The sequence below is a fragment of the Elaeis guineensis genome, chromosome 1, assembly GCF_000442705.2.
Source record: "Elaeis guineensis isolate ETL-2024a chromosome 1, EG11, whole genome shotgun sequence".
In the NCBI taxonomy this organism is placed as follows: Eukaryota; Viridiplantae; Streptophyta; class Magnoliopsida; order Arecales; family Arecaceae; genus Elaeis; species Elaeis guineensis.
The window spans coordinates 183735117-183790170 of record NC_025993.2 but is presented as its reverse complement, the minus strand read 5'-3'; the positions used below and the strand labels follow the sequence as shown (position 1 = coordinate 183790170).

General features: G+C 36.9%; 4 protein-coding genes across 6 annotated transcripts; 1 reads left to right on the top strand and 3 right to left on the bottom strand.

Annotated features, from left to right (window-relative positions):
• Positions 1 to 3943: 3943 nt before the first annotated feature.
• LOC140854871 (probable disease resistance protein At1g59620) lies at positions 3944 to 9796 on the bottom strand. The gene is made up of 2 exons (XM_073250914.1): positions 9318 to 9796; positions 3944 to 4159 (listed from the first exon to the last, which is right to left on the bottom strand). The coding sequence occupies exons 1-2, from the start codon at positions 9663 to 9665 to the stop codon at positions 4058 to 4060; spliced, it is 450 nt and encodes a 149-aa protein (XP_073107015.1). The 5' UTR covers positions 9666 to 9796; the 3' UTR covers positions 3944 to 4057.
• A 5174-nt stretch (positions 9797 to 14970) lies between these two features.
• Positions 14971 to 29868, top strand: LOC140857594 (uncharacterized). The gene is made up of 8 exons (XM_073256838.1): positions 14971 to 15098; positions 15181 to 15266; positions 24583 to 24888; positions 28021 to 28129; positions 28250 to 28446; positions 28935 to 28942; positions 29706 to 29756; positions 29848 to 29868. The coding sequence occupies exons 1-8, from the start codon at positions 14971 to 14973 to the stop codon at positions 29866 to 29868; spliced, it is 906 nt and encodes a 301-aa protein (XP_073112939.1).
• A 3412-nt stretch (positions 29869 to 33280) lies between these two features.
• On the bottom strand, positions 33281 to 38096 carry LOC105040147 (uncharacterized). 2 transcript variants are annotated; one of them, XM_019848206.3, is made up of 3 exons: positions 34793 to 38095; positions 34032 to 34673; positions 33281 to 33887 (listed from the first exon to the last, which is right to left on the bottom strand). In XM_019848206.3, exons 1-3 carry the CDS (start codon positions 37970 to 37972, stop codon positions 33732 to 33734), a joined length of 3978 nt encoding a protein of 1325 aa, XP_019703765.3. In that variant the 5' UTR covers positions 37973 to 38095; the 3' UTR covers positions 33281 to 33731. The 2 variants fall into 2 exon arrangements, with proteins under 2 accessions (XP_019703765.3, XP_073106779.1); XM_073250678.1 differs by having other exon boundaries at positions 33281 to 34673; positions 34793 to 38096.
• Positions 38097 to 43793: 5697 nt separating this feature from the next.
• LOC105040090 (uncharacterized) lies at positions 43794 to 47156 on the bottom strand. Of its 2 annotated transcripts, none has more exons than XM_010916467.4 (4): positions 46873 to 47156; positions 44633 to 46120; positions 44425 to 44455; positions 43794 to 44326 (listed from the first exon to the last, which is right to left on the bottom strand). In XM_010916467.4, the coding sequence occupies exons 1-4, from the start codon at positions 46943 to 46945 to the stop codon at positions 44119 to 44121; spliced, it is 1800 nt and encodes a 599-aa protein (XP_010914769.3). In that variant the 5' UTR covers positions 46946 to 47156; the 3' UTR covers positions 43794 to 44118. The 2 variants fall into 2 exon arrangements, with proteins under 2 accessions (XP_010914769.3, XP_010914770.1); XM_010916468.4 differs by having other exon boundaries at positions 44133 to 44326; positions 44415 to 44455.
• Positions 47157 to 55054: the final 7898 nt, after the last annotated feature.

Genomic DNA, 55054 nt, shown 5'->3' with positions numbered 1-55054 from the left:
CCTAGTCATTCGGATTCTTGCTGTGTATATTGGCTACGATAGGTTTAGGTTCGTCGTTTGGAGTAGGATGCACCTATATAGAATCTATCGATCTTGGTAGAAAAGAAGTAATTCTACACAATCCATAAGACTGAGTTCAGAAAGTCTTCGACAGAAGTAAGTGTGAATGATGGAAAAAAAATTCTATAAGATTTACAGGTAAACTCGAGTCGAGCCAATCTGATATATGATTGATGTTGGAGTTTGACGAGTTCTCTATGACCTCCATTCAGTCGGGACTCACGATAGAAAGACTAAATCACATGATAATCGCACCTAGAGATTGAATACTTTTATTCTGTTGGATTACCACTATATACTATTAGGCATCACTGATAGATTGTGGGACTCATCGAGCATCATTCTGATGATCGATGACCCTCGATGGACAGAGTTAAAATTATTTCAATATTTTGAAAGAAGTTTCGATGATATTATGATAGAGATCATAATATATCTCACTACTAGATAGAATATAACCTATGAGATTACACACAAAAGATATTTTTATCTGATTAGATGGTTGATTAATGATTACGAATCATTGAAGGATAAAATCATCAATTTGATTGATGATTAATCTTATGCAAAAATTATAATAAAATAATTTACTAATGATTAGTAAATTATTAGAGGATTAATTAACAATTAGATTGCTAATTAGCTCAATTTGATTGAGTAATAAGATTTGGATCAAATTTAGTTGAATTGAATTCAATTAAGTTTGACCTAATTAGGTTATGAGATAAACTAATCGCAAAGGGAGATTAATTTTTGATTTGATCAAAATTTGGGTTTACTTAATTTCTAATTTAATTAGAATTTAATTAAAAATTTAGGAGCTTGATATGATTAGGTTCACTAATCTAATTGGGCCTTACCAAATTAGATTTGGATAGAGTCCGAATTGAAACAACCTAAGAGTCTAATTTGAATTGGACTTCTCCCATGCGCAACCTCATTTCCTGTGCCAATTATTCTTCACACTAATTCAATTTGTGTGTGAAGTTGTTCACCAAATTTGAATGGTTGTCACCCCACTCTTTCATCCTATGAATTAGGATAAAGTCTGATTTAAATCTGAATTCAAACTTGTTTTGAATTCAAGTTTAAAACTTATTTTTATTTTTTGATGAGTTTGAATCAATCCGCCCACCTTTGGATGCCAATCTTAAATTGGCCTTTCTTTTATGCATGAAAAATATTCCATACCACCGAACAATTCAGGGTGAGGGGCGTGAGAAAGTGTGGGGTTCTCATCTAGGCATGAAGAAGAGATCTAGATCTTCTTCTAGATCTAGGGCATAGGTTCTTTAGGATAGAGAAAGAGTTCTCTAGTTCTTCTACCACCTCTACCTCCTCTAGTCCTTCTCATCTAGGAGAGTCCATTAGATCTGAAGGAGTCAGATCAGCCATCAGGAGCAAAAGTCTGCAAGGAAGCTAGCACCCTTAGGACTTCGACGGATCTTTGATCGGACAATGAATATCGTATGGATATCTGTAGAGATCGGATATTTGTGTGGCTTAAAAAATCTATTTTTAAATCTATGGATCATCAGCTATGGTGAATTACAACCCACGCAAGGTATAGAGATCTGATCTCTAATCTGTATTTTGATTTTCAGATTATATGCATGTCATTAATCTTGGGCTTGGGTAGTTAATAGATCAAATCTATGTATGCTAGGTTAAAGGGGTTTAATCTAGATCTTCTGCTGCCTTCAAAAATTATTTTGAAATACATGCATGTAACTACCCTGCATTCTAACATTCACACAGCTCACATGCGTGCGGACAAGTGCGTGACATGCAGCACACATGGAGAGGATCCGGTTCATAGTGTGTGCAGTCTATGCACGGTCCATGGATTGTTTTTGCACGATCGGATGGCTGCGGATACTTGCAGGGTTGCAGATATTTTATGAAAATAGCATGGTTATGAAGTATGAGTTTTATGATTTTTCTACCTATATATATGTATGTTTTAAGAAAAAGATGTAAAGATTTCAAAAGCTCTTAGATAGCTATGAATGAATCTCTACGAGAAAATCGCCACCCAGAGCTAGCATCCACATGACATATGGCTCCGCCAATGGATATAAAGTTGGCACACGAAATAAGAATTCTATCGATTAAAAAATATGATCCTATCACAGGTATAATAGTGACCTTAGCATAAATATCTATGAGCAATATTTTCAAACATGACACGAATACATAACAAGAATGATTTATGATTCATGTTTATGAAATATTCATGATTTATGCAAGCATGATCTAATTTATAACTTATTTTATTATATGCTCTATGAAATATTTATTTTTATAATATCTATTACTTTCTAAATATTACATTATCATCAAAAAACTTATGCTTGACCCGGTAAGGAAGCGTAGGTTTTACTTACTGAGCTAGTGTAGCTCACATCTTTTTATTTTTTATTTTTTATAGAGAAAAAAGGTCAGGACCGACGAAAGATTTAAGCTTGGGGATTTGCGTAACAAGCTTGAAAATTTGATAGCAGAAATTTAGTTTATTTTATGATCATGGATTTGTAGTTATTTATTTACGAATGTTGAGATTTGGATTGATACATGCTTTTGGATTTAGATACTCAAAATCAATATTGGTTTAATTATTTGATGAATAATGGAATTGGATCTTTTATTATATTTTATTTATGAAAAATTTTAGTTGATTATGATTGATTGACTTCGTATTATCGTGGACCCTATTCCTCGGTAGCATGGCCGTATTATGTTCTGGATTTGGAGCGTAACAAGTTTTCTCCGAACTGACATGCAGTTTCAGATCCCAGTCAAAGCCCCATGACTCTATATCAGTTTCAATCTCTGAAGTTGATCCTTACTTTGAAGATTTACATCCTTGGCATCCACTATGTTCACCATGTTCCTGTGCTCTCAGATGTAGAGACTACATTCTAGGTTTGCCAAGTCCTTCAACAGTCCCATGCCACAATTTCTTACATTAACATGCGACAGCCACCATAGCTTTGCCAGTCTCCCAATCCAAGGCAACAGCTGTTTAACTCCAGAACCCCGGATATCTAGGTGGCAGAGGTCGATAAGTTTTTCCATGCCGGTGTGTAGCTCTGTAAGAAGTCTGCATCTCGACAAGTCTAATGTCTGGAGGTTGTGAAGCTGGCATATCGATTCAGGTAGCCTTTTAATACCACTTTCACAGAGTCGAAGATGCCTGAGGCTAGTAAGGCTTCCTAGCCCTCCTGGTAACTCAGCAAGATCAGAGCAGCTCTTTAGATCCAAAGTTTGTAGGTTGTGCAGGTGACATACTGATTCAGGCAAACTAGTAATTTTGCATTCTGAGAGACCAAGGTATCGAAGGTTGACAAGGTTTCCTAGGCCTTCTGGTAACTCTCCAAGACTTGAAGATGTGAGATCCAGTATCTGTAAGTTGTAAAGGGAACATAATGATTGAGGGAACTTTGACCCCGAATCGATGTACAAATAGCGCAGGTGTTTCATGTTGCCAATTGAATCTATCAATTCATCTATGGTTACCCAATCCAATTCCAAAGCCCTCAATCGCTGCATGTTTTGTAGAATTGAAGGACATTTGGTTGTGTGAACAATTTGATATCGGCTCGATAATAATAATGTCTGTAGGGCCTTGGTTTTGTTAGAGGACTGTGGTTTCATGAATATCTTGTTGCCCAGCATGTATAAATGGCGTACTTCAAATGGGATATCACATGGCTTCTCATCAACTACTGCATGACACTCTTTCTTAGAAATAAATTCTGCTAGATGATGTATCATATCATGCATCTTAAACAATCTGCCTTTAAAGAAATCAAAGAATGATCTTCCATGCAACTTGTCACGCCCTGAATCCAACACCCGGGTCAGATACGTGATGGCCGCACAGTCCTTAGAGCAAGTCCTAAAGAATATGCAAGGCCAAAAATAATTCATTACAATCTCAACATCCATAATATCTGATTCTAATAATATTTAGTAAAACTTGCATAATTACAATTTAAATTCCTTCAATCTTCTGATCAAATATCAATGACCCTCTATCTATGCATCCGCTCACTCGCAAATTCAAATCGTAGCCAACCATGAACATCCTGTAACTCTGAAAAAAAAAAGAGAAATGGAGGGGTGTGAGCTTTACAGTCTAATAAGAATTTCTATATCACACCAATATAATAATACAATCTGAAAATAAGAATAAGTAATAAAACATAAAATCTCATGTTCAATATCCAGAATACTGCAAATATCTATAAATTATCTGTCTTGTCAAAAAAATACATCATCATATGTTAACAGATGAAACATTTTTGTTCAACAATTGTTTCATATTTTAACTTTCATTTCTCTTTTCATAATCACATAATTTTTAATCTTTTCTTTCTGGCTCTGGACTAACCAAGTCTATACTTCAGTCACCATCCGAATAAATTTTTATTCAAAAGCCTTTCAAGACTGTCCCAGGATGAGCTCTTGGCCTGCTGTCCCACGTACGAAAGCCCATGGGAGACTTTCCCAGGCATAAGCTCCTAGTAGGCTGTCTCAGGCATAAGCTCCTGACCGGCTGATCCACATATAAGCTAGTGGGGGCTGTCTCAGGCATAAATTTCTGATCAATTGTCCCAAGCATAAGCTCCTGACGGACTGTTCCACATGACAAGGCTAGTCCATACCATATCTATCTTTCTTTTTATTTTCATAGAATTATAATATTTTGACTTCTTTAATCAATTTCAATTTGCAGTGTAATCAAAATAAATATATCGTATCCATATAATCATACCATCAATCATTGATATATATATATATTGACATAACATACTCATGCTCAAATATCATATAAGCAAATAATGGTGTCTCAGATATAGCAAATTCATCAATCTCAAATCCAACGATGCAAAATCAATGATGCAAGACTAACGATAAAATAGCATATATAATGGTGATTGTTGGGTATAAAATACCCCCAGCCAAAGTTCATAAGAGGCCAACTCTCCCGAGATCCCTCCGACTTAGTGCGGCATCTTTTTCGAATTTCTCTGGCAGCCGAATTTCCGACCTGGTGCGATGCTTTTCTAAACTCCCCCAACTGTCTGAGCTATGATAACGCCCTTCTGGACTTCTCCAATGACAAACTTCTTCAGTCGTCCACCGGACTGCTTCAAATGCTCTCCGGGCTTCACTATCTACCGACCTTCTACAATGATCGACCGTTCTCCGGACCTCTTCCAGATCTCTTCCAGCCATAACAGATTCTAATCCGAATTTTCCAGACTTCGTCCATGGCCGAACTTCCCCAAGGATAGATTTCTACAGCAACCCGACTCCACCCATATTTCTACAGCGGTCGACCGCCTCTTTGATTTCATCCGAGCTCCTACGGGAGCCAAACCTCTGCCCCGAATTTCTATTGCAGGTAGACTTCATCCGAGCCCCTGCTACAAACAGTCTACTCCGAACTCCTACTACAAATGGTCTACTCCGAGCTTCTATTATAAGCGACCTACTCCAAATTTCTACTACGAGCGGTCCACGTCGGATCTCTACTGTAAGCCTCCATCCGAGCTTCTATTGTGAACGAATTTCTTCTGGACCCCTGTCGCAAGTGGGCTTCAGCCGAGCTTCTTCAATAAACGATCCCCATCTAGACTTCTGCGAGAATCAGACTCCGATCGAACTTCTGTAGCGGATAGATGTCAGACGAACTTCTACGACAGATGGGTTCCAGCAGCCGGGCTCCCCCAACAGCCAATCGCCCCCGGCGTCTGCCGTACCTCCCTAGCCATCGGCCTCAAATAATGTCAGCCGGACTTCAACAGCGTCGATCGGATTTCCTCAGAACCCTCCAGACCCCCTCCCAGCGGGTGACCCTCTCCAACGCCATCCAAAATCCACCGTCAGCCGACCTTCTGCCCAGTTTCGCATGAAATCGGACGTCACCAACAGAAAGCTTTCGTTCGAGCTCCTACAGCAGATGACTTTTGCCTGAAACGTCAGCGACCTCGGAACATCCGAGCCTCTCCCAGAACGACGATGTGGAGAGCCGCTCTATTTCATCAGGCATCCTAGCCGAGCTTCGACCGACGGATCCAAACTCTCTGACAAGCCACGATAAGAGCCGCCACCCTGCTCCACTCCCTGCAACGGATTCCACGCGGCTCCACCACTCTCTGGCAAGTCACGACAACAGACACCACTCCACTCCCCGCGACAAGCTCCACGAGGCTCTGAACAGCCCCTGACACCACTACTCTCTGCAACAAACTCCTTATGGCCCTGAACGGCCCGCTACCAGGTGGTTACAAACGTCGCTATCAATCTGTTACGCCCTCTGCCTATAAAAGGGAGACCCCAGATATGTTATTCTCTAAGCTCTAATCTCTATCTCAAAACTCTGCTAAAATTTTCATTCGAGCACTCCATTCTTGTTGAGGCAGAAAACTGACTTGAGTGTCGGAGGGTCTTGCCGGATCACCCCCAACTCCGGTTTAGACTTTCTTTGCAAGTCTCGGTGGCGACCGCGACTCCCTCGACTCCAGCTTCTCTGACGCCGGCGGATTTTTGCACCAACAGTGATCATGTACAGAGATTCTTACCTTTATCGATGACTAATCTAAATACAAAAATTGATGAGCTTCTCAATCTATGTATTCAAAATTAAGATATTTTGCTCCATATCTTCTTGTACAATAAATACATCTCTACATAATCAGAGTTAAACATAAAAATTATATATGAAGAAATTATGGATAAACGATCCTAAAAATATAAATCCAGGACCTCTTCTAGGATTAATCAAAATTAAGATTTATCTAAGTATCTGGACCCTCCACTGGTCCACAAGACTTCTAGAGAGAGAAAATTCATGAAGAGAGAAAAAATTCTAGAGAAAAAAATAGAGAGAAAAAGTGGAGAGAGAATCTTCGTATTCTTCAGATAAAGTAATCATGATCGAGATCATCAGCGATCATATCAGGATGACTCAATATGGATTAACCATGATCGATGTTATGAATTTCAAATAAGGATCGGATCGAGATCCAATCTACTGCATGAATTTCGAAGCAATTTCATATCATCTTATTTTTATCTCAGATTTATCCTAGGATCCGTGATGAAATCAGAGAGAGAGAAAGACCTTAGAGAGAGAAAATTTGGAGAGAAAATAGAGAGAGAATCTAGAGAGAAATTGGAGAGAGAAAGGTAGAGAGAGGAGAGAGGAAAGAGAGAGAAAGGAGAGAGAGGAAATTCTCTCTTTTCTTCTTTTTTTTCTATTTTTCTATTTTTTCTCTTTCTCTTTTTTTCTTTTTTTTCTCTTTTTTTATTTTTCTTTTTCTTTTTCCTTTCCTTTTCTTCTTCTTCTTTCTTTTCTTCTTTCTCTTCCCCACCGAACAGAGGACGGATCGAGGGGGGCTCGGTGGCTCGGCTCCGACGAAGGGCGGCAGCATGGCCGGATGTCTGATAGCAGATGGAGGCAGCGGTGGAGTAAGGGATGGCCAGTGGCAAGGTTTGGTCGGCGAGAAATCAAAAAGAGATCGAAAAAACAGGAGACCGCTGCCTTTTCTTTTATTTTTTGATCATTGGCCGGTCACCGGCAGCCAAGACCCTCAAGGAAGAGGGATAAAGAGATGAAGTCCTATCCTATAGGTGAGATGCCGCAGATGGCAGCGCTGGTGGTCGGAAAAGAGGAGGAAAAGGGTTCGGCCAAACAGAGCAAAATGGGGATTCACCTTTTCATGGATTTTTCAATGATCCCGACGACCGGCGAGGGTGCACGAAGCCATAGAAAGGAAGGGAAGGAAGAGAGGAAGGAGGGCTGGGGCTTACCTCAAACTCCGATGAGATCTCCGACGAGAATTTGAGGCAAACATGAGAAGAGCGTGGATGGTTTCAACGAAAAAATCCGAAAAGAAGAAGAGGAAGAAACTAGTGCTCGTCGTGGCCGACCATGGAGGAGGAAGGGAGGATTTTATAGAGGTCTTCCTAGGGTTCCTAGTGGCCCTAGGAGTCCGTATTCTAGTCGGCAAGAGGAGGAAGAAGAAGACTCCTGTTGGGAGTCTTCTCGCTCCATTTTTTTTTTTTAGGCGGGCTTAGTGGACCTAAATCTAGATGGGCTTGATCCAGGGCCCAATAGGCTGGGTTATTACACAACCCATCAAAAATCTTTTACCAATGTCTTCCACACTTCTTCCATCTCTAGGCTGTATGTAGCCTTTTGCCACCCACAGCTTGACTAATTTATCTTCAGTGTAAAGATGGTCCTCGGGAAACATGGAACAGTAAATGAAGCAAGGTTTGAGAAAAGTAGGCATGCGGTTGCAGCTTAACTTCAGAGCTCCCAAAATTTCGTTATTCTCATCTAATTCCCAAAGATCACTTTGCAGGACATTCAGCCAACTATGTTCTTCATTCTCGTACTGAAGAAGGCCTCCAATTACCTTCATGGCCAATGGCAAGCCGCGACACTTCTTGACAATCTGCCTGCCAATTCCCACCAAAATTGATTTCTCATTAGTAACTGGACCACCAAGTACCACATGCTGGGACAGTGGCCAACAATGATCATCAGGCAAGTAGCCAAGATAAAAAGGCGGCCGGGTGTGCATGATCTTAGCAACCGGATCATTTCTAGTGGTCATGATAATTCCTACAGCTTCTGCACCAACAAAAGGGAGTTTCAGGGAATCCCAGCGGCTTTGTTGTTCATTCCAGACATCATCAAGCACAAGCAACACCGCTTTCCTCCCACTTTCATCTTAAGATGCTGTTGAAGCATGCTTAGTTCCCTAGGACTGCATGGTTCCCCCGTCACAGACTCAATGATTGCCTTTGTTATCCTCGTAACATCAAATTCCACCGAGACACAAATCCATCCCTTTAGACTGAAATATTTTTGTAGCTTCGGATCATTGTAAACCAATTAAGCAAGGGTGGTCTTTCCAAGCCCACCCTTGCCAACAATCGGAACCACAGCAATTTTTTTTCGCTGAACCTCAGATAATAATAGCTCAATAACCTTTACTTTCTCATGCTGTCTACCATAAACAGTGTTGTGATCCATCGATCAGGTGGACAGTTGGTGGTGGGTTCGTAGTGTTATCAACTCTTCTTTCTCCATCCTCCTCTCTCAAGCAGAGGGCTTCCCTATCCTTGGATATCTCATAAAACCTCATCCTAATCTTCCTGATTTCATCCGCCATGCCATATGGAATTGAAACTTTGGTTAATAACACGGATTCAGTAGAGTTGAAGCCACATACCTCCTCCTCCTGCTCTCGCTTTCTCTTTCGGCCAGCCTCCCTTGAGCTCCTCTCCTCCACCTGGGCTTGCAGAACCTCGTACTGGCACCTGTCAATCACGTCCTCCAAATCATAAGCCACTTCCTTGAGCTCCTTCAACCAGAGCTCGACGCCCGCGTCTCGTACTTCCCTCTCCTCTGCATCATGGAGGAAAGCTCGGATCTGTTGCAGCATCCTCTCCAGCTGGTTGAATTCCTCTGAAAATCCATTCTGTGGATCTGATGAGGAGGATGGCGATGCGAATCTCCGAAATTTGGTTAGCAAATCGACAGCCTTCGATAGGATGAGAGATAGAAAAGCACTTGCCATTGCATACTGCAACTTAGCTCGTTGCTCTCTCTTTGCTTCTCTCTCTGTGGAGAAACGGAGAGAAGAGGTTGTTGGGTTGCCTTTGCCTGAAAACACACAGCATCAACTAGGCTCCGAAGTCAAAGCAGCTGATGATGGATGCGGGTGAGCAAGCGTGGCTGGCGGCGGTTTTCCCCATCCGATTAAAGATATCATATGTGCAAGTTGATGAATAAAACATAAATTGTCCTTGTTGCCGATTTGTTGTTTCTGATGATTAAGAAAATTTACAATAATACCTTTTAAACTTTGATCTATTTACATTTAGATCTCCAAAAAAAAAAAAATATTCAAATAAATCCTAAAACTTTAAAAAAGTTGCAAAGAGATCCAACTATCTATCTATGTTAGACAATGTTAAACTTTACAAAATACCATAAGTGCCCATCCTAAAAGTTTCTTGATTTTGACGTAAAATGGAGTGAAGGGAAAGAAGAATCGCATGACTTTCAAGTGACTTTTAAGTAACTATCTTCTTCCATCCTACTTTTTTTTTCATCAGGTCTTTATACCCCATCAGACACAATGAAGGAGATGATGGAGTAGAGAGGAGGGAGGGAGGATGATAGGGTGGAAGAAGAAAAAAATATAAGTGGAGGGTAGAAAGAAAGATAAATTGAAGGGAGAGAGGAATTTAGAGCCAATGAATTTTTTTCGGCTTTGGATTCCTCCCCCCCTCGATCCATTTCTCACACGCTCTATAATCCTTGATCTCAGGTATGGCCTCTAGGAGTTTGTTGTTACAAGATGTTACTAAAAGAGAAATCAAAGAGGCAAAGATCAACACAAACAATAAAATTTATGTGGAAAACCCTTTAAATCAAAGGAAAAAACCAGGGGTGGAGATGGATGGAGATTTGTTTCACTATTTTCAAATGAGGTCATTATAGAGAACAAGATAAAAAATCCTAGAAAAGCACTCACACCTCAAAAGATAACATATATCGCCAAAACATGTACATCGTGATCTCAATAATATCGGATTGGGTCCATACCTATACTACGCTCCATTCAACAAGATGTAAAGGCCCATATTATCTCTATGACCAGTGCTAATCTAAATACTAGGCATCTCTACAGAGACCATAGGTGTGTCCTTGAATATCATAGAATCAATAAGCTTATTGGGGCTGTCCTCTCATGTTTGCTTCCTCTCTTTCTCTCTCTTTATTTATGTCTTTATCTTTCTTCATGCTATCAAATATAGGGGAAGGAAAAAAAAAAGAGATCAAGGACAAATAAAGGAGAAAAGGAGACATGGGTAAAAGAGAGCTGAGGGGTACTCTCTTAAGAGAAGACTAGGATGGGGGTGGGATTAGCGAGGAGGACATGGGATGATGCAAAGAAGCTGTAGAGAATTATTACGTCAGTCATTTTTAGCATCAACATCATCACCCAAGCCTTTGCCTACCCCCTTGGCGACCTCGAGCTAACTGCTATGTCCATTGCTAAACCATTGTCAACTTCAACTTTGGCCTCATGGTATTCCATCCATTCCTTTCCTCTTCCTTTAGAATCTCACTAGGCCTATTTTCCATCCATCTTCAACTTTTCTTTTTTCAAAAGATGTCTAGAGTTTTCTTCTCAGAGTGGATTTCTCATTCAATGACTTCAAGACAACTTAGGAAGGGTGCCCATTGAATTAAGCTCCTTTGCACAATTCCTTCAAGACAAATTAGGAAGGGGCCCATTGAATTAAGCTCCTCTGTACAATTCTTTCATCTCTATACAATTCTTTCATCTCACTAGCCCATTTTGACTTGTTTATTGGGTTCTTCAAGCATGGTTGTGTTGTATGTACCATGAGGAATCTCTTCTTCAATTCCTACAATTCACCAAGGAGTCTGAAGTTGGATGTGGATGTATTTCGATAAGTCGTTATGAGGTATTTTGTGTAAGTCTTTGATATTAAAATAAAAAAAAAAGGAGAGACATAACTCCATGCCATCGATCCGCAATCATGGCTTCAAGTTGAGTAAGGCAAGTTCTTGAAATCCTCTTTGCACTCCACTTCTTCCATCTAACCTAGATGGGGTGTGGGGCATGGAATACAAAGCATGGTATAAGATTAAGATATGTATATGGTCTGGAGACTTGATCTGGACTTTTAACGAATTGGTCTAGCCACTTATTTTGACCAACTCGTTAAAAATTAGTTTATATATAAACTGAGGGTATTTTATTCATTTTATATTTTTTGTTATCTTTTATATAATATACTAAAGCAGTTCCACCTATGGCATTTAATGAGGTAGTTAAGGTTTATGTGTCAAATTTTCAGTCCTCCACCTCAGACACACATGTGGATCTAAAAAAATATGATATGGCCTAATTAGTTCTCTCTATGTATGGCACCTCTCCATCTCAGCAGCTTTTGGCCCAAGTTTTTTAATAAAAATAGGTTCCTTTAAAAATATTAACATCACATCTTTGTTTTTCTAAAAAACTTTATTTTCATATAAAAAAAACTTTTATTAATATATTTTAATATAAATAGAGAATTTTTTACTTATTTATTAATATATTTTAGAAATTGATTGATGTCTAATCTTTCCTATGAATACTGACAAATACCCTAATTAGCCAACCTATTCTTAAGGAGAAAAAAGCAACAGCTTTAATTTTTTTTTCTAAAGAAGGCTATTTCCAAAATAGTGAAAATTAGTTCTACTTATCCCACCCTCCCCTATTTCAGCCTTTTCTAATTCATATGTTCCCTGATTTGTCAATCCAGCCTCTATTCTTAAAGTTTAATTTTCAAAGTTTAATAAAGAAAATCTCACCTGCTTCCAAATTAGCCACCTATTATTAATTATTAATGAAAAATGACAGTATTAAATATCTTTGAAAACCTATTTTCAAAGCATTGAAAATTGTCTCCACCTATCCAGCATTCCTAATCAGTAAAAACAATGATAGAAAGTTTAATAAAGAAAATCTCACTTGCTTTCAAATTAGCCACCTATTATTAATGAAAAATGATAGCCCTAAATATCTTCAAAAAGCTATTTTGGAAGGAAAGACAAAAAAAAAATGCAAGCGATACCACCAACAATTATGCTAAATAAATCCTCTTGTCCTTGAAGGCTTCTTGCCACCACATAGTTGAAGGCACGGGACACTTTGATTAACTAATCCATTAAAGGAATCAAACAATATCACACTCAGTTAATAACTAATTAAGGATGAAAGCATTTACAAGATAAGCGAGAAGGGATGCGAGGACTAAAATTTGTACTCCAGCATTTGGTATTCCACTGCCAGCTTCATTGGACATTAACCAACTCAACTTTATGCTGTTAATAGCCATCTACAGATGACTACTCTCGAACAATGGAGATCTCAGAGAGAGCATCATCTGAAAGAAGAATCAATCTAAAAAAGTATGACATGGCCTAATTAGTTCTCTTTATGTACGACACCTCTCCATATCAGTAGCTTTTGACCCAAGTTTTTTAACAAAAATAGGTTCTTTTAAAAATATTAACATCACATCTTTATTTTTCTAAAAAACTTCATTTCCATATCAAAGAAAACCTTTATTAATAAATTTTAACATAAATGGAGAATTTTAACAAAAATAGAGAATTTTTCACTCATTTATTAATATATTTTAAGAATTTTAACATAAATGGAGAATTTTAACATAAATATACTTTCATTCTGGATTCTGGATTTCCAATTCAAATTATTTGCTCTATTATAAAGCCTAATAGACAGAACAGTGTTTAGACCAAATTTCTCATTCTGTCCATTACATTGAGCATTATTATTATTATCCTTCTATATTCTCATTTCAGCATGGCCATGAGATATGATTCTATAAAGAATATAACTCCACTCAGGGAGAATTGGAGGATCAAAGAAAGAGTGATTCGAATGTTGAATGATGCCCAGATTTAATCTTTCCGAAGAGGTCAATAGTATCGAGATGGTTCTTCAAGATGTAATGGTGAGGCAGTGTCATAACAAGCATTTTTACGTTTTTCTATTCATTAATCAGCAGTTAATCTTACATTTGTTTTTTTTTCGATTAAGAATTGAGGATTCATGCAATGATAAAATATTTTTTTATTCAAAAATTTAAGAATATTATCTCGAAAGAAAAAATATTTATTATAAGTCAGTTCAGGGTTGGTCAAAATAGTGGTTCGTATAGGATCACTAAACATCCCTTTAAAATTAACTTTCAATACTCCACCAATGTGCATGTTATTGAGGATGATTCTGGGATATCTATGTATGGTCTTGAGTTTACTCGGTTCATAAAGATAACCTCAAGACAAGCTGATGAAAATTATTTGGTTGGTAAGATCACTACATTATGTACTATTATTAATATAAGTATCACGATATTCTTTAAAATATTATCCTATTTTTTTCATATATAAATTAATTCTTATTTCATATTTGTTATGGTTCTTATAGATATTATTGGCAATATTTTTATATTGAATTATTCAATGTTTACAGAGGCAATAGAATGATTTGTATGTTGTGGGGGTCTTTTGCCGACAATATTGTTGGAATTATGTCCAACACCCAAAATGGTCCTATTATTGTTGTTGTCCAATGGTGTAAGATTAAAGACTTCTTTGGTATGCATTCTCTATGCATGAGTTTTGTCTTATGAGTAATTTCATCAATATATGATTTTTGCATATTTAATTATTTTTGTTCTATTTTATATAGGTAACAGAAAGATATCAAATTTTTTGTATGCATCTAGGATGCTCATAAACCCCACCATTTCAAAGGTCACCGAATTCCTATCTCGGTAAAATACCAAATTCTCTCTGTGCATCTATAGATATGTGAAAGTGTGTAGCATGATAATCCTCTTTGATACTTTTTTGTAACAGTCTATTATTTATCATGCTCTTTTTTTTATTTTAATAAAAAAAATATATAGATTTAATTGATCTTTTACTCGAATGAATATTAAAAAAATGATAGTACCGATATGATTAATAGATATATTATAGTTTAAGATTCTCGATCCTTTACACGTCATCTTTATTGATGAAGATCGAAAATTGATGAGGTTGCTTTATCACAGCAACCTAGCCAACTTTATAGTCGGACAACTATTTCTACCATTGATGATCTTTTACAGATTCAAGAGAGGAAGACTATTGATGAGATAAAGGAGTGTCGCGATGTATGTTAAACTCTTGATTTTAAAGTTGACATCCACCCTTCATGTTATCTTCAATCTCTTATTGATGCATTTTAGGAGACTATATGTGTGACACTCACTACGGTGATGAGCATCGACACGGAGCATAGGTGGTTTTATAACTCTTGCAAGAAATGCACCAAGAAAGTTGTTTCGGATGGCTCTTTGTTTTACTATGAGAAATGTAATGAGCTTGTGAATTCTGTTGTACCTAGGTAAAGATGTAAAATAAATTGACTGATGGATATTTATGTTAATATCATTTACACTAATTTTATCTCTAATCATTTTGTATAGGTTCAAGATTGAGTTGAGGATGATTGATGAATCTGGCAGTGCTATTTTCATTATTTTTGACCGTGAGGCTACCAAGTTCCTTCAATGTATTGCTGCTGAATTAAGAGATTTTATATATACAGTATGTGCCTGAGAGATGGAGTACTGTATAAGATTTGATATATTCTATTTTATTCACTATGGTTAATTTTTTTGTTCTCTGATTCAACACAGAATTTTGATGATATCAATCAAACTCTTGAGCATTTAGACCAATTTCTTGGCAAGAAGTTCATTTTCAAAGTGCAAAATCACTAATAGGAACATTAGGGGTTATAGCTACATATACTTGGTAACGCGTATGACCAATGATGAAGATTTGATTGTAGCCTATTATTCTAATAATGATTTAGCACAGGTATGTATTTATTTGAAAAAATAGTATTTTTTTTTCCAATTATGTATTCCTCATATGATTAACGCAATTTTTGTTTTCGGTATACGGGGAAGACATTGATACTCAGAGCATGAGTAGGATGGTGTCTGCTATAATTGAGTCTGAAGTGGGAAACACCTCTGATGGATTAACACCTAAAGAAGATAATATCACCAAGTGAGGGCTGTGGAGGGGTGAGGGGTAGGGAGAAGTGGTGGATTAGGGTGACGTTGAGATGGATTTGGATTTGGATATGGTGAATATGAGAAATTGGCATTGGGTTGTGGAGAGAAAAAGTATGGATATGGTTGCTGAGGGCGATAGAAGCAGGTGGCATTAGAGTGGTTGTTACGATTGCAAAACGAACACCATTGAGAACCACGGCCATCAGGTGGACCAAAACGACCACGACCTCGACCAAACTTGCCACGTCCTCCAGGACCTCGAGTAAAGCCACGGCCAATAGAGGGCCTAGGGTCATTAGAAGAATGGACGAACCGTTGAGCAGTATTGACGGTAGGATTGGTAGGAGTGGCATCAGCAACAGTTAATTTTTTAAATGCCCGCATGCTTTCATGGCTAAGTAACAGCCCATGAAGTTCAGTGTATGTCGGAGGGGTGTGTCGGTAGAGAATGTCAGGGACCACATCTTGTAGATCATCACATAGAGCACGCAATACATGAAGATTAAATTCGGTTGGCTTGAGGGCATTACCAGAGGCAGCAAGTTCATCAGCCACAGCTTTGGCACGTCGAAGCAGAGAGGTGACGGTCTCATCTGATTTTTGACGTAGATTCTGCAACTCTAGATGCAGAGACATGAGCCTCGTAGGAGATGCTGAACCAAAGGCTTCATGAAGAGTGGTCCAGCACTCAAAACTAGTCTCTTTGTCAAGAAGAAGAGGAATCAAATCTTCAGATAATGAAGCAACAAGAAGGCTTACGAGTTAGGCATCTTGTTGTTGCCAAGCAGTAGCGGCAATCGGATCGGTGGGTTGTGGGTGAGAGCCATCAAGGAACCCAAACAGGCCTTGACCCTTTAAGAAGGGAGTAATTTGCTTTCTCCAGATCAAAAAATTGGATGCATTTAATTTGATAGATAGAAAATGCTGTGCCGATGGAAAGGTGAGAGGGGTCGTTGTGTTGGGTGGAGGAGGAGAAGAGGGATTGGAGGAGGTGGAGATAGATGAACTGGTGGCCATGAGAGAGCACAGAAGGAGGAAGAAGAAGAGATGCTCGTTGGAGCTTCAAGGCTCTGATACCATAAAGAAGATAATATCTTTATTGAGGATAATTTCTGATTCTTACTTTTCATTGTTCTCCAATATGAGTATATATAGATTACAAGGTCTAGCTATTGTAGCAATTATAAGAAGAAGGAATATCTTGATTACATACTAAGTAAAGAGAAGCCAAATGTAGAATAGCTAAATAAGGAGAAAGACCAAATAGGAGTGCCAGCCAAATATGAATATGTGTTGACTTGCTAAACATAGAAAAGAGCCAAATAAGAGTGCAAGCCAAAATAGAATGTTGGATTGGAATGATTGTGTGCTGATAACATCTGCCAAACATAGTTCTCCAGAATTAAGCAATAAGTTAGATGACAATGAAAACCTCGTAGCCCAAATGTCTTCTAACGTCAAGAAAAAAAATCAAAATGAAGTAGTAGTTTTATATTTTATTAGTTAATTAGAAGTACTTTTTTCTTCTACCATAATGATGAACCTTTTTGGTGGTTTATTTTATAATAATTGTAATTTTGTCAAACCATGTTGGTACTTAATGTCTGTGCTTTTGTTCGTATTTATGAACCTATTTTTGGTGTTGCTCTTGATTGTTCGGTATTTATTTTCTCATCATAATGGATGTATATTGGGAACATAACTTCCCCCACTTTGTTATAATGACTACACAATTTAATCTTGCATTTGAGATCTTTAGAACATCTAAAGTTTCAACACACTTTTGCACCCTCTTAGCCTGCCAAAAAAAAAGAAAGAAAGAGAGTGTCTCATGCTTCAATCTTTTTGCAGTTTTTGGTTCTTTTCGAGGTGTTGCCCACCTATTTTATTTAGAATTATTTACAAAATATTTACAGAAGGAACCACCTTAGGACGTGGGACCTGAGAAAAAGAAGGTCAATATAGGAACAACGCTGCCCATGCAACGTGATTCTCGGAACGAAAAGGAATAGGCATTTGGTTTTCCTTTTCTTCTCAAAGTTACTCAAACTTGACCTTCTTTATAACTCCCTGAGTTACTACTTACCATGATTCCTCAAGTCCTTCAGGATGTGAGAGACCTATTGACCTGGCCTTCCAATGGAGAACGTAGTCTAGCCTTGCAGCAGAAATTTATTCTCAGCTGCAACTAGAGAAGAGGCTCTGGCCTGAAATTGAAAGACCCTTGGATTCCTCTCCTTCCATATGCACCAACAGACTACCGAAAAAAGAATCCTGACAATGTTTGATTCCTCTCATCCGGCAGTCTTCAACTTTGCTATTCGACAAAGCGATGTCCGTTTTCTCCTCTATTATTTTCCATATTTGCTGAGTGCAAGGGCAAGCTACAAATAAATGGTTCACTATCTTCTATATATCTATATATAATATATCTATATATCTATATATCTATATATAATCTATATATCTATATATATCCTCTCCATATCAGCAGCTTTTGGCCCAAAATTTTTAACAAAAATAGATTCTTTTAAAAATTTTAACATCATATCTTTATTTTTTTTAAAAACTTCATTTCCATATCAAAAAATACCTTTATTAATATATTTTAACATAAATGAAGAATTTTTCACTCCTTTATTTAATATATTTTTGGAATTGATTGATTTCTAATATTTTCTATGAATACTGACGAATACCCTAATTAGCCAGCCTATTCTTAAGGAAAAAAAGGAACAATTTTAATTTTAAAAAAAAAACTATTTTCAAAGTAGTGGAAATCACCTCCACTTATCCCACCCTTCCCTATTTCAGCCTTTCCCAATTCATATGTTCCCGGATCTGTCAATCCAGCATTTCTTAAAGAAAGTATCATAGATAGTTTAATAAAGAAAATCTCACCTACTTCCAAATTAGCCACCTATTATTAATGAAAAAATGACAGCCTTAAATTCATTTAGAAAAGCTATTTTCAAAGCATTAAAAATTGCCTCCATCTGTCGTGCTTTACTAATCAGAAAAGATTATGATAGAAAGTTTAGCAAAAACCACCCATGCGTTTCCTAATTAGCCAGCCTATTCTTAAGGAAAAACTAATGGTTTTAAATTTATTTAAAGAAGGCTATTTCTAATAGTGCCTTCATTCATTCTTTCACCCCTTTCATTTTCCAACTTATCACACCTTCCATCAGATTCTGCACTGTCCTCATTGGTAGCCCTCTGCTCCATTCTGTCTTCAGCAAAGGATTCATTACAACTCATACTGGTGGGTTCTTCCTGTTTATTGTTCTTTAGATCTACTGATAGGTTTGTTAATGTTTTTGTATTTCTAAACAAAGTGTCGAGTGATGACTTGATCTGTTCCTCCTCTGTTGCAATCAAATTCCACACATAAAAAGGGTGCCCAGAAGTATATATATTATTGAATGATGTGTTAATTTTACTTTATTATAAACTTCTTTCTATGTAACCAGACATTTTATCAGTTGTTTGTCAATTCTATGCATGACAGTCCAACATGGCAAGCATCTTTTTTAGATCCTGACGACTTCCTATATGATCTTTGCATTTTTTGTATTTCAACTACATGTACATAATCCTATAGCATATCTTGGTAAAAGAAGTCCAATCAATTAATCAATTATGTGTACCTATATAAGTAGAGATATAAGCAAGAAGTAAACAAAATTACAAACACCATTCCAGTCTAGTAGTATTTGATTCATCCAGCAACAATACTAATTCTACTAAAGCATTTCATCATAAAAAAAATCACAAAGGAATGATAGTCAAATCACAAAAGAAATCAATCATCCTGCCCTCCCTGTTTCAGCATTTCACAATTCATATGTTCGCTGATCAATCAATCCGGCCTCTATTCCACCATCATGTGTGTTCCTTCGTCCACGTGTTCACATGGAGCAAATGATGTCCACTGTGTGATCTTCCAGTAGTGGAAAAAATATAGCAAAAAAAAAAATCTCTTCCAACCCCAAAAAAATAAACGAAAAGATACATCCAATCCTTTTTATTGTTTTATACTCCTTTCTGATCATGTTTCTTTGCTTGGCTTAATCGAGGGAGTGAAAAATAGCTTCAAATTATCAATAGATTTCTATTTTGAATTTTCAATTTTTCCAAATAACACTAATCAATAAGAATTCTCTAAATAAATAGACTTCAATTCTGAATTTTGGTATTTAATATCTATAATTTTGTTGATATTTATTAATCTTTTTTATGTTGATCTTGACTGTTTTATATATTATTAAGTAATTAAGTATTATATTTTGATCAATCTTGAAAAAAGAAATTAACAGTGTGATTATTAACAACTGGCCACCATTCATGCTAATTCCATTATGGTGTTACTTACATGGATTCAAGAGAAGCAGTGTTTGCAAGGCTCTGAAGAAGAAGTATATTGAGGAGTAAGAATGCATCATCATCTTCTTCTCTTCATCGTTCAAATCAAATTTTTTCAGATGGTATGTTTATGATTTTTGAGATAATCTTAGTAAATAACTTTAAGTCTTTACATATTTTTTTATTGTTCATACCACTCTCATGCAAACAAAACATATACCATGGATATAATTATGTTGAAGAATCACGTGCTATAAAAATTTATAGTTCGTCTTTATATCATTATATTTTGCTAACGGTTGGTGGAATTTATCTTTTATATTTAAAAAATATTATCCTTTAATTAGTAATAGAATTCTAATTATATGTGGTAAGTAAATTTCGTGAGGCTTTAACAAAACATCTATGATTATAATTCTTTTGATGAATCATGAATACTATGTTATTTTATAGTTTGTCTTTATATCATTATATTTATCTAATGGTTGGTGGAATTTATCTTTTTTTTTTAAAATATTATATTTTAATTAGTAACAGAATTTTAATGCTATTTGTTATCTCAACTTCATTAAATTAAAGATACTTGTATATAATTTGTCATATACAATTTCTCATAATAATTATCATTATTATTTCAAATATATATTACTTTATCTTATAAATTACATACTTACAAACACTCAAACACTATCCAAAAATAAATAAAAGATATTTGAAATTGCCATATATATATGTGTGTCTTCAGTCATTACTAACAAATTGGCTCACACATTTATAGGTTCACAAATTTCTAATATATTTTACTGTGGAGAAAGTGGCTCTATTATACTGGAATAATGTTCTTCGTTGTCTCTTTTATCTGATATTATGAACAGTAAGTTAATTATAAGTACTGAAACTACTATATATTTTTTAATTAATTATACTCAATATTAAATTAACCCAACTAAAAAAAAAAATTTGGCAGTACAAGGGAGCTCAAAAAGGATACAATTAGATTTATTCTCATGCAGTATAGAATATCAAATGAAGAATATGCGAGATATGAATAATAGAAAGAGAAGCAAGCAATTTTCACCATCTATTTCTAATATCAATGCAGTTACCAACCATTCTATTCATATGCAAGTGATAGAAGATGGTATTTTAAGTACACTCATTATTAAATTATTTATTTTTTAAATATTATTATTGACATTAGTGTATCATCTAATTTAATGTGACTCAATTTTATTGATATCTTTATTATTACAAACTTTATACAACAAGCTTAGATGCCATTGGTGATGATGGTTTGAATGCTTCTTTGAGGTCTGATATTACACAAGTTGAACATAGTATGTCATTTTATTTTTTTTATTTATCTTCTTTTACTAGGATATATGACATAATATATTAATTGAAAACTAGATTATATGATATATAACATATTATTTTAATTTCATACTAGATAATTTTGGCAAGGATATTCATCATTTGAGGAAGGTATGTTATTAGTTTATTTATATTTATTTTATTTTTTATATATTGATTTTATTTATTCTTTAAAGTGTAAAGCTTACTACTTATTAGTTAATTATATATATATATTTTATGGAATATTAGATTATTGGGACATAGGTGATCCTCTATCAGTATGTGAGTATTGTGGAGCAAAGATGTGGTATGAGGAGAGAAGCAAAAAAGATGTTAAGAAAAAAAATCCTAAATTCTCCATATGCTGCATGCAAGGCAAGGTTGAGCTACCATTTTTGAAACATCCTCCTTATGTGCTGCATAAGTTGTTACATGATAGAGATGCAAGAAGCAACCACTTTCGTAATCACATAAGAAGTTACAATATGATGTTTGCCTTTACCTCAATGAGAGGTAAAGTGGATAAGGATATAAATAGAAGTCACGGTCCCTATATATACAAAATAAATGGACAAAATGTTCACATGATTGGTAGTTTGCTCCCAAATGCTGGTTCGACTCCAAAATTTGCACAACTCTATATTTATGATACATTTCTGTGGTAAGATATTTTATATTCTAAATACAACTATAAGTTTAATATATAATTTTATTTCCAATAATTACTTAATTTATTGAATTATTGCTTCAGGAGTAGGGATGACAATGGCCAATTTGATGTTGATATTGTGGCTTCATTGAAGAACATGCTAGATACATCAAACCCATTGGTTAAGACCTTTAGAATGGCAAAAGACAGAATGCATTCTAATATGACCGATAATCTAAAGATTAGATTGATACGCAAATATTCTACAGATGGAAGGAGATACAACCTACCAATGTGTTCTGAAGTTGCTGCTTTGATAGTTGGTGATATGGATCTACACAACATGAGAGAGACATTGTTGTACAAAATAAATTAAGACTGTTACAATGTATCCATGAGGCTCATCCGCTATATCTGCCCATGCAATATCCATTATTGTTTCCATACGGAGAAGATGGATACAGAGATGATGTTGAGCTCAGCACAATAAATACCGACTCTACTGCTAAAAGGAGAAGAGCGACACTTTACCTTTAGAATTCAAGATAGAGACAATGAGCCTCAAACCATTGTGAGTGTGGGTAAGCTTTTTCAATAATTTTTGATAGATGGATACACAATGGTCGAGTTTGAAAGGCTATCTTACATAAAAATGCATCAAAAGAATTTGAGAGCAGACCTTTACAAAGGCCTTATGGATGCTGTACTTATAGGAGAGACAAATCCATCATCTCAAGAAAAACGTATTATCTTACCTTCATCCTTCACAGGAGGTGCACGGTATACTATATAGAATTATCAGGATGCAATGACTATATGCAAGTGGGCTGGATATCCAGATTTATTTATAACTTTCACATGTAATCCAAAATGGCCTGAAGTTTCTAGATTTTTAGAGTAAAACTACTTGAGAACAGAAGATAGGCCTGACATTGTATGTAGAGTTTTCAAGATTAAGCTCGACCAGTTAATCAAAGATATAAAAAAGAATAATTTCTTTGGAAGGGTGAAAGTAGGTAATAATTTATAACCAATTCATATCATTTTCACTCAATGTAATGTTTTTACTTAATTTTGTATGCGAAGTCATTTTTGTTCCTCTATACAGTGATATATACAATTGAGTTTCAAAAGCGTGGATTGCCATACGCGCACATATTATTGTTTCTTTGCAAGAAAGATAAGTATCCTATGATGAAGGACATTGATAGGATTATATCAGCTGAAATACCTGATAAGCAAAAGTTTCCTGCACTGTTTGAGGCAGTAAGTAGTCTGATGATTCATGATCCATGTGGTCAAGCTAATGGCAGTTCACCTTGCATGGTTGACAGTAAATATTCAAAATATTTTTCGAAAGCATTCAATGAGTTTACTATCATCGACGAAGAAGGCTATCCGCGGTATAAGAGATCAAATAATGGTGTGATGATAGAGAAGAATGGAGTAATTTTGGACAATAAATTTGTCATACCTTAAAATCCAAACTTACTGACAAAGTATATGGCTCACATAAGTGTTGAACGATGCAATCAATCCAGATCCATAAAATACCTTTTCAAGTATGTGAATAAAGGTCATGATAGAGTCACTACAGTCTTTTATGGTGGTATGGAGAACTCAGGATCTAAACAATGTAGGGACGAAATCAAAATATTCTACGATTGTAGGTACTTATCTCCATGCAAGTCTGTCTAGAGAATTTTAGATTTGATATTAACTACAGAGAAACCCCAGTTGAAAGACTATCATTTCATTTGCTAGACCAACAGATGGTGGTTTTTTCTGATGATGAGCCGATTGATTCTGTTGTTGAGCGTAATGCACATAGGGTCACAATGTTCAATGCTTGGCTAGAGGCTAACAAGAAATATCCAGAAACAAGAAAATTGATTTATGCTGATTTTTTTATAAGATTTATCTTCAAAAAAGATATTCATCAATGGTCTCTTAGAAAATGTGGTTTCTCAATTGGCAGATTATATTACACTCCACCTGAGAGTGGAAAAGTTTATTATCTACGTACTTTGTTGAACACAGTCAAAGAACCAACATGTTATGAAGATATTAGGATAGTTGATGGAGTTCATTATTGTTTATTTAAAGATGCATGCTATGCAATGGGCTTACTAGATGATGAGAAAGAATACATTGATGGAATAGTAGAAGCAAGTTCATGGGCGTCAGCTGAGTACTTAAGGCATTTATTTATCATGTTGCTTTTCTCTAACACTTTGTCTAAGCCAGAATTTGTTTGGAAAAAAAAATTGAGAATTATTATCCAACGACATTATTCATAGGCAAAGAACACTACTAGGACACGATTGTAAGTTTCTTTTTAATATCCCATAAATTTAAATATTTAATTTAAATATTTTAATTGCTATGAATTTATATTTTTCTTTAATAGCTAACTATTACATGTGTTACAGCTTTACAACTTACAGATGAGGAGCTAAAGAATTATGCTCTTATTAAATTTGAGAATTTATTACAACGTAATGGGAGAAGTCTTGCTGACTTTGAATCAATACCTTATCCAGACATGAATAGAGTACAAAGGGGCAGTAACAAGATGCATGATGAGCTAAGCTACAACAGAAGTATTTTAGTTGAAGAGCTTCAACACCTTCTAAATTCATTCACTGATGAGCAAAGGTGTATCTATGACAAGATAATAAGTATCGTGAATTCCAACGATGGTGGTGTCTTCTTTGTTTATGGTTATGGGGGTACAAGTAAGACATTTGTCTGGAAGACCCTCTCAGCTTCATTGCGATCACAGAAAAATATTATGTTAAATATTGCTTCCAGTGGGATAGCATCCCTATTGCTCCCTGGTGGTAGGACAGCACATTCTAGGTTGGGTATACCATTGCAAATAAATGAAGATTCAGTTGAAAGAAGAGTGCCCTATAAGCCAATCGCAAGTGTGTTGCGATGAAATTTTTCTTTATAATTTATCAACTCATGAAATGATATTTATTATTTGAGATATTGATTCATCATATTAGCTGCATCTTATTATGTCTAAGATTATTATGAACCTCAAAGATTAGGGCAATAGTTTTAGGAGATATGAATGGGTCATGCTAGTGAGTCCTAAAATCCTAAAATTCTAATCTTAAATATTTTTGATCGTAGGAGCATTGAGTCGAAAATTAATATTTCAGATAGACTGGCATATCCTATGTATGCTCGATAGAGAGGATGGCAGATCTCACTAGCCACTTGTGTGGGACACTAATACAAGGATGTAGGTGCTCATTTAGAAAATGAGTCCACTGAACTGACTTGATGAAAGAGAATATCTTATGGAAGCTTTACTTGCATGTCAAAGATGGTTCTCTAAGTAGGAGTTGTGCAAGTGATTCTTAAACCTAAGACCATTATAAAATCTTGTGCACATAAACTCATATTTTGGTTCATATCCAGGCATGGCATTAAGACATATACGGGGTGTTCTGGATATGGTGGAGTGTATATGGAGATTGTGAGTAGGTCAACATGGAATTGATCACTCCTAGTAAGAGGAGATTGCATCCTGTGTATTCTCAATCCTAGATGACTTGAAAAAGTTTTTTGGCCAAAAGCAAAAAAGAGATTAGAAAGAGTTTTTAATACTTCTTTATTGGAGTCATCATTGATTAATTGAGAATCGATATGAATATGTATTTGAGTTTGATATGATTCCATACTCATGAACATATTCAGGGTGCAGGGATGATCGAAGGATTGAATTGTATGGTAACTTACCACTGAAGGATATATTTGATATTTTTATCAAATTTTATATCTTCTGGATAGTCATGATACGTTGCTAGACGTCAATCTTAACTTATAGATTTTTGATCAAATTAAAGAGTTTAATTCGATCGTCAATTAGAAAGGATTATAATTGTTGAACTCGGATTAGCTCGCTTGGACCTAAATCGATTAGATTGAAATCTAATCAAATTTAGTCAACTTACATCCAGACCTACTACTAGCTAGATGTAGAACCCAATGGGTCACACACATATAGAAATTGGCCAAGGATCCTTTTGAAAAAGGTTGATTGAAATTTTGGATTCAATTAGGGCTCCGATAAGCATGCTAGCACGTGTGGAACCCTTGCTCCTTTGGAGGTCAATTTGGTCGCATCCCTTGCTAATTAGCTAGTCCAATTTAGTGGATATTTGGGTTAGATCATGCCACCTAGAAGCAGTTCAAATTGGGGTGCCACATCCTATTTTAACGCCAATTATGAAGAGTCCAAGTTGTGAAGGACTCTTGGTGCAAATCAGGTTCTGCGTATAAGTGTTGGCGTGGATAGAAGAAAAGAGTCCTTCCGGTATGAGATTAAGATGTATGTGGTATCCCATATCACCCTCCATCCTCTGGTCTCAAAGCATGAGATGTATTTTTTCTAGAATTTTGGGAGCAGAGAAAAATTGGAAAAAGGAAGGAAGTCTCGCGCATGCGTGCAGAAGTGTCGCATCTCTTTGAGATTTGGAGAGTCCTTCTCCTCATAAAATTCTTTCAAAATAGAACAATTTTTGGTGATAATGTTCAAAATTTGACAAGATATTTTTGATAATTTTTTTAGAATTTTTTCAAACTTATCTGGATGCCAAACATATGTCATAATTTCCTCCTCATGTCTGCACGCGTGGTGATCAGATTTTGCATGAAAGGATGTGAGAACATATCCATTTGTGAGAATTTTTATCCACTCATTATATGTTCTAGAATCAAGATTGAATTCTCTATCCATGTGGATTTTTGAGAATTTTTCTGATTTGAGAAGGGACACAAAAACATCCCTTCTCTAGTCGTACGCACAGAGCAGGGTGCTGATCGATGTATCATTGATAAGAGTCCTTCTATTTAAAAGAACTCTTATCTCTGATAATCAGATCAAATAGGCCTCTTGGATGAGGTGCATCCCTCTCTTTTGGCATCCCTCTAGTGGTTATTAATTGACTGGGGCACTGGGTGTCTGAGGCAATTCAGAAAGAATTTTCAATTTTGTCTCTGTTACTCTCTTTTCTTTCTTACACTCTATCTTAGTTTTAGGACAAGGCTTTGCGATTTAAGACAAAGCCATATCTGATCCTAACAAGAGTTGTGAGGGTCCTAAAGAAGGAGGATCAGAAGTTCAGAGGAGGTTCTGAGATGGTGGAGTCAGTTTCTTGGAGAAACCTGATCGGTATGAGGCTAGTCGAGTTCTAGTGGCTAGAATTTTTGAAGTAAGGTGAAGAAGGAGCGCTGTCCTTGGTTCAGTTTCTGTGTGGATCACCATTGGAGGGCGGACACTTAGACACCTTGTGAAAATTGAGATTAGCGCTACAGGTATTCTTCTTATCCTAATTTATATTTATTGTACTTTGATTATTATAGTCAAAAATTTTTGGGCATTGGGGTTTCTAGTGCATCGGATGTTTTGAATGAAAATTTTAAATACCTAACCCTTTCGCTGTGCCACCAAAACCCAACATCAGTTTGCAACATAAGGGAAGGCAGTGATTTAGCTTAGCTCTTGATGCATACTCAGCTTGTTATATGGGATGAGGCACCGATGACAAACAAGTTCTATTTTAAAGCACTTTATAGGAGCTTAAGAGATATCACGAGGTTCTCAAATCCAGAATGTGCAAATCATCCATTCAGAGGTAAGGTAATAGTATTTGGTGGAGACTTTAGGCAGATTTTACCAGTAATACCAAAAGAAACAAGGCAGGAGATAGTCTTCTCAACTATTAATTCCTCATATATATGGAATCATTGTAAATTGTTGACATTAACACAAAATATAAGGCTCCATTCGGGATAGCCAAGTATTGTTAACCAAGAGATTAAAGAATTTTCAGATTGGATAATCTCAATAGGTGAAAAAGCAACAGATGAAAGCAACGAAGGTGAAGCTATGGTTGATATTCCTGACGATGTTCTCATAAATGTCTCAGACGATCCCATAAAGGCAATTGTTGAGAGCACGTATCCTAATATTTTGGAAAATATAAATGACCTCAATTATTTTTAAGAAAGAGCTATTCTTGCTCCCACCTTGTTGAATGTTGACGTTGTTAATGAGTATATGCTTTCAATGATCCCAAGGGAAGAGAGAATATATTTGAGTTTAGACAGTGTTTGTAGGGCAGATGCAAACATTGACAGCATGGATGATTTGTACACAACAGAATACTTGAACAGCATAAGAATGTCAGGCCTACCAAATCATATGTTAAAGTTGAAAGTCGGTGCTCCTGTGATGTTGCTTAGAAATATTGACAAATCTTTGGGGTTGTGCAATGGTATAAGATTAATTATCAGTCAACTAGGGAAGCACGTGCTTGAAGCAAAAGTTATCTAAGGAAGTAACATTGGTAAGAAGATTATCATTCCAAGGATGGTAATAACACCTTCAGATGCTAGATTACCTTTTAAGCTTCGTAAGAGACAATTCTCTTTGGCAGAATGTTTTGCTATGACAATAAATAAAAGCCAATGCCAGTCTTTTTCAAATGTGGGTTTATATCTATCCAGCCCTATATTCACTCATGGGCAACTATATGTCGCTGTTTCAAGAGTATGGAGTAGAAGTGGACTAAAGATTTTAATTCTTGATAAAGATGAAAATCCTTCGAAGAGTACTACCAACGTCATGTGCAAAGAAATATTCAACAACTTATCTTAGGTTATTATCGATACAACCTTTATATATATGATTACTTATGATTATTTGCTATTATTTTTATATTTGCTATTGTTTTATTAATTACATTTATCTTTCAATTTACAGGCATCTTTGTAAGCACGAATCCACAATCAAAGATGGTCTACAAAATTATTGTAATTTTTTTTCTTTTGTTAGTAGTTATGCCTATTTCATTTCAATTAAGTACTAATTAATCTTATCTCTCAAATTACAGATATTTTTTACCATATTATATCGACAACCACGGATGAAGTATAGAGTCATTTTAAGGTTGTATATTGTCTATTTTCAAAATAGCTATAAACAATAGTTCCAAATTATTAAGCATGATTTACATTCTTCCAATTAAATATTTTTTTTAATTTTATACTATTGTTATCCCATAATCCGTGCATCGCACGGGTCCATACTAGTTGTTGTTAAACCAAAGATAGACGGTTGGGTCTTTTTGCAACTTTTAAAAAGTTTTGAAGTCTATTTGAATTTTTTTTCCTTTTGGGGTCTAAATATAAATGGATCAAAGTTTAAAAGATGTCGCTATAATTTTTTTGATAATTAATTATGTTAACAAGAAATCTACTCAGAATCGAAAGTGGTTGAGGCATACTCGGCAAATTTCAGTAAAGTAAATAACTTGATTTGTACTGAGTTAACAATTGGAATATTTGATTCTAGGTGGAAATAAAGGTTTAATAAAAATTTCTCCCGACGTATCAGAAACTGCTGTCTATAGAAATTTTCTGGAACTCAGGTCCAGGTTTTGGGCTATGTCCCAAAGGTGATGAGGTGATGACAAGATCCGAACGCCTTCAAGCCTTCCTCATTGAAGCCAGTCCCAAAAATGCACTGCATTAGATTGCTGCAACAAATTTGTACTTCCTCTTCTTGTACTCAGGCACTGGAAAGGTTTGAATCAGTGAACTATATCCTAAAAGCCAATATTTTTATTTGGAGGACATTATCTTTTTGGGGTGAAACCTGTCACATTATTTTCCAGGTTATGATAGTGTTTGAGTGAAACCTTCATACTTACATTATGTGCCTTGATAGTCTCAAATATAAAGTTGCTTTCTTACTTTTGCACAATTATTATATGGTAACGAAATACTTGACGTGAAATAGTTTGGAAAGCGAAAGCACGAGGCCCTGAAGGAACTGAGTGATCTGAGGCTATGAAGCAACAGTGCTTCTGGTTTTATTAAACAAGCAGAACTTTTTGAAGAGCTGAGCTCTTTTCCAAAGCTCGTTATTTCCATGTCTCCATTGTGTTTCGTTGTTCCTACAAAAAGATAAATTCGTTCTCTCTTCATTGTATGCTTGAAGAGACGTTGAGATACAGTAATCTGTCGAGCAGTAGTCAACTAAAGAAAAACAAGTCTCGGCGTTATTGCTCATTCTTTGGATCTAAGTCAGATTTTTTTTCTGATTGAGAGGCCTACACGTTATATTTTGTTTCTCTGTAATCCATTTGTACATTCGGAAATATTCTGTAGAGTTTCTGAAAGTGAAATGGCATTCTCTCAACGTATACAAACCAATAAAACTTCGGGTCTAGTCACTACTTAACAATGATCAGGATCTACTGCATCCATATACACATCAGACTTCTGAATCGTCTCTACATATCAACCAGATGTACACAGCTGTAGCTACTGCCTGCCCAATAACTGAAACTAAAACCCTACTAGATGTTACCAGTGATATAGGCTATGGCCAGCACAAACAATAAGAGGGTCCAGCCAGCAGAAACGGAGAATGAATTGCTTGTAGCGCCTGTAGGGTTGTCTGACCCAAAAACTGTACTAGAGCCACCTGAGTTATTCTGATGTATAGATACTGTTGATCGCCGCATTCTTCTACTGGCCCACGCACCAGATTCATGCTGCCCTCAGCAGCTGCAGTGCACCTTAACGCCATCTGTCCGATCGTGAGATTGGATAGTCTAGAAAGCTCCTGCACGATTGCGGGTCTGGCTGCAGGTTTAGGGGACCGTAATCGGTCTGGCACCAGGTTCAGCCCTAATTCGGGCTAGTTCAAGCTAGCTCATAGCGATTGAAGGTCAGTTCAGCTGATTTTCAGTCGGTTCTCCACTGATTCAGCCGGTTTATTGCTGGTTTTTCATTGCTTCACCTCCAATTTGGCCGGTTCAGCTTCAAATTAGCTGGTTCACCTCCAGTTCGAATCCAATTGAGCTCAATCTTATGATTTCTCCATCAATCCTTGAGTCTTAGACTTCTATCAACCAACTAAGGTCGAATTCGAGGCATAAAACCCAACAAAAGGGTGGGAGAGAGAATAATAGAGATGAGACGAAGAGACCAATGATGAAAGAGAAGAGCCCTGGAATTCGAATGGGAAGGAGAGGAGTCGAGGTGAGGACCATCCCCCTCCCAACGCCGATATGAGTTGGTCTTCTTTTTCTTACCCCTTGAAATCTCAAACCTGGCATCCAATACTCCTAGCAAAAGTCAACAACTTATGTTGGTGAATACACCGGAAATTTTCCAGTGGGTCCAAATTTTTACAACTTCCTGGCCCCTAAATGTGAAAGCCCAGTCCGAGCCTGGTCCACTTGATGGGCTTGACTAAGATTTAGCCCAGGTTGGTTGGACCCATGTGCAGGAGTCTTCTTCATTTACGATTTCTCCTGGGAGAATCAAAGTCCTAGCGCCCCCTACAATCCTCCGTCCTAAGCAACCAACCCTATTCTCTCTTCTTTCTCTCTCTTTCTCCTATCTCTTGCCTATGTCCCTAGCATTGTGTTCGCCAGAAATTAAAGTCAGAGACTCACCAGATCTGAGGTAAAGCACTAGCCTCACCTCCTCTGTCTCTCTCTCTTCTCCTTCTTCCCCTGACCTTGTGCATCACCACCGGTCGTTAGTTTCACTGAAAACTCACTAAAAAGAAGAATCCCCATTTTGCATTCCCTATTTTTTGATTTCTTCCCCTTTTCTGGAAACTGGCACCGCTGCCCCTTGATGTCGAAGCCTTGGTCGATGGGATGCTGAAGCCTTGGTCAGGTTGCCGACCTCCCTATCACCCTTCCCAAAAGCCATGGCCATCGGTGAATGGCCAACTGCCGAAAGGAATCAAGAAAAGGGGGTTGGACCCTCTATTTTTCGACCCTATCATGGATATAAAGTGATTGTGGTGTAAATACCTGTGAGTAATGTTTTGAACTATGATATAAATACATGGCCAAGAATGACTTGTGACTTTATTTGCAATCATGTTTATGAAATGTTGATGATTTGAGTATGGATGATGTTGCGGCAAATTTCTGGCTCTGTACAAGGTAGCTAGAGTTGACTGAAAGTCATCGATACGGTGAGACCTATAAGACAAATCTTGGTCAGAGTTAGCTCCGACGAAGATTCTCCGACGATCAAGTCAGAAATATGAAACAATAGATGAGGAGCGTGAGAGAGAGTAAGGGAGTGTGAGAGTATTATTTCATATCTGGAGGGTACTTTTTTACCTCTATTTATAGAGAGACGGGGTCAAGGCCATAAATGGAAGGTGATGGATGACCATCCCGATCCTTCTATCCATACCCCACCCTGTAATGTCCAGCTTGGTACTTAGTGCTGGACGTTATCTTATTCGGCGTGCAGCCAGCCACTTCCCGGGATAGCATGATTTGACATGACCCTATCCGATGCACAGTCAGCCATTGGAGCGGTGCGGTGGAGTGATGTCACTTGATGGGATCATATGAAGATTGATCCTTCCAGATGTGGCAGCCAGCAATAGTTGAAGGGAATGTGGCCCGTGGCTAAGGGTAAGCATCGTGGAGGGTCCCTCGATCGAGGATGATGCTAGGGTCCGATTCTTTCTTGGACCGACATCTAATGCCAGGGTGTCGCCTTGATGCTAGTGACTAAGGACTTAGTCAATGCTAAGATTGACAACCAAAGCATAGGTCTACAGCCGAAGTTAACATCGATGACCAAAGTGGGATCAGCAGAGTTTTCCACTGAGAAGCTTCACCCGAAAGGATCAGTTGGAGAGTGAGGATCAACGAAGTTCGAAGTAGGGTCCTCTGCTGCATTATGTACTGAATGACTTCTTTCAGTGTAGCTTTTTCATAATTCTGGGATGATATATCTACCACTAGAATTGTACTTGTTTATCTCTGATCAACACTGTGATGACAACCTTGCCTGCTTCATCACGGAGCCCCTCCAGACTTGCATCTTCGGCATGGGAGACCTATCACGCCCAACAGATGATATGCTTTGTGACTTGTTTTATCATGAAATGTTATATGTTTGTAATGCTTGTTATTTTTTCTAATTGATGCATTGTTTTTATGAAAAACTTATACTTGATCTAGTAAGGAGGTGTAAGTTTTACTTACTAAGCTGGTATAGCTTATATTTTTTTTTTTTTTTTTTTTTTTTAGATGAATAAGATTATGAGGGATAAAGGATGATCCAAGCTTTGAGTCCATGCTAGCAAGCTAGAAAATTTTGTAGTAGCTGAATTTTAGTTTATTGATTGATTATGGACTTATCATCAATAATATTATGAATTTTGAAACATAGGTTTTGATAATTAAATTTTGGTTTAGATGCTTTGAAGCAGCTTTTGGTTAACTATTTGGGTTTAGATGCTTTTGATATTTATTGATTAATCTGCAGCTTTAGGTTGTCTTTTTTTTTGATGAATATGGGAGGCTGGAAGCCACCCAGCATTTATTAAAATCAGAGAGTATATACAGGGTCAAGGAAAAGAAAAGAGTTACAGAAGAGGTTACAGGTGGTTTTCAGAAAAAACAGAGGCAGTTACATGCCAATCTCAGAATTTTTTAGGATGGAAAGCACTCCCAAATTCTGTCTTTAGGTTGCCGGTCATCATTCGATCAAAGGAATGAATATGTCATTGTGATGGTGACCGAACAAGATCATCGCTTAACGGATCCCGATCATGATTCTGGTCATGATCTTCCATCTCACAATCCATCACTTGCCGCTCCAGATTTTCATTGTCAGTAAATTCTTCATTATCTGTTTCCCTAGTATTGCTGTTGAGACACTGCAAAGAAACATGAGAAAGGGAGCAGTTGGTGCAATTCTTTTTCTTTGGCAGATAGCTTGTTGTAAGTTTAACCAATTTAAGTGGTGCAGAACAACGGTCAACAATCTGTGATTGTAGTGAAGCTGAGACTTGGTTATTTACCTCGATGCTTTGGATGTGATGTCTTTGGCACCACTCCTTCAGCCTTGGGCAATGAGCAATTTCCACGAGTTGGGGAATGGATGGCAGCCATTCATTTGGCAAGAACTCAAATTCAGGGCAATGACTTATTCTTAAGGTCTGTAGAGAGGAAAGGTTGTTCAGCCCTGCCACCATTCTGAGCTTGGGGCAATCCATTATCTGAAGCTCCTTGAATGAAGATAGGTTCTGATGCAGCAACGGAAGGTATCTTAGGTTCTCGCAGCCTTTAACTACCAATGACTCGAGCGAGAATGGCAGCTGCTCATTTGGCAGGAGCTGGAGTTCGTTACAGTCACATATAACCAAGTTCTGGAGAGAGATGAGGTGATGCAGGCCAAGCACCAATTTCAGCTCCATGCAGTCCTTTATTGTCAACCTCTTAAGCACAGTGAGGTTCTGGTGCAGGCGAAGGGAATCTGGAAACTTACAGAAAACAAGTATCAACGATTGAAGTGATGATGGTAGCCACTCGTCTGTTCGAGGATCCAACATAACGCAGTCCCTTACACAAAGATGTTCAAGATTGGTAAAATTGTTGACCCCATGGTTTCTGATCTCGTTGATGTTTGATATGGTCAGAATGTCAGCAAATAAAACCTGGTCCTGCAGTAAAATGGAACACAGATTTAAAGGCTGCCCCATAATCAAACATATTATGAAAGAATGAACAATTATACAACATTTTGGAATAATAATTTGAACCAACTCAAGATGGAATGTACCTGAGAGTACATGATCTTTTGTCTATTGCACCACTCCCTCATCTTGGGGCAATCAACAATTTCCACATCGTAAGGTATCATCGAAAGATGGTCACTTGATGCAATTTGGAGTTTCGGACATCGTGCTATATGTAGCCTCCTTAAACAAGTAAAATTTTGCAATCCCACCAATGATGCAAGCTGCATGCAATCCCTAATATCCAGAGTTTCAAGCTTGGATGACAATGGCAGCTCTGGTGACATGTGGAGTTGAGGACAGTTGCTCATCTCCAACCCCCGTAGGGAATCAAGTTTGTACAACCCTGCCACTGATGCGATCTGCATGCAATCCTTGATATACACAGATTCAAGCTTGGATGGCAATGATTCCTCTGGCAAGACATGAAGTTGAGGACAGTTGTTTATCTCCAATTCTCTAAGGGACTTGAGATTGTGCAGCGAAATGGATCGCAGCTTATCGCATCCAGTTATAGAGATTTCCCGGAGTGACTCAGAGAAGGATTGATCCCCCACCCATCTCGGAAAGTTAGCACCACCATACCCTTTTATGTGAAGCTCTGTGAGGCTGCTGTGAGGTTGGAGGCACTCCAGCAAGGCTTCCTCCACCTCTTCATCCGCTGGTGCACTATTAATTTTCTCTGAACTGACATGAAGTTTCAGGTCCCAGTCAACATCATCTGCATAATTCAAAGCCCCATGACTCCATATCAGTTTCAATCTCTGAAGTTGATCCTTACTTTGAAGATTCACATCCTTGGCATCCACTATGTTCACCATGTTCCTGAGCCCTGAGATGCAGAGACTACATTCTAGGTTTGCCAAGTCTTTCAACAGTCCCACGCCACAACTTCTTACATTAACATGCGCAAACAGCCACCGTAGCTTTGCCAGTCTCCCAATCCAAGGCAACAGCTGTTTAACTCCAGAACCCCGGATATCCAGGTGGCAGAGGCCAATAAGGTTTTCCATGCCGGTGTGTAGCTCTGTAAGAAGTCTGCATCTCGACAAGTCTAATGTCTGGAGGTTGTGAAGCTGGCATATCGATTCAGGTAGCCTTTTAATACCACTTTCACAGAGTCGAAGATGCCTGAGGCTAGTAAGGCTTCCTAGCCCTCCTGGTAACTCAGCAAGATCAGAGCAGCTCTTTAGATCCAAAGTTTGAAGGTTGTGCAGGTGACACACTGATTCTGGCAAACTAGTAATTTTGCATTCTGAGAGACCAAGGTATCGAAGGTTGACAAGGTTTCCTAGGCCTTCTGGTAACTCTCCAAGTCTTGAAGATGTGAGATCCAGTATCTGTAAGTTGTAAAGGGAACATAATGATTGAGGGAACTTTGACCCCGAATCGATGTACAAATAGCGCAGGTGTTTCATGTTGCCAATTGAATCTATCAATTCATCTATGGTTACCCAATCCAATTCCAAAGCCCTCAATCGCTGCATGTTTTGTAGAATTGAAGGACATTTGGTTGTGTGAACAATTTGATATCGGCTCGATAATAATAATGTCCGCAGGGCCTTGGTTTTGTTAGAGGACTGTGGTTTCATGAATATCTTGCTGCCCTGCATGTACAAATGGCGTACTTCAAATGGGATATCACATGGCTTCTCATCAACTACTGCATGACACTCTTTCTTAGAAATAAATTCTGCCAGATGATGTATCATATCATGCATCTTAAACAATCTGCCTTTGAAGAAATCAAAGAAGGATCTTCCATGCAACTCATCAAAATATCTTTTACCAATGTCTTCCACACTTCTTCCATCTCTAGGTTGTATGTAGCCTTGTGCCATCCACAGCTTGACTAATTTATCTTCAGTGTAAACATGGTCCTTGGGAAACATGGAACAGTACATGAAACAAGGTTTGAGATAACTAGGCATGCGGTTGTAGCTTAACTTCAGAGCTCCCAAAATTTCATGATTCTCATCTAATTCCCAAAGATCACTTTGCAGAACGTTCAGCCAACTATGGTCTTCATTCTCGTACCGTAGAAGGCCTCCAATTACCTTCACGGCCAATGGCAAGCCGCGACACTTCTTGACAATCTGCCTGCCAATTCCCACCAAATTTGATTTCTCATTGGCAACTGGACCACCAAATACCACATGCCACAACAGTGGCCAACAATGATCATCAGAGAGGTAGCCAAGGTAAAAAGGTGGCTGGGTCTGCATGATCTTAGCAACCGGATCATTTCTAGTGGTCGTGATAATTCCTACGGCTTCTGCACCAACAAAAGGGAGTTTCAAGGAATCCCAGCGACTCTGTTGTTCATTCCACACATCATCAAGCACAAGCAACAATCGCTTTCCCCCCACTTTCATCTTAAGATGCTCTTGAAGCATGCTTAGTTCCATAAGACTGCATGATTCCCCCGTCACAGACTCAATGATTGCCTTTGTTAGCCTGGTAACATCAAAATCCGCCGAGACACAAATCCATCCCTTTAGACTGAAATATTTTTGTACCTTCGGATCATTGTAAACCAATTGAGCAAGGGTGGTCTTTCCAAGCCCACCCTTGCCAACAATCGGAACCACAGCAATTTTTTTTCGCTCAACCTCAGATAACAATAGCTCAATAACCTTTGCTTTCTCATGCTGTCTACCATAAACACTGTTGTGATCCACCAAGTGGACAGTTGGTGGTGGGTTCGTAGTGTTATCAACTCTTCTTTCTCCATCCTCCTCTCTCAAGCAGAGGGCTTCCCTATCCTTGGATATCTCATCAAACCTCATCCTAATCTTCCTGATTTCATCCGCCATGCCATATGGAATTGAAACTTTGGTTAATAACACGGATTCAGTAGAGTTGAAGCCACATACCTCCTCCTCCTGCTCTCGCTTTCTCTTTCGGCCCGCCTCCCTTGAGCTCCTCTCCTCCACCTGGGCTTGCAGAACCTCGTACTGGCACCTGTCAATCACGTCCTCCAAATCATAAGCCACTTCCTTGAGCTCCTTCAACCAGAGCTCGACGCCCGCGTCTCGTATTTCCCTCTCCTCTGCATCATGGAGGAAAGCTCGGATCTGTTGCAGCATCCTCTCCAGCTGGTTGAATTCCTCTGAAAATCCATTCTGTGGATCTGATGAGGAGGATGGCGATGCGAATCTCCGAAATTTGGTTAGCAAATCGACAGCCTTCGATAGGATGAGAGATAGAAAAGCACTTGCCATTGCATACTGCAACTTAGCTCGTTGCTCTCTCTTTGCTTCTCTCTCTGTGGAGAAACGGAGAGAAGAGGTTGTTGGGTTGCCTTTGCCTGAAAACACACAGCATCAACTAGGCTCCGAAGTCAAAGCAGCTGATGATGGATGCGGGTGAGCAAGCGTGGCTGGCGGCGGTTTTCCCCATCCGATTAAAGATATCATATGTGCAAGTTGATGAATAAAACATAAATTGTCCTTGTTGCCGATTTGTTGTTTCTGATGATTAAGAAAATTTACAATAATACCTTTCAAACTTTGATCTATTTATATTTAGATCTCTAAAAAAAAAAAAATTCAAATAAATCTTAAAATTTAAAAAAAATTGTAAAGAGATCCAACCATCTATCTATGTTAGACAATGTTAAACTTTACAAAATACTATAAGTGCCCATCCTAAAAGTTTTTTGATTTTGATGTAAAATGGAGTGGAGGAAAAAAAGAATCACGTGACTTTCAAGTGACTTTTAAGTAACTATCTTCTTCCATCCTATTTTCTTTTTCATCAGGTCTTTAAACCCCATCAGACACAATGAAGGAGACGATGGAGTAGAGAGGAGGGATGGAGGATGATAGGGTGGAGGAAGAAAAAAAAGATAAGTGGAGGGTAGAAAGAAAAATAAATTGAAGGGAGAGAGAGGAATTTAGAGCCAATGAATTTTTTTCGGCTTTGGATTCCTCCCCGCTCAATCCATTTCTCACATGCTTTATAATCTTTGATCTCAAGTGTGGCCTCTGGGAGTGTTGTTGCAAGATACTAATAAAAGAGAAATCGAAGAGGCAAAGATCAACACAAACAATCAAATTTATGTGGAAAACCCTTTAAATCGAAGGGAAAAACTGCGAGTGGAGATGGATAGGGATTTGTTTCACTATCTTCAAATGAGGTGATTATAGAGAACAAGATAAAAAATCCTAGAAAAGCACTTACACCTCAAAAAATAACATATATCACCAAAACATGTACATCGAGATATTAATAATATCGGATCGGGTCCATACCTACACTACGCTCCGTCCAACAAGATGTAAAGGCTCATGTTATCTTTATAATCAGTGCTAATCTAAATACAAGATATCTCTACAGAGTTCATAGGTGCGTCCTTGAATATCATAGAAATCAATAAGCTTAGTGGGCTCTCCTCTCATATTTGCTTCCTCTCTTTCTCTCTCTTTATTTATGTCTCTATCTTTCTTCATGCTATCAAATATAGGGGAAGGAAAAGAAAAAGAGATCAAGGACAAAGAGAGGAGAAAAGGAGACATGGGTAAAAGAGTAACACCCGGCCCAATTGGGCCCAGAATCAGCCCACAGTTCAAAAAAAAAAAAAAAAGGAACGGAAGAAGACTCCCAAAGGGAGTCTTCTTCTCCGATGAATCCCGATCGAAGAAGAGTTCTAGGACTCTTAAAACTCTAGGATCCTCTATAAATAAGCCTCCCCTCTCCCTCTCAAACCTCCATCGGCGATCTTCAAGCTTGATTCCTCCTCTTTTTCCCTTGGAAGCCACGGCACCCTCTTCCTGTGTTCGTCGAAAATCGAAGGTCAAAGAGGCCACCGGAGTTCAGATGAGGGTTCAATCTTTCTTTATCTCCCTCTTCTCTTTCCTTCCATGGTTTTAGACTCCTCGCCGGCCGTCGGGATCGCCGAAAATTTCATGAAACAGGAAATCCCTGTTCGGTCGAAGCCCTTTCCTCTCTTTTTCGGCCACCGGTGCCGTCGGTTGCGGAGTCTCATCCCCAAGACCGGACCCTCATCTCTCTATCCCTCTTCCTTGAAGGTCTTGGCCGCCGGTGACCGGCCAATGACCGAAAAATAAAAAGAAAATGGGCGGATCCCCTGTTTTTCAAATTTTTTAAATCTCCCGCCGGCCGAACCTCATCGCCGGCCATCCTTGGCTCCACCACCGTCTCCACCTACTGTCGGACATTCGGCCATGCTGCCATCCCTCGCCGGAGCCAAGCTGGAGCCCCCTCGTCCGTCCCCTGTTCGGCCCAAGGGAGGCCGTGGGAAGAAGAAGGAAAAGAAAAAAAAGAAAAAGAAGGAAAAGAAAAAAAAGGAAAAGAAAAGAAAAGAAAAAGAAAAAGAGAAAGAAAAAAAAAATAGAAAAAAAAAAGAAAGAGGGAATTTTCTCTCTCTCCTCTCTCTCCTTTCTCTTCCTCTTTCCTCTCTCCTCTCTCTACTTTCTCTCTCCAATTTCTCTCTCTAGATTCTCTCTTTAGATTCTCTCTATAGATCTTTTTCTCTCTTTTTATGGATTTTGTCTCTTTAGAGTCTTTTTCTCTCTTTGATTTCATCACAGACCCTAGGATAAACTTGAGATGAAAATAAGATAATTTGAGATTGCTTCGAAATTCGTGCAGTAGATCTGATTTCAGCCCGATCCTATTCAAAATTTATAACATTTGATTTATATTAAGTCATCCTGATATGACCTCTGATGATCTCGACCATGATTGCCTCATCGAAAGGATACGAAGATTTTCTCTCTCTACTTTCTCTCTCTAAAATTTTTTCTCTTCACGGATTATCTCTCTCTAGAAGTCTTATGGATCAGTGGAGGATCCAGATACTTAGATAAATCCTAATTTTGATTAATCCTAAGAGAAGTCTTAGATTTATGTTATTAGGATTGATTATCGATAATTTTTTTCATATATGATTTTTATATTGATCAGGGTCATGAAGAGATGATTGTCTGCATATGATATCAAGTGGAATATTTTGTTAAAAAAATTCATAAATCAAAGAAGAACATTGATTTCTGTGCTTAGATCAGTCACCGATAAAGGTAAGAATTCCTGTACATGATCACCATTATATATATGCTATTTTACTGTTGGTCTTGCATTATGGGTTTTGCATCGTCGGATTTGAGATCGATGAATTTATTATATCTGAGATATTGTTATTTGATTTTGAGCATAAGTATGTTATGTCAATATATATGTATCAGAGATTGATGACATGATTATATGGATATGACATATCTAAATTGATCATAATGCAAGTCGGAATTGATTGGATGAAATCAACACATAATGATTAAATGAAAAGAAAGAGATATATGGTATAGACTAGCCTTGTCGTATGGAACAGCCGGTCAGGAGCTTATGCCTGGGACAGCCCGCCAGGAACTTATGCCTGGGACAGCCCTCACTGGCTTACAGGTGGATCAGCCGGCCAGGAGCTCATGCCTGGGACAGTCCGCCAGGAGCTTATGCCTGGGACAGCCTCTCACAGGCTTTCGTACGTGGGACAGCCGGCCAGGAGCTCATCCTGGGACAGCCTTGAAAGGCTTTTTAAGTGGATTCGATCCGGATGATGACTGAGATATAGACTTGGTTAGTCCAGAGCCAGAAAGAAAATGTTAAAAATCATGTGATTATGAAAAGAGAAATGAAAGATAAGACATGAAATAATTGTTGAATAAAAGTGTTTCACCTGTTAACATATGATGATGCATCTATTTTAACAAGACAGAAAATTTATGGATATTTGTATTATTCTGGACATTGAACATCGGATTTTATATTTTATTATTTATCTTTATTTTTAGATTATATTATTATATCAGTGTGATATGAAAATTCTTACTGGGCTGTAAAGCTCACACATCTTCATCTTTCTTTTTCTTCTCAGAGTTACAGGACGTTTATGATTGGCTATGGCTTAGATTTATGGGTGAGCAGATGGATAGATAGAGTGTCATAGTACCTAATCAGACGATTGAAAAAATTTAATTTGTAATTATACAAGGTTTTACGAATTATTGTTGAAATTAATTGTTATGGATGTTAAGATTGTAATGATTTATTTTGGTCTTGCATATACTTTAGGGCTTGCTCTAAGGAGTGTGCGGCCATCATGTATCCGACCCGGGTGTTGGGTTCGGGACATGACAAAAAGAGAGCTGAGGGGTACTCTCTTAAGATAAGACTAGGATGGGGGTGGGATTGGCAAGGAGGACATGGGATGATGCAAAGAAGCTGTGGAGAATTATTACGTCAGTCATTTTTAGCATCAACATCATCACCCAAGCCTTTGCCTACCCCCTTGGCGACCTCGAGCTAACTGCCATGTCCATTGCCAAACCATTGTCAACTTCAACTTTGGCCTCATGGCATTCCATCCATTCATTTCCTCTTCCTTTGAAATCTCACTGGCCCTATTTTCCATCCATCTTCAACTTTTTTTTTTTCAAAAGATGTCTAGAGTTTTCTTCTCAGAGTGGATTTCTCATTCAATGACTTCAAGACAAATTAGGAAGGGTGCCAATTGAATTAAGCTCCTTTGCACAACTCCTTCAAGACAAATAAGGAAGGGGCCCATTGAATTAAGCTCCTCTGTACAATTCTTTTATCTCGGTACAATTCTTTCATTTTACTAGCCCATTTTGACTTGTTTATTGGGTTCTTCAAGCATGGCTGTGTTGTATGTACCCTAAGGAATCTCTTCTTCAATTCCTACAATTCACCAAGGAGTCAGAAGGTAGATGTGGATGTATTTCGATGAGTCATTATGAGGTATTTTGTGTAAGTCTTTGATATTAAAATAAAAAAAAGAGAGACATAGCTCCATGACATCGATCCGCAATATGGCTTCAAGTTGAGTAAGGCAAGTTTTTGAAATCCTCTTTGCACCCCACTTCTTCCATCTAACCTAGATGGGGTGTGGCGCATGGAATACAAAGCATGGTATAAGATTAAGATAGATGTACGGTCTGGAGACTTGATATGGACTTTTAAGGAATTGGTCCAGCCACTTATTTTGACCAACTCGTTAAAAATTAGTTTATATATATAAATTGAGGATATTTTAGTTATTTTATATTTTTTGTCATTGTTGTTAAAGCAAAGATAGACGGTTCGGTCTCTTTGCAATTTTAAAAAAGTTTTGAGGTCTATTTGAATTTTTTTTTTTCTTTCGGAGTCTAAATATAAATGTATCAAAGTTTAAAGGATGTCACTATAATTTTTTTGATAATTAATTATGTCAGCAAGAAAGCTACTCGGAATCAAAAGCGGCCAAGGCATACTTGGCAAATTTCAGTAAAGTAAATAACTTGATTGTACTCAGTCAATAAAAGGAATATTTGATTCTAGGTGGAAATAAAGGTTTAACAAAAATTTCTCCCGACGTATCAGAAACTGCCGTCTATAGAAATTTTCTGGAACTGAGGTCCAGGTTTTGGGCTGTGTCCCGAAGGTGATGAGGTGATGACAAGATCCGAACGCCTTCAAGCCTTCCTCATTGAAGCCAGTCCCAAAATTGCACTGCGTTAGATTGCTGCAACAAATTTGTACTTCCTCTTCTTGTACTCAGGTACTCGAAAGATTTGAATCAGTGAACTATATCCTAAAAGCCAATATTTTTATTTGGAGGACATTATCATTTTGGAGTGAAACCTGTCACATCATTTTCAGGGTTATGATAGTGTTTGAGTGAAACCTTCATACTTACATTATGTGCCTTGATATTCTCAAATATAAAGTTGCTTTCTTACTTTTGCACAATTATTATATGGTAACCAAATACTTGACGTGAAATAGTTTGGAAAGCGAAAGCACGAGGCCCTGAAGGAACTGAGTGATCTGAGGCTATGAAGCAACAGTGCTTCTGGTTTTATTAAACAAGCAGAACTTTTTGACGAGCTGAGCTCTTTTCCAAAGCTCGTTATTTCCATGTCTCCATTGTGTTTCGTTGTTCCTACAAAAAGATAAATTCGTTCTCTCTTCATTGTTTGCTTGAAGAGACGTTGAGATACAGTAATCTGTCGAGCAGTAGTCAACTAAAGAAAAACAAGTCTCGGCGTTGTTGCTCATTCTTTGGATCTTATAAATCAGATCTTTTTTCTGATTGAGAGGCCTACACGTTATATTTTGTTTCTCTGTAATCCATTTGTACATTCAGAAATATTCTGTAGAGTTTCTGAAAGTGAAATGGCATTCTCTCAACGTATACAAACCAATAAAACTTCGCATCTAGTCACTTCTTAACAATGATCAGGATCTACTCCATCCATATACACATCAGACTTCTGAATCGTCTCTACATATCAACCAGATGTACACAGCTGTAGCTACTGCCTGCCCAATAACTGAAACTAAAACCCTACTAGATGTTACCAGGGATATAGGCTATGGCCAGCACAAACAATAAGAGGGTCCAGCCAGCAGAAACGGAGAATGAATTGCTTGTAGCGCCTGTAGGGTTGTCTGACCCAAAAACTGTACTAGAGCCACCTGAGTTATTGGTGTTCAAAACCGAGGAACCAGAACTCGAACCAGTACTGGTAGAAGCAGGATTGAAACCAGAAACAGAACTGCACATTCAAAAAGACATGAAGGTTATGTATGATGCACAAAAATATATGTGTAATTAACTACAAGAACTATATTTCTCGTTATTACATGCATCTACCTTGAAGATGGGTACATGCACATCCCTGAACCTGCCAAATTATTTCACAAATGCATCAGAGCTATAAATTAAAGCAGTTTATTATTGTTCAAGGTTTAATGGATATAGGAAGAACTAGCTACTGCAGATTTACACTTGCTGTCATCTACTTCCAAAATAAAGATGAAAAGTTTCGGTGATCTCTATAGAGATGGAAGTCGCATCTTACTTGGATTAACATCAGCAATCATCGCGGTTCCTCCAAAATCACAGCTTGTTGGCACTGGATTCTTTTGGTAGTAGCTGTTGAAGGCATACGAGGCATGGGCTTGGAGGGTGTTTGGGTTATAGCAGCTCCCTGTCGGTTGAATTGTGGAGCAGTCTGCTCCTCCAATCCCGCAAGCATAATCCAGTGCCATCTGGAGTGCTGCATCCAAAGCCCCAGTCTTGGCCACACACCAAGTCTGCCCGGACACTGTTGGCGAAACTGGGACAGTGCTTGGCACTGTTACTGGTGTTGTTACAGATGGTGTGCTCCCAGATGGTGGATATGGATAGGTTGTCACAGGGTTGGTTACCGGCGGGTTGACAGGAAGTGTTGTGGGTGTCGTAGCAGGATTTGTCACAGGCACTACTGGTGTCGTCACAGGTGTTGGCATAGGATTCGTTGCAGGGACCGTGAATGGTGCAGGTACAGAATTCAAGGGGGGAATGGTAATTGGTGCAGTGGTGGGATTTGTGGGAAAAACTGTGACAGGATTGGCAGAGGGTACAGTGACAACTGTTGGTGCTGGGTTCGTGGAGGGAACAGTTATGGGTGTCGTTGCAGGGTTTGTTACTGGGGTGAGTGTATCATGGACTGTTGTTTTGTTTGAAGATATGGAGCAATTATCATGATCAAGAAGTTCTCTATGAGAAGAAGGGAAGACTAATCCCTCCTCCCAACTAAGCTTCTTCTGCTCGAATTCTCTAACATGGGAAATCTCAGCAAACACCCCGAAAATCCTTTCTCTTATCAGAGCATGGTGATCAACAGATTTTGTCATTCTTTCAGTGAATTCAGCTATTTCTACTCCACTTGGGGCAACAGAACCCTTCACATTCAAAACTATGGGGATGTCAGGATAAGGTAGTGAAGTGCAAGCAGCAATAGCCTTTTGGATAGTGGACTGAACAAAACCATCTCCTAAGCTCATCTCTCCATCTACAAGTGTCTCCACCACAATAAAAGATTTGGAATTCTTTATAAAGTTCATCATCTTCAGAAAATTTTTGTTGCTAGATTTGTCCAAGGTCTTGAGAGTGTAGAGGGGAAACATGGCTGAGACCCTTATGCTTTGATCAAGATCAAAGCTCTTGAGAGAAGTCTGTATTGTGTTCAAGGTGGAAAGGAGTAAAGATAGGCTTTTTGGGGTACCACCAACTATAATATTACTGATGTTCAGATAGGGGAGAGTGTCTAAAAGATGGGTTTTGAGCCATGAGGTGGTGGAAGCCTTAGATTTCAGTTGCTTAATCACTTCGAGATGATCCAAACAGAGATCAACAGAGATACTGGTGGTGGGTGGTAAATCTACGAAAGCTGCTGGGTCGGTGAAAAAGACCTTAAACTGGGAGGGAGATACATCATTCTTCTGAAGGAAAGACAGTGTCTTTATGAGTGACCTTGCGACAGGATTCTCTTCCCTTGCATCATATGAGAAACCCACAATGGTTGCTGAAGGAAAACAGGAACATAAATCACAATAATTCTCCACAATAGAAAGGGGTCGATGAACTGAGAGAAACTACTGAGAAAGAAAAAGCTAAAACAATCCAGTTTCATAAAGAAAAAGCACAGTGTTAAACATCATTGACAAAGACATATGCATCATCCTACAATTATTGCCTTTATGTTCCTTCTAATTAGACCATCTACGTTCTTGTGCCCAAAGGAGGGAATCTGTGTCTCATGTGACTTGTATTTCTTTTTATTAGCAATAAGATATTCTAGCAGCTAATTAGTATGGTAAATGGACAACCTATTTTTCCTCTTATTTCTTCTATTAAAGCATTAAACCTAGGAGTCTCTAATAAGGAACTTCTGATAAGATATCCAAGTAATGTCTGATCCCCACCATCTTTTTCCCATAAGGAAAGGGGTCTCTGAGCTTAGTAAGAACTGGGACATTATAACCTAAAGAATCCCATTTCACAGTATAAAGAAGCCTTAAACATTATCAGGGGAAACATACATAGATCATCTTGCAATCATCCCTTTATGTTCCCTTAAAATTAGACCATAGATATTCTTGGTCCCAAAAGCTAAAGAATCTGTTGTAGAAGTGAATTTTTTCTAATTTTCACCAGGACATCTTAGTAACCATGACAAATGACGGATGAACTACCTTTGCTTGTTCTTACTTCTTCAAATAGACCAATCAAACTGAAAGATAATTGAAGAAAGGAGAGACTGAGTGAGATACTAACCTGAAGAGCAAACAGTGTGAAGAGAGAAGAGGAAGAAGAAGAGAAGGCTCTTAGCCACGACCTCTTTAGCCATTCCAGCGAGATGGTGGGACTTGGAAAAGGTCCAAACGGGTGTTTTCTTCTCTAAGTGATCTCTAGAAAGACTGAGGTTGGAGAGGGCGCCATGGAAAGAGAGGAGAGGGGATCCAAGGAGGGGTAGGAAGTGAGAGTATTGTAGGAGAGAAGGAAAAAGCTGGAGCTGGAAAAAAAAGTGTGATAAAGCCGAAATCCGGAGAGAAAGGTGGTAAACAAACTAAAAGTAAAGGCGATACTTATGGGAAACGATAGCATGTAGGAAACTGAAGAATAGAGCCGAAAGAGGGGCAACATGAGACTGGTCGCACTGTACCCATTGGGGCTGAGCACCGATCAAATTCGGTTAGATTGGAAATATATATATATATATATATATATATATATATATATATATATTTGATTAAATTTAATTAAATTAAAACAAATATAATTTATTATTGATTATTTATTATATATAAATTATTTAAAATTGAAATAAATAATTTATAATAAATTTGAATGGATTGTGTCGGTTTAGATTTTAATATTTATCCAATATTAATTTTAAATCTAATATTAATCCACTTAAATTTATTTTTTTATCAATTTCATATAAAAAAATTTAAATCTTATAAATTACAAATTTTGGACTTATATTTGAACCTATACAAAATAAAATAGAAAAAAAAAATTTACTCATATGAAAATAACTACATCTGGAAGCTTTCACTTTAGAATGGTCTTAAATTGATGTGCTTTCATCAATAATTTAATATTAATATTTTTATGAATTCAAATAAACGATGCAGTATTTTTTAAAATGAAGTATTGAAATCTACACAACGGTTTAAAAATATAACAAATTCGATCATAAATAATAATTTTTTTATAAATTTTAATTTAATTCTATTTGATTTGTGTCTTTCAAGAGATCAAATTGGATGGGTTTTCTCAAATTTTGATTATTTGCTATCTACCTTCCCACGATGAAATCAGAAAGTCCTTTGTCTTATTTTTTTATATCCTCTTAGTTTTTCACTCCTTGTGATCCACTCCTTTTTTTTTTTTTTTTTATTCCTGCAGTATTCACTGAAGAATCCGTTATGCTGCTCCCCAGGAACATGCAATGTAACTAATGTCTTGAGCTCCATTGGCCGGTGGCCTACTTGCAACTCCTTCATCAGGTAATGATCACCCAGTTGGAATATATTCTTTACAAAATTGGAAACTTTTGCACAATAATATCCATCAGGAGATTTTGCTCTAATTAATTACTTAGAAACCAAGCGACTACATGATTCCGATAAAAATGATCCGAAAGTTGATTTTTAGCTTTGTTGCTCGATGAGAAACTAGAATATTAGAATTTTTTTTCTGAAATTGTTTTCAGTGCCATGACAACCCTAGAATGTTCAGAATATATGCTGCATTGGTGCCAGAAGATCATTTCTAAAATCATTCGAAGTCCAAAACTGGTATCAGGTTTGTTTGACATGGAGGTAATTCTCTTCTGCGTCATTTCTAATGTCACTAAAGTATAGTAGTTTTACTACCCAAAAAAAAAAAAGGATAGTACTTTAATGCTTAAATTAGGCATACTCCATGGAATTTAGTTATCATGATTTGATGTTGGTAATATTATTCTGACATAGAGGCTTGATTTAAATTCAATAGCAATGGCACCACATACATGTATCTTATTATTTCTAAATCATTGACATAATTTGATGGGGCCAGATTTAGTTTTTCCCAAATAATCGCACCAGTTTCATTAATCGTAATAAAGTCTGCATCAATTTTTAAAGTTACAAAATAAAATTGTTTTCAATCTCTTTTCTTCTTTTGGTGTTGTGAGTTAATCAGGTTTAATGTATCATCCATGCCCTTCCAAACATCTTAGCATCTCATGAATACATTACCCTTCCGTTCCATAGAATATTTTCTGGTCGTCTCTTCTTCCCTCGTCCTCACGCCCACACGCGCGCACAGACTGGGGTCCGCGGCGGTAGGCCAAGAAATAGATGGAGTGGGAAAATCTAGATAAGGAGAAAGATAGCTTTATTTTGTTCCTGCAGAAAATTTTAAAGTGAGGTCTATTTGGACCCAATGAAAAGCCAAAACACTTGGCCAGAAATCGGCATTTAAAGCCATGCTTGAGAGGGATGCATGTGTCCGCACGTGTGAGGAGCAAAAAAAATAAAAATGAAAAATACACGAAAGAAAAGAGCATCTGTACATTGGAACATCTCATATTTTTTTAACCCGAGGCGAGGCCTCATCTAGACCCATCTCTTCCATCCATATCCTCATAAAAATGTTTTATGCACTCAACATTGGGATAGAAATGAAATAAAGACATGGCATCTGATAAGTGAAGTGGAAAGGTGTGTTGGGGATGTGGTATTGTCTCCTGGGCTTGTCAAATAACATCGTGGCCACATGATAAGAAAAAGGATGTTGGGCCTTAAAAAAGATAAAAGGGTTCATGCATGCAAGATGAGTATGACGTATGTGACGATGTTGATGGAAAGTGCGATATAACCAAAAAGTTAAGTGCATTGATGCGTAAGCATCTGCAGAAAAATTAGAAAAAGATCTTGATAAATGGATAGCTCAAATCCGTGTAGAAGATTCACGAAGCTAGCATGTGTGGAGATGCGAAAATTTTAATTCTGAGACAGTCCATAAGCCTCTCAAATAGATAGAGATATAGAATGTACAAGATAAATTTGAGCTACTGACATTACATAAGTGGGTGATCCCCTGATCGCGTAGCTATATATCTATCATCCATTAGTTCCTCAAGTTTTCCACCTACACTGGCTGACAGAGCCGGCTCTGGGGCGGGTCAAACTGGGCGACCGCCCCAGGCCCCGATTTTTTTTTTTTTTCTGGGTAAACCAAACGTCATTCTCCCTCTCCCGAGTCCCGGCACCCCAACGGCTCCCAGCAACAGCTTTTTAGCCCTCATCATCTCGATTTTTCTCTAAATTTTTCATCGTCTCTCATCACCTCGCAACGCCTCCCTTGATTTCTCCCTATTTTGCTGTCTATCGGTGATTCTTCTTTATTTTGGACATCAAAAATCAGATCAAAATCCGTCAAAAAGTCAAGTAAATCTTTTCAATCCTCTTCTTTCAATATGCTATGAATTTTAAACTTGATTTTTTGCCGATTTATTGTTAGAAAAATTTTTGAAATTCTAATTCAGCAAGTTCCCCTGTTTTTTCATTTTTTTTAGCTTTCCGGCACCATTAGGCCACCGTCAGTCACCGGAGCTTGTGGTTGTCGTCGTCCGATCGTCGAAGACTGCCCCTTTAGTTGTGGGCGGTGTTGGCCGGGGAGGAGGATCTCCCTTGTGGGTTGTGGCCTTGCCTCAGGAACAGGGATGAGTTCTCTGTTTCGTTAAAAAAAAAAAAATAGAGAGAAAGAGTCCCTGTTTTACCGTGGAAAAAGAAGAAAAAAAAAACTATTCGACCACCGTTGGCTGAATTGGATTTTTTGATGCTTTATATATAAGTTTTTTTATTTCCCTTTTTAGATCCTTGAATATGTTGTACTCTCAGCTCCTCTTGTTCTTAGCTCATTGAGTCTTCCAGATGAACTTTTTCTCTAACCATTCTCTACGTACATATAACAAATTTAAAATTAAAAAAAAAATTACTGAAGCCTGTGGTTGTCGTCATCCGATCGTCGGGGACCGCTCCTTTAGTTGTGGGCGGTGTTGGCCGGAGAGGAGGATCTCCCTTACGACCTTACCTCAGGAACGAGGGATGAGTCCTCTATTCCGTTAAAAAAAAAAAAAGAAAGGATCCCTTATTTTACCATGGAAGAAAAAGGAAAAAAAAAAGAGAAAAGAAAAAATGATCCACAATTCACACAATAAAAAAAAAAGAAAAAAGATGATCCACACTGTTCCATTAAAAAAAGAGAGGATGAGCTCTCTGTTTTACTATGAAAAAAGAAGAAGGAAAAAAAAAAGATGGTCCACAGTCCACACAATAAAAAAAAAAAAAGATGGTTCACACAATATAATTACATGGATTTGTTAATTATAATCCAATTGGTTTAGGTATATGAAATTTGACTTGTCTATGTGAGAGTCTCAATCAATAGATCAGTATTCTTGCATATGATGGAATATATTTAATTTTGTACACCTAGGACTTGCTTTTTTAAATAAATATAATTATGATCTTTATATCCATCTTATTTTTTTAGATAGCTTGTGGTTTCACTTCATTTTCTTATTATTTTTACTATATCTTATTCTTAAAATAATTGATTAATTGTCATATTTTATTTTTCAGATTTAAATTTTTATTACAATTACAGTAGCTTTTGCTCAAATTTTGTTCCATCAAAAAAGCCTTCAAGCAAGTTCTACTGTTCTATCAAAAAGCTTTAAATCAGGTTCTATTGTTCTAAACTTCAAATTTATTGATTACTAATTTTAGCTAATATTTATTATTTTATTTATCAAAATGATATCTAGAAAATATCCTTCAGATCATAAAAAATTTAAGAAAAAAAGAAAATAAGAACAATTGACTCAATCATTAAAAGGAGGTCTTGATAAATTTATTATAAGTAAAAAAAGTGATATAGTTGAGAATTCAAATAATATTGCTAGTGAATTTATCAATGAAAATACAAATATTACTTGTGAATTAGATAATGATAATAATATTATTAATAATGATAATACTAATAGCACAGATGATCTCATTAGTAGTGATAAAAATTTAATGAATGAAAAATCAAGTGAATCAAATACTTTTGACATTTATGATCTTAGGATATGGGATAGTCTTGATACAAATTCTAAAGATTTATTAATTAAAAATGATCCTAAAAGAGATATTAATATAAAGTTTCCTCTTGATCAATATAATAGATATTTTTCTTTAACACATTATGATCGAACTTTATCAAATGGAGAGCAACATGACCGAAAATGGTTAGTATATTCAAAAAAGTTAGACAAATTGTTTTGTTTTTGTTGTAAGCTATTTAAATCAAATGATAATAATAGTAGAAGTCATTTAGCAAGTGATGGCTTTAAAGATTAGAAACACCTTAGTGAAAGACTTAAAGCTCATGAAACTAGTAATGATCACATTCATAATATGACCACTTGGATTGATTTACAGAATAGATTTAAAAAAAATCAAACAATCGATAAATATATTCAAGAGCAAATTAATAAAGAGAAAGAATATTGGAAAAAAGTACTATTAAGAATAGTAACTACCGTTAAATTTCTTGCTCAAAGTTCTCTAGCTTTTCGTGAAACAAATAAAAAAATTATCAAAATAGTAATGATATTTTTTTATGATTAATTGAAATGATTGCTGTTTTTGATCCAATTATGCAAGAACATCTTAGACGTATTCAAAATAATAAAATTCAATATCATTATTTTAGTCATAAAATTCAAGATGAGTTAGTAATTGCATTAGCATCTAATATAAAAAATTTAATAATTAAAAAAATTAAAGAAGCAAAATATTATTCCATTATACTTGATTGTACTCCAGATGCAAGTCATCAAGAACAAATGTCTTTGATCATACGATGTGTGAATATTTCAAAAAGACCAATAACAATAGAAAAATATTTTTTAGAATTTTTAAAAGTAGATAATACATCAGGTTTAGGCCTTTTTAATGAATTACAATCTATTATAGAAACTCTTGATTTAAACATTGATGATATAAGAGGACAAGGATACGACAATGGATCTAATATGAAAGGAAAAAATCAGGAAGTACAAAAAAGATTATTAAAAATAAATTTTAAAATATTTTATTTACTGTGCTTGTCATAGTCTTAACTTAACACTTTGTGATATGGCTTCATCTTGTAGTAAAACTAAAATTTTTTTTAGTGTAATACAACATATATATAATGCATTTGGTGGTTCTACAAAGAGATGAAAAATTTTACTTGATAATATATCTAATTTAACATTAAAGCCATTGTCACAAACACGTTGGGAAAGTCGCATTGAGAGCATCAAAGCAATAAGATTTCAAACTCCACAAATAAGAGAAGCTTTATATCAATTAGCTGAAATTTGTAAGGATTCAAAAACAAAGAGTGAAACTGAATCTTTAGCAACACATGAGCTTGAAAATTTTAAATTTTTATTAGGAATGATTATTTAGTATGATATACTATTTACTGTTAATTTAGTTAGCAAAAATTTATAATCTAAGAATATGCGTATAGATGTTGCCATTGATCAGTTAAAAGGATTAGTTTCATTTTTTGAAAGATATAGAGAGACTGGCTTTACTTCTGCCATGATTTCAGCTAAGAAAATTGCAAATGAGATGGGAATTGATCCTATATTTCGTATAAAACGTCAAGTAAAAAGAAAAAGATAATTTGATGAAAATATTAATATAGATATTGAACAATCACCAGAAGAATTATTTAGAGTTAATTATTTTTTATATTTAGTAGATCAAGCTATCTTTTCATTGAAATATAGGTTTGAATAATTTCAATTATATGAAAATAATTTTAGATTTTTGTTTGATTTCAAAACATTAATTTCATTGGACGAAGAAAGTTTGAAAAAATTTTATCTTAATCTTCAAAATATTTTAACAAATAATAATCATTATGATCTTGATGGGATTGATTTATTTTCAGAATTAAAAGTTCTAAAAATAATTATGCCAAAAGAAAAAATACTGCTATGGATATACTTAATTATATTAATGAAATAAATTGTTATCCAAATACATCAATTGCATATAAAATATTATTGACCATACCTGTCACTGTTGCCTCTGCTGAAAGAAATTTTTTAAAATTAAAATTATTAAAATCATATTTACGATCAACAATGTTACAAGAAAGATTAAATGATTTAGCTATGCTATCTATTGAAGAAGAATTATTATCAAATATTGATTACAAAGAAATTATAAAAAATTTTGTATTACAAAATATACGTAGATTAATTTTTTAATAATAATTAATATTTAAAATATATTAATTTTTAATAGAAAATATTTTTTTTTATTTGACTCCGAGCCTAAAAAATATCTGGACCGGCTCTGCTGGCTGATGCACCATGATATGTGTGTGAGAATCTTGATGCGCAAGTAGATGGCAGATGGGTGACAGCGAAACGCCGTGTATAGTTCGATACTCAATGCAGGCATTATAAAGGTACGTACATATGTCATACATTTGTGTCACATTGTAATGAAGACTGGATATAGAAAATTAAGGCAAAAAGATAGGCTGCGTTGGAGATAAGAATAACGGAGGTAAAGTGGAGTCATGTTGGAGCCTTTCCGGTATACATGAGGGTGGAAGGCCTCTTTACAAAAGAAAGAGAAAAAGATAAAGTTGGAATAAAGAGAGAAAATCGGATTAGTGGTCTACGCATATCCTCGCCTATGCAGCCATTTTCATTAGGAGAAAAATAAATACACTTTCATTCTTCGCATGGAGCCCTTTTCTTCCTCTCTTGAACCTGGAAACTTGTTGCAAGGTGAAAAGTTGCATAATGGCAAGATCGTTTCATATGGTCAGTTGTGGACCACTTCCTCATTGGCTCAAAAAATATATACATGAGACAACTTGGTTGAGTCTCATAATTAGACAGCCTTGCGAGCAATTGATGAAGTAACCTAATCCTAGCTCTCTCAACCAAGCCACCCAACCCAGACTGAACTCAACAATCAAACTAACCACCTAAACCTAGATGCAGGCAAAATCTAAAGTTTCATTCAAACATGCGTTAAATTAGGCCAGAGTTATATCAGCTTAGAGGCTTTTGGTTCAAGCAGAATTTAAGCTGGATTGGTCTTGGAATCAATATTTTGCACCCCACAAGCTGGGCTCAGGTTGGGAGTTACAGTATGTTTATACAAAAAAAAAAAAAAAAAAGAGAGAGATAGAGAGAGAGATCAGGTTGGGCTTGGTCTTGGTCACATTACTGGAACCTTTAACTGGAATATAAACCTGCTTGAAATCAGATCAACATAGTCTGATCTAAGCCTAGAACAAGTTAAAGTGTTGGATTCAGGTTAACATAAACCAAATTGCATTCCTCTTCAGACCACATCTCTAATCTCTTCCATCTGACACATTACTGCTTTAA

Excerpts from the sequence above, each read along its gene's own strand:
- LOC105040090 (XM_010916467.4), bottom strand. The coding sequence starts at position 46,945 with ATGGCTAAAGAGGTCGTGGCTAAGAGCCTTCTCTTCTTCTTCCTCTTC. Across the intron at positions 46,121-46,872 it reads TCACACTGTTTGCTCTTCAG|CAACCATTGTGGGTTTCTCA; the intron begins GTTAGTATCTCA and ends GTTTTCCTTCAG. Across the intron at positions 44,456-44,632 it reads GATTGCTGATGTTAATCCAA|GTTCAGGGATGTGCATGTAC; the intron begins GTAAGATGCGAC and ends ATAATTTGGCAG.
- LOC140857594 (XM_073256838.1), top strand. The coding sequence starts at position 14,971 with ATGAGCATCGACACGGAGCATAGGTGGTTTTATAACTCTTGCAAGAAA. Across the intron at positions 15,267-24,582 it reads GGCTACCAAGTTCCTTCAAT|CTTTACAACTTACAGATGAG; the intron begins GTATTGCTGCTG and ends CATGTGTTACAG. Across the intron at positions 29,757-29,847 it reads TGTACTCAGGCACTGGAAAG|GTTATGATAGTGTTTGAGTG; the intron begins GTTTGAATCAGT and ends ATTATTTTCCAG.
- LOC105040147 (XM_073250678.1), bottom strand. The coding sequence starts at position 37,972 with ATGGCAAGTGCTTTTCTATCTCTCATCCTATCGAAGGCTGTCGATTTG. Across the intron at positions 34,674-34,792 it reads AAAAGATCATGTACTCTCAG|GACCAGGTTTTATTTGCTGA; the intron begins GTACATTCCATC and ends ATTTTACTGCAG.
- LOC140854871 (XM_073250914.1), bottom strand. The coding sequence starts at position 9,665 with ATGGCAAGTGCTTTTCTATCTCTCATCCTATCGAAGGCTGTCGATTTG. Across the intron at positions 4,160-9,317 it reads AGCGAGAGCAGGAGGAGGAG|AGTTACAGGATGTTCATGGT; the intron begins GTATGTGGCTTC and ends TTTTTTTTTCAG.